General features: G+C 45.9%; 3 protein-coding genes across 10 annotated transcripts in view; all 3 read right to left on the bottom strand.

Moving 5' to 3' along the window:
- Window positions 1–15,827: 15,827 nt before the first annotated feature.
- LOC115552629 (F-actin-monooxygenase mical1) lies at window positions 15,828–40,416 on the bottom strand. 3 transcript variants are annotated; one of them, XM_030368892.1, is made up of 25 exons: window positions 40,272–40,416; window positions 39,682–39,762; window positions 36,605–36,914; window positions 36,065–36,272; window positions 35,286–35,393; window positions 32,333–32,428; window positions 32,006–32,161; window positions 30,357–30,457; window positions 29,295–29,552; window positions 28,088–28,203; window positions 27,080–27,206; window positions 26,642–26,717; window positions 26,378–26,525; window positions 25,992–26,182; window positions 24,586–24,692; window positions 24,307–24,360; window positions 23,557–23,797; window positions 23,034–23,104; window positions 21,404–22,241; window positions 20,396–20,520; window positions 19,958–20,059; window positions 19,262–19,355; window positions 18,411–18,504; window positions 17,479–17,552; window positions 15,828–17,033 (listed from the first exon to the last, which is right to left on the bottom strand). In XM_030368892.1, the coding sequence occupies exons 3-25, from the start codon at window positions 36,860–36,862 to the stop codon at window positions 16,834–16,836; spliced, it is 3,843 nt and encodes a 1,280-aa protein (XP_030224752.1). In that variant the 5' UTR covers window positions 36,863–36,914; window positions 39,682–39,762; window positions 40,272–40,416; the 3' UTR covers window positions 15,828–16,833. The 3 variants fall into 3 exon arrangements, with proteins under 3 accessions (XP_030224752.1, XP_030224762.1, XP_030224770.1); XM_030368902.1 differs by lacking the exon at window positions 39,682–39,762 and having other exon boundaries at window positions 40,272–40,393; XM_030368910.1 differs by lacking the exons at window positions 39,682–39,762; window positions 40,272–40,416 and adding an exon at window positions 39,063–39,248.
- Window positions 40,417–40,673: 257 nt separating this feature from the next.
- Window positions 40,674–67,829, bottom strand: src (v-src avian sarcoma (Schmidt-Ruppin A-2) viral oncogene homolog). 5 transcript variants are annotated; one of them, XM_030368948.1, is made up of 14 exons: window positions 67,511–67,829; window positions 53,065–53,335; window positions 52,539–52,638; window positions 51,318–51,335; window positions 50,089–50,187; window positions 49,762–49,788; window positions 49,300–49,403; window positions 48,011–48,160; window positions 47,338–47,493; window positions 45,979–46,158; window positions 45,415–45,491; window positions 44,929–45,082; window positions 44,350–44,481; window positions 40,674–43,603 (listed from the first exon to the last, which is right to left on the bottom strand). In XM_030368948.1, the coding sequence occupies exons 2-14, from the start codon at window positions 53,324–53,326 to the stop codon at window positions 43,395–43,397; spliced, it is 1,668 nt and encodes a 555-aa protein (XP_030224808.1). In that variant the 5' UTR covers window positions 53,327–53,335; window positions 67,511–67,829; the 3' UTR covers window positions 40,674–43,394. The 5 variants fall into 5 exon arrangements, with proteins under 5 accessions (XP_030224808.1, XP_030224818.1, XP_030224837.1 ...); XM_030368958.1 differs by lacking the exon at window positions 67,511–67,829 and adding an exon at window positions 56,835–56,951; XM_030368977.1 differs by lacking the exon at window positions 49,762–49,788 and having other exon boundaries at window positions 67,511–67,827.
- A 2,622-nt stretch (window positions 67,830–70,451) lies between these two features.
- Window positions 70,452–71,690, bottom strand: part of kcng1 (potassium voltage-gated channel, subfamily G, member 1) — a 10,773-nt gene continuing 9,534 nt past the window's right edge. For both annotated transcript variants that reach the window (XM_030367597.1, XM_030367605.1), the window contains exon 3: window positions 70,452–71,282. In XM_030367597.1, the coding sequence (XP_030223457.1) occupies window positions 70,509–71,282 (774 nt within the window). In that variant the 3' untranslated portion in view covers window positions 70,452–70,508. The remainder of the gene's footprint in view (window positions 71,283–71,690) is intronic.

Genomic DNA, 71,690 nt, shown 5'->3' with positions numbered 1-71,690 from the left:
TTGGCTACACACTTTCTATGGACCTTGATATCATAGCTGGCTTCCATGTACTAATAAAAATTCAGTATCAGCCTTTCAGCTGTTTCAGTGTTTCCCACAGACCAAGGACCAATGTGTGATGCGGGGGTGGGGGGGATTGGGGCGGGCGGGCGGCGCGGCACGGCGACGCGGTTTAGTTTTTACCAGAACTTTTGATTCTGTGACATTCAAGGATTGAATTGCAACAGACAACTAAAGCTGGAGGTTTTTATTTCAAGTACAAATTATCTCAAGACCTACCTGAACCAATATAAAATAAATAGTAACAATATACTGCTAGGTACAACAAGGCAACTAACTAAAATGATGAATGCAATGCACATATTGTCAGGGAGGGCAGCCGACTGAGGTCTAAGGACTTGGTAGGCTCCTAGGATGTCCAGTTCCTGGAACCTCCCTTTCAGTTCTGTCTCCAGGCCAGTAATGTAGGGTTGGATGACCTACAATGAACAGATCAGCACATTTTCTCTACCAGGAACAGAAGGATCGAAATGACTTTCCCTACTCTTATTTTTTTAAAGTTAAAATCTACACTAATCTGTTTCCACCTCACCTGTTGTTTCACCAACATTTTGTCTGCTGTCCTCCTGGCCTATATTAATCAGTATCTCTCCTGAACAGCCCGGCCCCTGAGAAGCACTGGGTTGTTCAGCACTGTTTGATGCCTAGGAACATTCGAAATAAATGTATTATATATTTAATAAACATTTACTAGCCACAGCCATTTGACTGTTCAACTTGATTTCAGACTAAGCTAACTACCTTGGAGCGTCTTAGAGTACCATATTAAGCGCTATATAAATTTCATTTATTATTATTACTATTATTACCTCCTCAAGCTGCTCCGCGTCGTCTGGACGAGGTCTTTTTTGGTGCAGAAAAAACTTTTCAATACTCATCTGGATTAAAGCAACAAACATTCAGAGTCAGAATAAAATAATATTAAGAATAGAATAGAATAGAATGTAATAGAATAGAATAGAATGTAATGCAAATGTTTTCTATTCTTTTTGATATGGGCACCGTATAGGCCTATCTAAACTATAACCGTATTTCATCTTAAAGGCCCACTATGCAACTTTTTTAGCCAAAATTACATTAATTATTACATTATTATTCTGATGGTTCTGCAACCATTTCTGGGTCGTTTGGTGGGTGTGTCATTGCCCCATGTCACCTCTCCAAGGAAAAAGCGCATATGCAACTTGCTCTGTTCGGACCGACACAATCCGGATGTGACGCAGCGGAAGTATCCAATCGTGCCTCGAAAATGTAGTCAGATTGTAGTTTCGAAAATGCTTTACGGCACAGACACACACCCAAACATGATACCGGCAAGATATAAACAGCCAGTTGCGAGGCAATTGTTGCATTCATCATGGATCAATCGATTGATAAGGGACCCAAGAGGCAACTGTCGGTGGAACAAAAGAAGAATGGACCAGAAAAGAGATCAGACACGAGTGAAAGGGGAACAATGCAACTTTTTTGGCTTGATTTACTTTAATATAACAGGCTAAGAGTCATTGCGATGGTTCTATTATACATTTTTGTTCGATTGTTCGTTGTTTCGACTCCCCCTTGCGCATCTTGGCGGAGAAAAGGAATATGTTTCTGCCGGCGACCCGCCGCCCACTCTCGCGGGAGTCTCGGGTCTCGCAAAGTAACGAATTGCTTTACGGCACAGACCAAACACGGAACCAGCTCGATATGAACACAAGTAACTAATGCCGCTTTTCCACTGCATGGTACCAGCTCGACACGACTCGACTCGACTCGACTCAGCTCACATTTTTTGCGTTTCCACCGCGAAAACATGGTATCTGGTAAAGTGGCTGCTTTTTCTAGTACCGCCTCGCTCTAGGTTCCAAGCGAGCTGAGCCGATGCTAAAAGGTGACGTCGGCAGACGGCCGGCCACTGATTGGCCAGAGAGTGTGACGAAGTCACGAGAGCGACATGGCAACCATGCTGGTAACAGCCATTAGCAGCGCCACAGCCAACATATTCCACTTCTTCAACTTCTTCAACATGCCAGCTAATAATACGAACACGAATACCATCGCATCGATGTCCTCCATTGTTGTTATGTGGGTTCTGTCCATGTGTGGGTTGCGTAGGTGTTGTTTGCGTCGCGTACAAAAATACATCACGGCCCTTTCGCGCAGCCGACCCCGCCCACGTCCAGGATGTACTATTTGCGGTGGAAAAGGACCCGTGCTGCTACCGTGTCGAGTCGTGTCGAGTCGTGTCGTGTCGAGTCGTATCGAGTCGAGCTACATGTGCGGTGGAAAAGCGGCATAAGGGATTGTTACATTCATCATAGATCAGCCGTCTAAAAAGAGACAGAGAAACCCAATGTCGGAGGAACAGAAGAAGAGAAAAGGGAGACTGACCGACAGAGAGGCCAGACACGAGTAAACGTTGGGCAAGCTTTTCAGGAATAGCGTGAACTGAAAGAAAAAGAAGACTGCAAATCAGACGCCGACTTGGCCGTGTTGCTTTTGAAATTGAAAGTACCCTTGGGTGAACTTTGTCTTCGTGGTATTCTTGATGTTGATAGTCTCTGTACAAATGTGTTTGCTCAACCATTTTGTTGTGAGCCCTGTATGTTTCTAGCTTGCTTGGTTGCAACCATATAAACACCTTTGTTTCCATGGGTGTTTTGCTGTTCGTCTGTCTCGTCCCCCAGACACAGACTGAATCCCCGAATCCAGGTTCTTGTTTATTTAGATTATTATGAGATTATTATCTAGGGTATAAATTCTATTTAGATTATTATTAGATTATTATCTAGGGTATAAATTCTCCCCGTCAACTATAAAAAAGGATGGATCTATGTTTATTGCAATACAAATACACCATTTTAAAAATGTATAACCTTGCCTACACTTTATGAACATCTACTTCGGACATGGCTCCACGCATTCGCCGGCTTCTTTGAAAACAAATGCACATGGCTCGCGTAGAAGTGCATGGGGAAGGGTCGTCAACGAGTTGTTACGACAGTGTTGTAAAATATCTACTACGAAGCTGTAGGGGGCGCTGTGTAGAGAAATGTGCGTGCCAAAACCAAGAAAACAGCGAAGAAATGCCCGAAGTTGCATAGCGGGCCTTTAATCGCAGTGTTTGCTGCGTTACCAACGACGTTGTCTATGATGATGGGTGCGGGATGTTCAATATCAATAACGTTGAGTTCATAAAGCTAATATTACCTTTTCTGAGTTAACAAAAAATTTGGGCAGGTGTGTTAGACCACAGTATATCATACTAACCTTTGGTAAACTGCAAATGTCGCAGACCGTCTGCTCCGTGCCAAATATATCTTTCCATTGACCTCAAGCATTGCGCGTGGACAGGAGGAGAGGGCGAATCAGCTGTCAGTGAGTGTGCATCTAACTCCACGTTTACATGCAGACACATCTGATCCGCATAGATGTGGAAGAACAGCTCAATCGGAATAGAAAAGTATCATATATATATGCCTCAATCGATTCGGAATAGAATTCTATGCGGAATAGAAGAGGTGGTGTAGTCCGCTATAAACACTTATTCTGATTAGTTTGGGGTTTAACTTAGAGCAGCTGCAGTAGTTCGCAATTGGTCCACTCCGTCTGTACTTTAATGCACACCGAACTTTACCGCTGTCAAGGAAATTGGATTTATTGCCTGATTCACGTCTTTGTTATTATCACTCCGTAGTAGTTACAGTAGTCCGGTAACTTATCAACCCCAGCGTGTCCGGTTGCTAAGCGACGGGTGACATCGGTGGGTTCATGTGTTAGCGTATCGTCGCTCTCGCTCCATGTGTGTGGGTGTGTGTGTACGAGAATGACAGGGAGAACGAGTGCTATGCGGAGATGAATGGACGGAACGATTTTTAGATTTCCAAATCACGTTATAAAAAAATAAATAATAATAATAATATTAATTAATAAAAAAAGAAAAAAAAAAGACAGAATCAATTCGTGGAGCTCGATGTTGATTCTGTGGCGCCGCGCCACACAATGGTCTATGTATGGGAAACACAGTTTATTGTTCTAGCCTTACTCTAACGGTTAGAGCAAGACACCGACACTGAGCAAAGGTTAGAGCCTAACCTTTGCTCAGTGTCGGTGTTGAGGTGGGGCATTTTTGGGCCATGCCCCCCCATATCTAAATATTATCACATAGCCTACATAGATATCTATATCATATAATATATATTATAACGGCCAAAAGCTGTGTGAGCCGATATTATGAATCTCAAACGACCGCGTTGGGTTCTCCGACGTTCCTGGTTCTTCAACGTCCTCATCAATGTGAAGTAGACTGAACCGCGACAAGGAGGAGAAAGGGATCGTTGCCGGGCAGCGCTTAGGCACCTGCGCCTCCGGCGGTGGTCCCTCGGCGGGTCTCAAGCGGGAGACATTCGCCGCCAACAATCCCTTTCTCCTCCATGTCGTGGTTCATGTTCTTGAGGGAGTCAAAGCCAAAGTTCCTTCCCCCCAATTCATTCTCAACCTTGGCTGAGATAACCCCCAATACGAGTCTCGTTGTAGAAATACCAGAGACGAGAGTCCGACGTGTTATGCGCCATAACACCAAAAGCAGAACGGTTATCCAAATAACAAGGAAGTGTACAACACTTGCGTTACAGTCCTGGAGCTCTATATCTAAATAATATCATATAATACATAAAAATCTATATCATTTAATACATATTATCACGGCCAAAAGCTGTGTGCGCCTCCAGACGATATTATGAATCACAAACGACTTTGTCGGGTTCTGCGACGTCTCTGGTTCTTCCACTTTCACATCAACCTGAAGTCGACTGAACCGGGCGCTGCCTGCTGCCGGCTGCCCACTGCCGGGCGATGGTGCCTCGCGGCAACCGGCGGCATGTCGCAGTTCATTTACTTCAGCGTGTCAAAGCCAAAGTTCCTTTCCCCCAATTCCTTCTCAACCATGGCTCAGATAACCCCCACAACAGTCTCGTTGTGGAAATACAAGACACGTCAAAGGACCGACAAGAAACACTTGCGTTACAGTGTGTGTATTCACACACACACACACACACACACACACATGTGGCGCTCGCACGGTCGAGTCTCATTGGCGGGCCAACGTCTCTGGGCGGGCAAGGCAGAGTAAGGGGAGGAGCTGAGATTCTTGGTGACGTCATAAATACAGACATTCCAAATCAGCGCACTTGAGCCTCCGTTTTTTCAAAGGCGAGCAGAACAGCTAGTGCTCGTTTTACACCAAACGCAAGTTTTAGCCATTGGGGGACAATAGGCAGGCTAGGGGAACTCATATTTATGTTAGAAAACCTCATAAAGTGAGATTTTCATGTCATGGGACCTTTAAATGTGTAAACTGTAACTTAAATGTAATCAAATATATTGATGGGGAAATCGCATAATTTTGGTTGTGCATGCATAGCAGGTTAGGCTTTGTCAATGCTCATTGGTTGCTGAGTAAACTTTCTTAGCCTTGTGACGCAAATGCACAAGCAAAAAATCCAGCTCCCTGGTTTAATGCAGAAACGCGCACCCTTAAGCGAAGCTGCAGAATCCTTGAACGCAAATGGCGCTCGACTAAACTTGAGGTCTTTCATCTTGCAACAGTCTGCTCACCTATAAGGGTGCGCTGACTACTGCCAGGAATGCCTACTTTTCCAGTATCATCAACTTGAATAGAAACAATCCCAAGTTTCTTTTTTTACACGGTGAAGAGTCTGACTCAGAAACAGACTCAGACCGTAGGCTCCTCCATCGTGGCAGGTGAATTAATGGATTTCTTTCAGAATAAGATTCAATCGATTAGAGAGGAAATTGATGCTTGCCGTGCAACTTGTCCTACACATCCTGCGGGGCAGGATGGGGTCCTGCCCAGTAGGATGGGGAACTCTGATGCAACTCTCCTGGAGTTCAAGGCAATTCCGCTGGTTGAACTTGAAAGGGTGATAAAGGCATCGAAACCAACAACTTGTATGTTGGATCCACTCCCTTCCAAGGTTTTCAAGGAACTTTCCCCACGGTGGGGCCTGCAATCCTTTTGCTTATGAATCTCTGGCTTTCCACAGGAATTGTTCCCTCCAATTTCAAGGCTGCGGTGATATAACCGCTACTCAAAAGGAACTATCGGCCTATATCGAATCTGCCCTTCCTGTCCAAGGTACAGGAAGCAAATCATGGTTTGGCAACCTAACCGTTAAGCTAAAAAGCAAACTGGCCGGCATGCACAAAACAGCAATGAAAATCGTAGGGAGGAAAGAATATGAGCCTTTACAGTGCATCTATGAGCAGGCAGTTAGAAAAAAAGTAAAGAAAATAATTTCCAACTCCCAACTACACTCTTCCCTGAATATGAAACCCTGCCATCAGGGAGAAGACTCTGTGTGCCGCTATGCAAATCTAACCGCTCTAAATTATCATTTGTCCCTTAAGCTGACGAACAATGTGCAATTGAATAATGTGCAATAATAGGTTAGCACATAGCACTTTGGCACATTGCACTTTAGAACTAAGCAATATAGCCCATAGCACACTGTCCATACGTTCTAGTGCAATAACACTTGCACTTTATCATCACACTGTAGATTTCTATGTTATAAAGCAAGGGGCAATATAAGTCTATCAAGCTCCATGTTCTCGATCATAAAATGTTGATTTGTGTTTGTGTCTGAGGTCTGTGGTTGTGTTTTATTGTTCTGTTGTACTCTGTGTATGTTAAGAAAGCAATGATGCACTTTGCCCAAGACAAATTTCCCCAAGGGGACAATAAAGTTTAACCTTGACCTTAAAATCGTCGATTATCTGACGAGGAACAATCTCTTTGAACCTTTCCAGTCAGATCTCAGTAATTTCCACTCAACTGAAACTGCTGTGACAAGAGTTGTAAAGACATCCTTCTTGCTTTGAATACAAATACAAGCTCAATGCTTGTGTTGCTGAACTGTAAAACAATAGCGTAGCTCCAGACGCCACGGCGGTGTATTCTGAGTACTGCGTTCGACACGATCGACCACAGAACTCTTCTTCACCGTCTTGAGCACTATGTTGGTTTCCGGGGTAAAGCTCTTGGTGCGATAAAGTGCAATACAGTATACATCCCCACAATGTACTTTTCCGTTCTAATTCACTATTCTGTCTGTTCTAGCATGTTGCGGTGACTGGACTGGATGCCTGGACTCTCCTCATGGTTAACCGGCCAGCATCACATCACCAATTTAATATGATGTGCATGTTTTTACCTGTATGTCAATTATGGCTGACCATCCCTGGAAGAAGGGGTCCCCTACTATGCGTTTCTTATCAAGATTTCTTCCTTGCTAATTTCAAGGGAGTTTTTTCTTGCCCTCTGGGGGCCTGGGTAAAGGGGGTGTCATAAATATTTGGCCTGTTAAAGGCCCACTATGCAACTTCGGGCATTTCTTCGCTGTTTCCTTGGTTTTGGCATGCACATTTCTCTACACAGCGCCCCCTACAGCTTCGTAGTAGATATTTTACAACACTGTCGTAACAACTCGTTGACGACCCTTCCCCATGCACTTCTACGCGAGCCATGTGCATTTGTTTTCAAAGAAGCCGGCGAATGCGTGGAGCCATGTCCGAAGTAGATGCTCATAAAGTGTAGGCAAGGTTATACATTTTTAAAATGGTGTATTTGTATTGCAATAAACATAAATCCATCCTTTTTTATAGTTGACGGGGAAAATTTATATCCTAGATTATAATTTTTTTATCTTAGGTTGAACAGAACAATCAGTGTAAGAGTGTTGGCCAACATAATAATCTAAATAAACAAGAACCTGGATTCGGGGATTCAATCTGTGTCTGGGGGACGAGACAGACGAACAGCAAAACACCCATGGAAACAAAGGTGTTTATATGATTGCAACCAAGCAAGCTAGAAACATACAGGGCTCACAACAAAACGGTCGAGAAAACAATTTTTACAGGGCTCACAACAAAATGGTTGAGCAAACACATTTGTACAGAGACTATCAACATCAAGAATACCACAAAGACAAAGTTCACCCAAGGGTACTTTCAATTTGAAAAGCAACACGGCCAAGTCGGCGTCTGATTTGCAGTCTTCTTTTTCTTTCAGTTCACGCTATTCCTGAAACGCTTGCCCAATGTTTACTTGTGTCTGGCCTCTCTGTCGGTCAGTCTCCCTTTTCTCTTCTTCTGTTCCTCCGACATTGAGTTTCTCTGTCTCTTTTTAGTCGGCTGATCTATGATGAATGTAACCATCCCTTAGTTACTTGTGTTTATATCGAGCCGGTTCCGTGTTTGGGGTTCTGTGCCGTAAAGCAATTCGTTACTTCGCGAAACCCGAGACTCCTGCGAGAGTGGGCGGCGGGTCGCCGGCAGAAACATATTCCTTTTCTCCGCCAAGATGCGCAAGGGGGAGTCGAAACAACGAACAATCGAACAAAAATGTATAATAGAACCATCGCAATGACTCTTAGCCTGTTATATTAAGGTAAATCAAGCCAAAAAAGTTGCATAGTTCCCCTTTCACTCGTGTCTGATCTCTTTTCTGGTCCATTCTTCTTTTGTTCCACCGACAGTTGCCTCTTGGGTCCCTTATCAGTCGATTTATCCATGATGAATGCAACAATTGCCTCGCAACTGGCTGTTTATATCTAGCCGGTGCCATGTTTGGGTGTGTGTCTGTGCCGTAAAGCATTTTCGAAACTACAATCTGACTACATTCTCGAGGCGCGATTGGATACTTCCGCTGCGTCACATCCGGATTGTGTCGGTCCGAACAGAGCAAGTTGCATATGCGCTTTTTCCTTGGAGAGGTGACATGGGGCAATGACACACCCACCAAACGACCCAGAAATGGTTGCAGAACCATCAGAATAACTCTCAACCAGCATAATTAATGTAATTTTGGCTAAAAAAGTTGCATAGTGGGCCTTTAAGCCCTGCGAGACTGTAATGGTGATTAAGGGCTATACAAATACAATTTAATTTAATTCAATCGAATGGAAGGACACAGTATATAGTCGTTTGAGCAGCAGAACCCGTCGCCTGCAACTCTTCTGACGGAAAGCTGTTTGATCATTTCACTTCTTGAAGCCAGCCCTGGCTTTCTGTATATGGCCTTGTGTCATTTCTGCCTGGTGCGTGGCTTCTCCAATAGGCTACTTGCTGCCCGAATGCTGTGTCAGCGTACCTGTTCTGGGGTCTCATTTATAACCGTTGCGTACGCACAAAACGGGGCTGAAAGTTGCGTACGTGACTTTTCACGCCAAGGTTGTGATCTATAAAAAACCAACTTGACGGGAAAATGTGCGCAGCCCTAAGCAAACTCTGACCCATGCGTACGCATGGTTTGGATGAAAAGGAGAATTGGCGACACAGACGGTGTGGTGGTGAACTGAAGTCAGACCGAAGAATTGCAGAGTGAGAAGAACGATTATGTTTTATCATCGCCCTTCATAAATTTAATTTCAACCCGTATCATGCGTTAAATCCTAATCAGAATAATTTAAATCCACTGCGTTATTTCTCAGTTATAACTCCAGAAATATCTCCTTAGAATAGAAATAAAAAGAAATTCTCTATATTTAATCCCGTCACTCCATACTGTCCACTGACGGCGCGACTGCATGGAATAGAGCATCTGTCCAACATGTGTCAATAACATAATAATTGTATGTGACACTGTAAACACCTGTAATCCTTAGCCCAAGTGAAGGAGTTCAAGTACCTCGGGGTCTCGTCTTGTTCGCGAGTGAGGGTATGGAGCGTGAGATTGGCCGGAGAATCGGAGCAGCCGGGGCGGTATTGCGTTCGCTTTACCGCACCGTTGTAACGAAAAGAGAGCTGAGCCGCAAGGCAAAGCTCTCGATCTACCGGTCGATCTTCGTTCCTATCCTCACCTAGGGTCATGAGGGCTGGGTGATGACCGAAAGGACGAGATCGCGGGTACAAGCGGCCGAGATGAGTTCTCTCAGAAGGGTGGCTGGCGTCTCCCCTAGGGATAGGGTGAGAAGATCAGCCATCCGTGAGGAACTCGGATTAGAGCCGCAGCTCCTTTACTTAGAAAGGAGTCAGCTGAGGTGGTTCGGGCATCTGGTAAGGATGCCCACTGGGGGCCTTCCTTGGGAGGTGTTTCAGGCACGTCCAGTGGGGAGGAGACCTCGGGGAAGACCCAGGACTAGGTCGAGAGATTATATCTCAACACTGGCCTGGGAACGCCTCGGGATCCTCCCGTCAGAGCTGGCCAATGTGGCCCGGGAAGGGGAAGTCTGGGGCCCCCTGCTTGAGCTGCCCCCCCCGCGACCCGACCCCGGATAAGCGGACGAAAATGAGATGAGATGAGACTGTAAACACATAATCAAATGTCAATTAAATCCCAAGTGTGAAAAACCAAGCCACACTACTCATCACAATCGTTGTCCGTTACTCTTGATGCTTTTCATGACAAATCAGCCATTAAAAAGGGGTTATGTTCAAGAACATTTTACGTGGGTGATTACAAACTGATTATCCAAGGAGTTCTCGTCAGTCTTATTACCGTAACCCTATAAATACAGAGGTGAGCGCCGTGGTAATGCTGCACCATATGGCACTTCTGGCGGACCATGCAAATGGCAGGATTCGGAGAGGGTATTTAGGGACCATAACGATTTATTGGTAGGCGACATAAAAATATGTAACTCTATGTCAGACCACTTCTTTTTTTAATTCTGGGACAGTGCGCTCCGTGCTACTGACAGAGTTCACTGCTGCAGCAACATGTTGCCACTCACTCTGCTTTTTGTTGTTGGCGATCCCAATCCCGTGACCGCCGAACAAAACTACCTTTCGGGCCTCCATCTCACCCACAAGTGTCTCCACTTCAACCTCCGTGAAATTTCGCTTTTCTGATTTTCTCAGTAGGCCTACTTCTGCCATTGTTTCCAACAAGACATAATACCGGCATCTGAGTCTGTTTTATATGCAGATCGCATTCATGAGGTCATTTGCATTGACCATTTATGGTTAAAAAGGGGCGTGTAGAGGGCGGAACGTGAAGCTGATACAGCTGCGCACAATTGTAGTCAGTATGTGATTTATAAAGCAAAGATTGCGTACAGGTGTGCGTACGCAGTCTTTTATAAATCCGAATATTTTTTGGCGCACGCAAAACTTGGCTTCTTGGCGTACGCACATTTTTAGTAACGATCCCACGCACAGTTTTATAAATGAGACCCCTGTTACTTATGGCGCATTTCTACCGGAGGGTGCGGGTCGGTTCGGTGCGGCTTGGTGGAGTAGTGAAGGTGCGGTTCGGCGCGGCTCATCTACGGCTCGCGTTTCAACCACCGACAGTTCCCTCATGGTAGTGGGGGGGTTTAATCCGGATGGCGATTGCCCCGGCAGCTACGTTAGCATCGTGACCTCATAGCAGCCTGACAGCTGCCTACTAATAAATCTAAGGAAAAAGAAGAATGGGCACAATGAAAAAAGAGCAACAATGTAGGACGTCTAAGAGGGACGGCAAACTTTTTCGCAACATTTTGTTCAATAAACGAAGCTTTCGCCGTTGTCCAGAAATACCTTGACGATAATCTGTTATTATCCCCCTGTCGCACGGAAGTGCGATTCTGTCGACCAATCAACGGACGGCGTGTGTAGCTCGAACTTTGGCTCAGTCCGGGTCACGCCCACTTTTGGGGTTGGAAACGCTATCTGTACTGCACCTTTGCGAACTGAACCGAACCGCTGCACCCTCCGGTGGAAACACGCCATTATGTTGTAATTAATAATATAATAATTAGTAATTAGCCTGATAATAATAAAGAAAAGTGTGTTTCATTTTGATAGCATTTCTGCTGTGTTTGACTATGAGGTCAACACTGCATTAAAATATTTCTCAAACGGCAGTCCCCCCCCTTTGGTGACCAATGTCCCTTCAGTAGATCTGCTCTGGCACCAACTCTGACTGTGCAGTCTTTGTCTGCGAACACCACATAAATCTGACCCAAACGTTCACAAAACTTTTGACGATATATTTCTGGCGCACGTTCATGCTTTTAGCACTGCTTTTTTCACGCACGAAGAAGAACGACTCTCGGGCACACCAAGTGCTGCGTAAGCTTGGGCCGCACGGCCTCTCAGAACGCACTGGAGCGCGGCTCAACAGGCCAATCATGCAGATCGGCAACTCAAACGACAAACCAATGGGAGGCCGTTATTGAGGATGTTCGGGTTCTGCAGGCAGAACATCCTTCTCAACTAGCGCGTCTCGAATAACTGTTTGCATTACGTCTTTATTTCTCTTTGCAGAGCTAGACAATGACACTGCATAATGTCCCGCAAGTAACACAAGCTGTTCCTTGGTAAATGCCTCAAAAGCATCCACTGTGGGAGTGGCCACAAAATTATCAATCTCAGCCATGGCCATGGCAGATTGTTGCGCATCGATCAGCTGTTCCTAAAATAAAAACGGGAACACAATATAATAACACAATATATTGAACCTACCTAGGCTCAATGTATCAATAGTTGTTTTTGTTTTATCAAGTGGTATATTGAACCTACCCCCCACGGTTCAATACATAGATAGATATTTTTTTTCAAGCAATAGGCTATATTTAACCTACCGGCGATGGGTTCAATATATCAAAAGGCTATTCAGATTTTAATTCAGTATTTCAAGCGATATAATGAACCCTCCCCCGGCTCAATATATCGATCGAATGTATTTTCATTGATTTTTGGTCAATATTGTAACGTTCACCCCACGGTGGTGCAGCGTTACATAAACAGGCGATGTATAGCTTGCAATCCTGCTCTTTATTTAGCAAATCCAACGTTTATCTCCGATCACTGTTGGCCGTGACCACGCCGTACATTTAGCCGTAACAGAGTTTTAACTCTAACAAATCGTTGCTTCTGGACCCTCCCTCACGTTGTCCCCCCCCCCTTTCTCGCGAGACCTTCCCCCATTAACCTCTACTAATAACATTAGTGCATACCCCAACACATGAGAACATTTGCATAACTGCATAACGCATAATAACAGAACCACATTAACCCAGCTCATTACAATATTTTAAACTATTAATTGCATCGTGTTTCATTATAATTAGAGATATCAGCAAAGTGTTACATGTAGTAGGCCTAAGTAGCAGCCTACCTTTTAGGTCTACATGTAGCCTACTGCAGCATTCAGAATAAGAAAATGTATTTTCATTGATTTGTGGTGAATTCTTTCCTGAACCAATTCCATAAGGTCTGCGCCAGTCTCGGGTGTTTAATTTGTAGACGGTCCCTAAGACAGATAGCAGCCGGAATTTAGATTTAAGTGCTGTTCTCGCACAGATATCGATGGCAACAGCTAATGTTCCTGTGATTTTTTGGTCGATACGGTCTCAACATACTACGCCCGTAATGTAGTGAAATTGTGCTGATGAATCCAATTGCGGGTTAACTCAAAGCCGAGTATCCGGCGAATAACCTGCTGCTAACTTTTACCCACTACAAAACAAGATAAATGTTAGTTTATATTTCACCATCAGCTATATGGTTTTGAAAACACACTAGTGATCTTACCCTGCTTTTCACAAAACAACAATGAGATGCGCATCTTGCAGGTAGGCAAATGTGAAAGGTCACGTTGATAGCATATGACTTCACCAACCGGCAGCGCAGGTAGACAAGGCTACCAACTTGACTTCTATATTATTACTTTTAGACATTTTTTATTCTCGAATAATTTATCCTTTTAAATGTTCGTGTGTAACTTTACGAAGCATTGATAATTTAAATTGGCACTCAAAAGGGCACTTTGGACATTCAGAGGCAAAGTGGCAGGTGCTCAGAGAAACCCCTGACTGCAGCTCGCAGATCGAGGAGGGGCTTAAATTTTCCTTAAATGTGGGCTGGCTTAAACGTTTAAGCCAGCCCACATTTAAGGAAAATTCCGCGCAGTATCATGGACTCAGACGGAAATACGTTCTCCCGCTTTCTGCAGAAAGCGGGAGAACGTATTTCCGTCTGAGTCCATGATACTGCGCGCTTTTCTTCCTAGAGGTAAGTTGCCGCTCTCTGTTCGTGTACATTATGAACTAATGTATGGATAGACCAACAAGTTGATCATTAAAATATTCATGGAAGTAACATGCATAAGCCCCATGTCTATATCTTGAGGTCGTTTGAAAAATAGCATTTAGGCAGTGTTTTTCAGCAATTTATAACGCCATGCCCTCGTGCATGGCGTCCACATATGAGGACAATTAAATAAACTCCAATATTTTGCTTATCATGGTAATATTCTCCAAACCACATTGGTAAGATATGTTTCGTGAAACATTGAAACCTGATTTAAATGTTGCTTTTCCCCTCCAGATTTGCCTGCACACTGCATCACGACATTGCACCACATAACACACACATTACAAAACCAACAGTTCTTTTAAGAACTCCTCTTGTCTGTCTGTCTGTGTCTGACTGACTGACTGATGGTCTGTCTGTCGATTTGACTGACTGACTGTCTGTCTGTCTGACGGACCGTCCGTGTCCTTATTATCTTTGGAAATTGACAGAACTGGAAACCGGGAACAGGGTTGCTTGCTATGGGCCAGAAAAATACCTTGATACTTGCCTTTGTTAAACATTTATGGAAGCTTTTTTTTTCTTCTTCTTTACAGATCAAACATTTTTTGCCTGGGGTGAAAATAAAAATCAATGATGCAAAGTCTTCTGTCTTTGGTTTATTTGACTTAGCTAATAAAATTGAGTGTACGAAATAATATGTGTCTATACTCTTATGGAAATGCTATGATATATATATATATATATATATATATATATATATATATATATATATATATATATATATATATATATACACATATACACATAATTGTTTTCATGGTAAACAGTCTATCAAATGCATGAACCTTTTTCCATATTACCGGTAAGTCATTGTGCTGTGCTGTATTGACGTTTGAGAATGTGCTGCCGGGTCTCGGCCACCAGATGGCGCCCGCGAGGGTGAAACCATGGGTTAAACGTTTAGACCAGCCCACATTTAGGGAAAATTTAAGCTCCTCCTCGATCTGCGGGCTGCAGTCAGGGGCACTTGGGTGCTCAGGGACCCATATGCCGCTTTTCCACCGCACATGTAGCTCGACTCGACACGACACGACTCGACACGACTCGACACGGTAGCAGCGCGGGTCCTTTTCCACCGCAAATAGTACCTCCGGGACGTGGGCGGGGTCGGCTGCGCGAAAGGGCCGTGACGTATTTTTGTACGCGACGCAAACAACACCTACGTAACCCACACATGGACAGAACCCACATAACAACAATGGAGAACATCGATGCGATGGTATTCGTGTTCGCATTATTAGCTGGCATGTTGAAGAAGTGGAATATGTTGGCTGCGGCGCTGCTATGGCTGTTACCAGCATGGTTGCCATGTCGCTCTCGTGACTTCGTCACACTCTCTGGCCAATCAGTGGCCGGCCGTCTGCCGACGTCACCTTTTAGCATCGGCTCAGCCGCTTGGAACCTAGAGCGAGGCGGTACTAGAAAAAGCAGCCACTTCAGGTACCAGATACCATGTTTTCGCGGTGGAAACGCAAAAAAGGCGAGCTGAGTCGAGTCGAGTCGAGTCGTGTCGAGCTGGTACCATGCAGTGGAAAAGCGGCATTAGTCAAAACATATCAAAGGACAGCTCTCGAGTGACAGTTAGTTAGCTTGCATAAACACTGCAATAAAACAACCAGATCCCAAAGGCCGTAAATAGATGATGCAGCTCAAAAAAAAAGAAAATCTAAACACCACAAAGTGCATGATCTTTATTTTTATATATTTGTGAAGTGATCTTCGACAGAATGAATATTTAAGGCTTTTCAAGAACATGACATGGTCTTTCTCCTTAGCTTGAAAATGTTTTTTTTGCACCAGAAACAACAAGGTTCTGGTCTGCAAATGAAGCCTCATAGTCAATGGCTGAAATAAAATGGCATCCCTTTCTCCTGTGTAAACCTCTGTTTCCTAGGGTTAGCTCAGCCTTAAGAGCCGCCTAACAGTTAAAGGCCATCAGTGAAAGAAACCTAAGACTAGATCAGGAGAACTGAAGCCCTGAAAGCAGCTAGAAACATGCATCTGAAAAAGCAAAGAAAGTGGAACCGCTACATCAATGACGATGAAGTTATAAAAAAGTATCTGTGAATTAAACGCTTTGTCACATCATCTGTTATATATATTTAGAACATAATATATATATTTAAGACCAGGTCACCGCTAGAAGGACTTCTATGTAGTATAGAAAAAGAACAATAGTAGTTTTTGTGTTTAACACGCCCCAGCGTTTAGAAGCACTGATTCTCGCAGTAATACATCAGATGCGATTATTTTTCATCGCATTCTTATCCAAAACCACACAGGCTCTGACACTTCCAACATGAGGATCTCTATGGCATTCACTTTATATACAAATATCCTGGCATCTTTTCATTTCCTTATTTATTTCAGTCCTACAGAACGTTGATGCTTCTCAAAGGGCCAAATCCCTGGGGATCTGGGTGTGCACACGCCACAACCTGGTTTGGGGGGGGGGGGGGGGGGGGGAATCTCTCCATCCACTCTCTCCCCTCCCCCCCTGTGAGGACCATCTTTGGCATCTTTTTTTTGTAGAAGCTTGTCATCATGTCACTGGCAAGAGGACCCCTCCCTTTCCCAAATATGTGTGTGTGTGTGTGTATGTGTATGTGTATGTGTATGTGTGTGTGTGTGTGTGTGTGTGTGTGTCCCTCTCTCTATTTTGGTGCTTCCCCCCCAGCCCCTTTACTCCCAGTGCACCTGAGCCCCCGCCTTGGAGTGTCTCTTGGCCTCCCTGAGGGTGAAGGCTTCCTGCTCCTCGCTCATCTCCTTCAGACGCTTCTCGTCCAGGAAGGCCACCAGGGAGTCCCTCATGTCCACCACCTCCATCCTCTGCTGCAGGATGCGCTCCTCCTCCGCCTGCTGCTCCGCCGTCTTCTCAGAGTCTGAGACGCGCGCGCCATGCGCACCGCACACACAGGCAGACACAAGAAGACCAATGCACACGCACAATCACACACGCACAATCACACACGCATACAAGCACATGCACACACACACACAATTAAGACAGGAAGATTACAGTTATTATCAAGGTTTTTTGTTGTACCATTACATTGCATTAGAACATATTATGTTCTGATTCAAAAATAACGTTAACATTGCAGGCACAAGTGGTCTGAATCACGTGTTATTTTGTAAACATTAGCAATCACAATAAATCCGACCAGTCTTATAAAGATTTTATCTATATTGCATTTGTTTCATATGTCAGATCCAAACAAGGGCATAAAGGCCTGTATCCCAGCCTGCTCACAGCCGAAGCCCATAAACAATATACATATGAAAGACCTGTTTAGAATCAATCTACCCCGATTAAGCATGACATACCGCTCAGTTCCATGTACTTCCTGAGCTCCAGTTCCAGTATGCCCTGTTGGTCTTCAAGCTCCAGCTGTCGAGACCTGCAAGAAAGCACCACAACAGAAGGGCTTATTTACAGCTAAAGGGTTAGGTGCTAGGGTTAGCCTAGCTCTTATCCTATTCAACCATCAGCCTTCATATTCACACAAGAGAAACTCCTGGCTGGAGGACTATATTAGGAACCATAAGCTTTTTATATTTATATTATCTCCTTCAATGTGGTAAGAAGTTTGATCACGGTTGTGATTTTCCAGCCCTACGGAAAAAAATCTGTATTTTCAGGATACAAATGAGGCAGTGTTTACTGAAGGTGTCTCAAAGTGATGGGAAGGAGGTCTAACTTTGATTGTGGGCGGTGACCTTTAAATGGTGGCTCAATACTTGACTACCTTTGAAACATTTGTGCAGCAATCAACATTGACTCACAGGGTGCAATGTGTGTTTGTGCGTGTGTGCGTGTTATTCATTCCCTCCAAGAGGAAACACTGACCATGCTGTTGCCTATTTTCACCCTCAACACAGACAGTGTTGTGCTCACAGGGTGACTGCACAGTCACACACTGTTGACTTGCTGCATGTGTGTCCAGAGGGGGAACAGTTATTCATCTGGATTTATGTTTTTCATACTTCTTAATAGTATCTTTCTTCACATGCCTGGATTTAACGTTTTCACTTTATTATTATTCGTTCTTTTTACACCTCTTTTTTATTTTGTGTTTTACCTTTTAAATGTTTACAAACTAGTTTGTCCTTGACTATTTTATATATTTCCATGTCATTTTTTTATTTTATGTGCCCTGTTTATTAGCCTTTTCATAACATCTGCTTCAAATGATTATCATCGCCATCATTAACCTCATTATTATTATTATTATTCTTATCATTGATATTCTACTTACGCCACCATGAGGTCGGACTCCTCAGAAACCACTGCGTTTTTCTCGTGGACCAGCTGTATCCACTGCTCGATCATCTCAGGAGAACCTCCACTTCCTGTGGAGAGGTTCAGAGGATGGTGTTAGCCGTTAGCATATAGAGCCACGTGTGTGTAAGGGCATTAGTTTGGTAGAGTACAGTATAAGATCAGGGTGAGCGTGGTTTAGATTGAGAAGATAAAAAGACACACTTTTGATACATTGACTGTTACACACCAACATTTATGTTGTTATGGGCATACAAAAAAAAATAGCCAAAAGGGTGGCTCACGTTCGGATCTCAGAAACGGAAAAAGGTAACGCAGCTACATTTAAAAAAAGTGATGCATTTGATATGAATCTCCATGAAATGTCCGGAGGCAAAGTTTATCTAATATGAAGAAATGTGTAAGTGGATGAAAAAATGTCACAGGTACAAGGCCGGTCACCATTATTTTTTGGGGACCAAATTAAATAACACTTGATGTGGAAAATGGAGCACAAACCTTCCTCCACGATAATTTCATGGTGATTCAGATCGAAACCTTTTTAATTTCTCCCCCGTTTACTTCCCAAATCTTTTTTAGTTTTTTTCCAGATGGGAGGTGGGTGTGACTTAGCCAGTCTATACATGAATTTACAGAAACCCTAAACCTCACAGGGACAATGTATTCCTGTCAGGGTTTGGGACAAAGTCAGAGGTTGTTGTGTGACTAACAGCTGCCTCACAACAAGCAGGATGTCAATGGTCCTCGTTCCCTGATCATGACTCCACACGCAGGACAACTCTATGAGTTTGGTTGAGATGAGTAAGACTTGTGTGGCTGCTCTCTCACCTGGCTCCCCTCTCAGAGCTCTTTCCAGCACCACGCCTTTTTCCTCCAGCTCTTTGAAGGTCACCTCGATCTCCTCCAGCCTCCTCTGGATGGACTGCCCGGGGTCAAAAGTCAAACCGTTAAGGCAAGGCAAGGCAACTCTATTTATGAAGCACTTTTCATACACACGGCAGACTCAAGTAATTCACATAGAAAAATGGTCACACAATAAAAGAAAAGAAAAGATAAGTAAAAGAAAACAAAGGCAAGGTAAAAAATGCATTGTAGAGTAATAAAATAAAACTAGATACGCAACAGAAAATAAAGGCAAAGTTAAAAAAACTCTTTTTAATCTTAAGTAACCATAGGAACGGGACTTTATTGGGGGATCGAGTCAGAGGGTAGTGTTATTGGGTTAGGGAAAGGGATATTGGATAAACTGTTGCAGAGCAAAACATTTTCTGGGGTAGAGTATTCATACATATTAAGAGTCGATTGGAATATGGTTGTTTAAATTCTTGCAATGTTTAACTGTAACAATGAATTATGTTATTGTATTATTCAATTACGTTATTAACCCCATAAGCTATAGTACGAGCCTGCTAAGGTAAAGCCCATTATAGGAATGATATTCACGTATAGGTATTATTTGCAATAGTAGTAATTACAAAAGCAATAGTACTGAATGCCCCTTATGAGCATTTAATAATTGCTGACCTGGGCATTTCGGAAGCGCTGTAGTTCAGTCATCTTGGCTCTTCGCTCCAGGGTCCTCATCTTCCTCAGTTCCAACTTCTCTGCTTCGACGGGGTCAGAGGGCTGGGCCGGCAAATGGAAAGCCAGTGTATTAGTGTTTGTCTTTGTGCCAGTTTGAAATGGCAGTTGAAGTAGCAACTGTTACTGTTTTTAAGCTTAAGTAACCATAGGAACCAGACTTTATTGGGGGATATATTTAGCGGGTAGTGTTATTGAGGTAGGGTAATTGATATTGGACAAACTTTGGCAGAGAAAAACATTTTCTGCGGCATAGTATTTAATATATTAAGAGACAATTGTAATATGGTTGTTTAAATTCTTGCAATGTTTAACTGCAACTGTTGCTACTTCAACTTCAACCGCGCCAAATTGAACACATTTGCTGCGGTCCTAGCCTACCTTCTCGTCAGGGAATTCGATGTCGTCTCTCCCAAACATCATATCTTCGTCATCGTCATCATCATCGTCCTCCTCTTCATCAGCCCCATCTTCTGAAGTGCTGTGGCCATGTCTGAAAGTTGTCTCTGTGGACAAGAACAGGAAAAGATGAGAAAACGATGACCTGATGTGTGTGTATAGTCCATTATTTTTGCTCCATACTGTAAATTCAAATCGCTTGAATACTGTAGTCCGAAATGACATGTCACTCATATTCTACGAGCTCGCTTGGTTTGAGCCAATCAGAAAGGCCCTAGTATAGTACACAGCTACTGACCTACAAGACGACTAGTACACAATGTAAAGCGACTGACCTATCAGGCGACTGAAACACCACGCAAAGCTAACCTATCAGGTGACTAGGACACAATGTAAATCTACTGACCTATCAGGCGACTAGGACACAATGTAAATCTACTGACCTATCAGGCGACTAGGACACAATGTAAATCTACTGACCTATCAGGCGACTAGGACACAATGTAAATCTACTGACCTATCAGGCGACTATTTTCCAACGTAAAGCTACCGACCTATCAGGCGAGTAGTACACAACATATCATATATTATATGTATCAATTCTCATATCATTATCTCATCAGTTTACCCTGTTGTGATAAACCTTAGATTGGGTTAGTCTAGTAATACATGACAATCACCATTCCATTCTAAAGCACAACTATTTCAATTACATAATAGTGTTTTTGATCCATTGACGAATGTTTTGGTGTGACTTTGGCGCCAATCTTTTGTGAAGGGTTTGTCAGCATCTCCTCCCAGTTTCCTCATCCATACCCGTTCTTATAAGTGTGTGAATGTAAGCGCGAGGCAAGAGAGGCTTTGGCCGACTGACAGTTAGCTCTTGTTAACCGCTTATGCTAAGCCCCAAAAAACGTTGCCTACTTTAGCAGATAAAGGAGCTGGTTTAGAAGGGGGTTGGGGAGGGGGGGATGGGCTGGAGTTACTCACCCACTCTGCCCGGGTGGGGGGTGAGGACGCTCAGCCGGGGGTCTCTGCTGAGCCGGGGCGACGAGAGGTTCCAGGGGGAGAACTTGGAGCGGACCCTGGTCTTGGCCTGGCCGCCCGGCTCCTCTTTCCTGCGGAAGCAGCGGCGGTTCCTCTTCTCGCGCTGCACCGTGCTGCCGCTCCAGTAGCCCTCCTCCTCCTGCCCCGGGTCCTGGCCCTGGCCCTGCCCTGCCGGCTTGGGGGGGCTCGGCCCCCCTGCCGTGGCCGCGGACGAAGAGGAGCAGCTGGAAGACCCCCCGGGGGTCTCAGAGTCCGAGTCGGCGCTGAAGCTCTGGAGGTTCACCAGTTGGCACTTCTCCTCCTCCGACAGCTGCAGCTTCCGCAGAGACTGCTTGGGCCGGGAGTCCTTCTGGCAGGGGGACCGCCGGTCCTGGTGCTCAGGGGACCCTCCGGGGTCTTCGTCGTCGGCTAGGTGGTCGACCAGGTGGAGGGTTCGCGGCTTGGGGACCGGAGGCGAGGGCTGCGGGCTGGGATGGTTCTGCTTGGAGACGCGGGGCTTTGGGGTAGGAGGGGACGCGTTGGGCATGGTGGTCTTCTCCTTCTCCTCCTCTTCCTCTTCAATGGGCGCCACCATCCCGGTAGCATGAGGGGGCTTTGCAGGGGACTGGGGGTTCCCTATAGGTCCAGGGATGGTCTGGTGTTGATCTCCCTGGACTGGATGTGGCCGTGTGGGTCCAGAGTCTAGCGTGTGTTCTAGATCCTCGTCTGAGGGGGAGGGAACGTCTTCATCACTAGAAGTGCTGTTCTCTTCATCCGTTGGACCGTCTCCTCCTGCACACACCTGGACCAATCCAAAACGACAAAGAAAAAACAACAACAGAGGGTAATGAGGAAAATACTAGAGCTGTCAGTTAAACGCGTTATTAACGGCGTTAACGCAAACCAATTTTAACGGCGTTAAAATTTTTATCGCGCGATCAACGCAATTATTTTATTAAAAAAAAAAAAAAAAAAAAATTATTTTTTTTCTTTGGCTCAAAACAAAGAAGCAGTAGCCTGACTGCTATGTTCAAATGACATTTGTTCAAAGCAGTCATTTAATTGCACTATAGGCTCTTTTTTTGTATAGTTTTTTGTACAAGGCAAGCCGATGCACTTCACCATGTTGATAAGAGAATTAAAATGAGAAGAATTATGGGACAAAAAAATCAAGGGATATTTAGCATAGAAAATGAATTTGCGATTAATAGCGATTAATCGCGAGTTAACTATGACATTAATGCGATTAATCACGATTAAATATTTTAATCGCTTGACAGCTCTAGAAAATACAATAACTGTGCTGCGTTCGTTTCTCTTCCATGCGCCGTTAGGAAGGCATTTGAGCCCACAAGTCCCACACCGGTCCAAAATTGCTCTCTGTGAATTAATTGACTCCGCTCACTCGCTTTCCTCATATTTCTTTTAGCTTTCCAGCGCCGACTCCACAGAGCTGCAGCAGCTGATGAGCATCATCATATCCCGCGGCAGGGCGCGCTCGTACTTATCGGCGCGTTTAATTCCGACTGTCGGCCGACGTTAAGTCACGTTAGTCTGGAGAGGCGGCGGTAATTCTTTCCCCGGGGGGACCCACCTCATCAGAGGAGTCCTCGGAACCGTTCTCGGGGCCCAGGTGTTCGGAGTGCAGCTCGCAGTAGAAGAACCCTGTGTGAACCAGACGGGAGAGGAGTGGAGAGAGGTGACACGAGGAACGCAGCCCTTTTCAACGGATATTACTCCATTATTCATCCAAACGATGAAACCATTCTTCATGTCCCAAATAATTCATGCGGATACATAAATGACACGGTGGTGTGTAATTATACCAGGAATAGACTTCCACTGAGCACTTTAATACCACAGGTGCTGCAGCTGTTAATGTTCCTCTTTTTTGGGCTTATGCATGAGGAACAATTATGTGTTATCTTACGTAAACGTAAAACTATTGAAAGACGAACATGACCAACGAATCCCAGACAATTCTTTTCAACACACACAATGAAATGCTTGAAATCATCACAACACACCGTCCCAATCTGTGCGTGTCGAGCGTAAACCCACAAATACAAACACCCTGAAGCCTGCGATGTGTGTGGGATCAATGGTGGCCCACCCACCTGTGGTCTGGTGGAAGGTGTAGCCGCCCAGCCTCAGCGGGTGTCCACACTTGTGGCAGGTGAAGCAGTCGCGGTGGAAGAACTTCCCCATGGCGTTGACGCGGGCCAGGAGGTACAGCCGCTGGCCACAGCTGTAGCAGTCCTCGCTGCTGCTGCCCAGCGCCGGGGCTGCGTCCGTCTCGATGTCCCCCTTCACACCGGAGCCCTGGTTCCCCTCCGGGGCAACAGGGGGGGCTGCAGGCTGAGGGAAGCAAAGGAAGTTGGAAGCCAGAGAAGAAAGGTCAATTTTATTTTGTTTAAGTCGTCAACAAAATAAAACGTAAAAGATAATTCTGTCGATACTGATGGACGACGGTGACGTCTGAATCTGAGCATAATTATCTTTGTTGAATTGTTGAGCTGTTCGAGAGTTTGGCAAGATCCAAATCTGAATACAATTTGGTGGTGACGCACAGCTAATATTATAATGACTTAAAATGTTTCAGCTAGGGTTAGGGTGTTCATATGATTGAGCTCATATTCTGGGTTCATATGATTCAGCAAAAATAATGTTGTGCTCTAATATTTCAGCTTATATTATTAACGGTTCTTATCTTTCCGCCTCCTCTCTTACAAAGCCTGTGAGCAATCGGCGAGTACGTTGAGTCACTTTGTCCCACCGTACAATCATACCCTGAATACGATTCCTGCTACTTTATGTCACACTGAAAGTAAGATGATGGTAATTTGAGATCTTTAAGATAGACTTACGCAGGTCTCATCGCCCATGTTGGTCTTCTCCTGTCTCTGTGAGGCCAGCTTCTCCTGTTGAAACAACCAGAACTAAAACTCTGATGGCAGATATAACAGTGTGACCATGGCTAGATCAACCTTCTACATTAAGAGGATAAGCCATCCCCACCACATACGAGGGTCTTGATACAAACACCAGGAGCGACGGCGAGACCTTAATCCTACCTCTGTTTGGCATATTGACAAGAACCCTTGATAGAGGGGTGATACCGTGGGCTGTGTAAACAGTGGGCTCACCTTGCGTCTCTGCAGAGAGTTGTGCTTCAGCTTGCTCAGGAAGTAGACGGCAGACTGCGCCCGCGACAGAGTCAGGGGCTTGGGCAGGTCCAGGACGTCTGCAGGCTCTGGTGGTCCACAAAAGGAGAGGGATTCACACACACAAACACACACACACACACACACACACACACACACACACACACACACACACACACACACACACACACACACACACACACACACACACACACACACACACACACACACACACACACACACAGACATGAGCCCTACTCACACATCGCACGCTGCTACGTCAGTCTCCCTGCGGTGCTGCACACAAAATCAATCCGTCTACTATCGGCAAAATAAACCTCCATTTGCATCTCTCCATCAAGCAAGAATTAGGAATCGTTGACACCACAGTCGCTGCCGATCTCGACCCATACTTACCTTTACTGTTATTACGGCAGCCTCATTCAGATGGACCACTCAGGACCAATATAGAGCCCAGCACACACACACACACACACACCCCCCAACCTCCCTCACACAGAGCTGCTCCCCAGCCCTCTCCCCTCAGCTCAGGTTGCAGGAGACAGCTCCCTGCTGCACATCTGTGAGCGTGTGCGACTGCACAGCATCACTGACGAGAGCCGACATGTCCCACCCACTATAGCTTACACAGTGGGCTCGCAATGCTGGCCCCCCCACTATCGCTAGGACCCCTACACACCTTACTACACCAAGACATGTACACACACCCAAAGGGACTCATCAAAATACCTCCTGAATAAATCAACGCAGCGCCGGCAATAAGATGCTCCTTCAAAGGCAGGAATACTATTAGCTCCCGTTGAGAGAGGCGGTAGTCCCTCCCTGATCCCAGAGAAGCCGTGTCCTCGCCGCTGCAGTTTGTTGGTGCACGGGAGCAGTGCAACCCTTTAGAAGCTGGCTCTGAGCCAGAGACGGAGCCACTCAAAAACCCCAGTGGATTATGGGTAAATGCTCTTAAAGAGGCGGTGCGAATTGAAATACTTCTCATCACCAAACGTGCTGAGTCGCAGGAGAACGGGGCCTGACCCTTTAAGAAATGTTTGCTAATGTTGTGCACTTGAGATTAATTACTAATGCAAGATTTAATAGGGTTTCATAAAGCACCCATCTATAAAGACAAACGAACAATTATATAGAATTTAGACAGCAATAGGGCAGTTTAACCTGAAAAGACCAGTACAAAATGTTGAAAATCATGACCAATGGTATGGGATATGCAAATTATCATTAAAAAAATATTGATATAAAACATTTTCTTAAAAAATGCAAAAGAAAATGCACAGATAAAAGAAGATCATTTTTTTAATTGTTATCGCGGCTGAGATCCTGTTTGGAGGGCAACAACAGCTCCATTTCTGAAGGCATACCTTTTTTGTTCTTGGTGAAGCCGTCGTGGACCTGGGTGAGGTACAGCACCATGGACAGCTTGTCTATCAGGCCACTGCTGGCCATGGCGCTGGCGGCCATCACCGGGGAGATGCTCAGCTCCCGCTCCAGAAGATCCATGGCCAGTTGGTGGTTGTGAACCGCATTGGACTCATTCAGAGACGACATGTCACTGAGACCAGACGAGGATCACAACGGAACAACCAAATGACAATTATTAAATTTCCAATTCTTTATCCCCCCATTTACATCCAGGGTTCCAGCTGTGTGTTGTATCAGATAAACAGATGAATGCACAGGGTCTCATCCCTTTACAACAGTCCATCTAAAGGTTTTATCCTAAGAGCCAGGCGCTAACTGGACTCACATGAGCTGGGGTCTGAAGTGGTGGATCAGGGCGCACAGAGCTAGGCCCGAGGTCCACGACAGGGTGAAGTCCTTCACTTCTACTCCGGCGTAGCCCGCCGTGTTCTTCTGACACCACCTCAACAGATCCTCCACACCACCCGCCGAATCTGGGACCAGGACAGGGAAGACATTTACATGAGGTAGACGAATCTTAAGAACAGCATGGTGAAAGCGGTGCATTAAAACAACGAGGGAAACACATTAAAACAAACCGGGAGCGGACCTTGTCGTAAGTGAGCGGCTTTGTTCTTCTTGCTCGTAGGAAGGGACTTGTCGTTGACGTCGTACAGCTGCTGTACCTAAAAAAGAACAGTCAGCGTCGAAACGCCAGGTGGGTGAACCTCCTCATGGATAAAAACGGTGCTTCGATCCATGCATTGTGACAAACATTTGTCAACAACTCAATTGGTAGTGGAAGTGTAGCCACTCAGCAATTGCGTCACTTCAATAAACACAATTCTGGCCCTTGGGACGTTTGCAATAATAATAATTATAATAATAGTAATAATAATAATAATGTCCAGACACCCGAAGTGCTTTCCAGCAGTCAAAGCACTTCACATGATATTACTTTCTCTAATATGCATTTTCAGTGAAAGACATTGATGGAATGTTAACTCCTGTCTGTTGGACTCTGTTCAGGAGGGGGGGGCAGTCTGACCTGGTGCACCTGTATGGCGGACAGGTTGACGTGCCGGTACCGCGTGGTGGGGTCGATGCTGTAGGACGTATAGTTCTTGTTGGTGTTCTCCGGGGTGGTCTGGGACAGGAGCTGGTAGACACTCTCTCTGTGTGGGTCATTGTGTGTGTGTGTGTGTGTGTGTGTGTGTGTGTGTGTGTGTGTGTGTGTGTGTGTGTGTGTGTGTGTGTGTGTGTGTGTGTGTGTGTGTGTGTGTGTGTGTGTGTGTGTAAATCATGAAAGGGGGAAGAGGTTTGATAAGAAAGAGCTGGATAATCAAATGAAATTGAACAGAAACAGGAAAGCTTTAGCGCACTAAGCACTATTTAAGTGGGAGAGGCTTAACAGCTGTTTACTTTGAAGTCTAACAGAAACATCAGTTCAACATCAAACTTAATTTCTTATTTTCTCCTTTTCCAAGAGATGACTCCAGTGGTGGAAAGCAAGGGCGATGTTACCTCTCCTTTTACCTCTATTTCTATAATTTATCGTTATTTTCAATGATTGACAAGAGGCCAGAATAGGCCCTTGGGCAGCACCAATCTCCTCCTCTCATGTTGGACTGAGGGCAGGCTGGACGCTTCATTGGAAGGGCCCTCTTGAGGTACAAAGTAGAAGGACAAGAATGTAATGCTAACTTCAGTAAATACCTCTGCAATACAATACGTAGACGTCTTTCAAATAACGTCTTAAGTGTCATATCTACACATTCTGAACATGCTTGATAAAGAAGTTACTTTTTTTATATTGTAAAACGACCTTTCATCGTTTAAGAAATGTTTGGGATCCGAAATTGTTTACTTTTGGATTCCAGACTCAAATGGATTGAATTGCTGAATGTGCTCAAGACCAATTACTTTATGAATTATTATTCCCAGAGAGAAGAGAGAAAGAGAGAAAGAGAGAAAGAGAGAAAGAGAGAGACGTCACATTATGAATAAGCATGTGTTAATGTTGTCTGTAGTTGATGACTCGAGTATTGTCTCCTACCGCTCAGCCAGCACTTTGAGGTAGGGGATTCCCAGGCCCCAGCTTCTCACCATCCACGCAGTGTCAAAGGCAGCAAAGAAACCCCGGGCAATACCCGTTCCCAGGGGCCAGAAGGGCTGCACAACCAAAACACAAAGAGACCATTAGAATGTATGCCAAACCTTCTGGCTATAGTTCCCTCCACCATCAACAATAACCATTACAGTAAAGGTTAATGTTGAGGACAAGACCTGCAAATACCATTATAGTACTGGCTTATGATCTCAGGAGAAAACAACTGCAGAACATGTTATCAACAAGTCTTCCTAGATAATCAGACTCTAGATAATCCAAATAATAGACTATAATATGTACTATATTATTTCACATTTAATTTATTCATACAGCTTTATACAGCTATTATTGAAGCAGTTCTTTTGCATGTACAATATCAATAGAGGATGAAGTCAAATCCAGTAAATGTTATCTGTTTCGCCCTTAATCACAGTCACAGACTTTATAGGCCACTATCCCTAGGGTAAGGGACAACTCCCCTTATCATCAGGGGGAAACATTGAGAAGGATGGTACATGAAGGGCTCCGTCCTTCCACCAACGGTTAGCGGAGCAATAGGCGCCATTATGGGCTAACAGAAGGGTACCAAATGCTACCAAAAGGTGAACAATATGCAGGATTTTCTATCTTAGGCTAGCTCCAGGATGAAGTTGGATAACAATTCCACCCTATAAAAGTGTGGCACGCTGAAATAACCTAACCTAAGATCTCTCTACACTGCTACGCAGGTATAGGTCCCTGTTGTGCAGGAGGGCTCGCTACGGCAAAAGCCTGGTGCCTGCAGCCATAACAGCACTCAATAAAAGGCCAAGATAAATCACCCCCAGTCCTACTCTGTGTAGATGTTTATGTAGATCTGTGTAGATGTTTATGTAGATCTGTGTAGATGTTTATTTGTTTCTGTCTATTGTCTGTCGGCGTGCGGCCCATATATGTGATGTATTGTGACGTGAAGAAAAATTTCCCCTTGGGGACAATAAAGTCTAAAGTCTAAAGTCTAAAGTCTACATTGCAATTAACCAGCACCCCTGTAGCCTTAACGACCACATGAGCGGATGTGCTTTAGAACACATGTCTGGCAGAAGCAGCTGCACGCTGTACATTGAACCGGGGTGAGGCGTGTGTGATGTGGCAGGTGAACGGACGGACCCACCTCCACCAGGCTGTCCCCGACCAGGCCCATGAGCAGCTTCTTGCCGCGGCGCTCCCGCACCAGCGAGGCGTGCTCGGCGCGGTGCATGCAGGTGAAGTCGAACATGGCCACGTCGGGCCGCCCCGCGGGGTTGGTGGCGAACTCCAGGTCGGGCAGCTGGCGGTTGGTGGAGAAGTTGGCGGCCTCGTAGGCGTAGCGCCACAGGGCGTCATGGTCCACGTTCTCCCGGGCCAGCAGCTGCTCAGCGTCGCTGTAGTCCTGGGAGGAGGGCGATACGATACGATACGATATGATATTTAGTGTCAGAGCAAGTCTGAAATGTGTGTTGCGTCCCAGCAGCTCAATTTACAAACATCACAGACAAGACAAGGCAATCAGGACAGGACATCAAGACAGGACGCAAAACTAAATAAAAAAATACATCATCACACATTCATCATACCATTACAACACCAGACGACAACATCTAAGGCCCATCAGCGTACATCTGATCTGGGATTATGTGCCTTGTTCAGGTCGAGGATTGACTGGTGAACAAAAGAGTGCGGGGATAGGGGGACGAGGGATGATGACTTGGTTGACTAGAACCTGTAAAACCCTTCTTTGGCTAGGGAAGAAGCCCACTGAGAGGGCCCGAAAGAGTCAACTTGGGGCCCCTGGCAGGATAGCGTTTAGAAAACTAGGGGCGAATAAAGTTTGCGTGTTTTACAACCATAAGTTACTTTGTTCACTGCCTGTGGTCTGCAGCATACGTGTAGGATGACCCCCCAATACTCATTGTAACATGCATGCACACACACACACACACACACACACATATATATATATATATATATATATATATGTGTGTGTGTCTGTGTGTATGTATATATAATGATATATATCATTAAGAGCATCAGTTAATCAGCTCCAAGCTGGAGGCTAGAGAGTAAGAGAGAGTTGGTATAGGAGCCCAGAGTTAGTAGTAATGGCTTGGATCCCTCATCAATCAGGTTAATTTTAGTTTGTTCATTGTGTTTGTTTTATTGGCCTGGTGCGTGTGTGTATTTGTGTGTGTGTTACCTGCTTAATGACACCCTTCTTCAACAGACTCTTCTTCTTGGCAGTCATCACAAAATAGTGGGTGTCGTCCTTATAGTAAACAATGTTTTCTAAATCAATACCTTTGGAGAGAGGCAGGGGGAGAGGAGACGGAGGAGAGACAATAAGACTCTCGCAGGCAAAGGAAAAAACAGTTTCCTCTGGATTAGCTTTAACATAAATTAAATGTACACAGAAACAGGCAAAAATACATTAAGAGGAAGCAAGAATCTGATTATAGGACAAGAACAGATTCACAAAGCCAGCAAAAAATCCAAACAAATATTCTGGTAAAGTTTTAATAGGCTTTATTGGGTTTTAACTGCTTTATTAGGTTTTACAGGGAAACTCTGGAAGCTATTGCACTTCTAGAGATTCCGTAGTGTTATTGTTTTTCGTTGGTGACGCCTGCAGATCTGCTCCCGAATTCTCAGGAGTTTTCAAATTTGTCGACAATGTATATATTCCCGGTAAGCAGGTCTCGTACCTACTACCACTTCGGCCATGAAGTGAGAAGTTAACTGTGCCTCTCCGCCTGATGGCAAACAGTCCTGAAACTGGTATAGATGACTTATTTGACATGCAGAACTGTTTGCCTCTTTGAGAAAACATCCAACATTGTCTTGAAAACCAACGGTCCAAATGACACCAAATTTGGTAAACATGCTTTAAGGATGTGTCTGATTAGGACTTATTCATGGATACAAACAAATTATAATTGACTAAACTATGCAATATTCAATCAGTCAAAAATCCAATTGAGAATGACCCAGGGCCTTGAAACGATGTAGGCACATCCACCCCGCTTAAGAAGTCGGCCAAATGCCACAGTGAATACATTTTAAGCTCCAGGGGGTTTAGGATTAAGGCTCCAGGATCTTGAAACTTTACACAGCTGACATCCTCCTTGAGAAGTTTGCCAAGTTTGGCGTAGATAGCTCAACAAATTACATCACAGGGTCTATTTCTTCATTAGTCTGGCTATTGCCAGACCAAGCTCAATTGTAGATTGCATGTTGGTTTCGGGAAGCTGCTGTCATTTTCTTCATCACAAGAGGCGTGATCAACGGGCCAAGTTCAACTGACTCTGTATGTACACGATTGGCTGCTTGCCTTCGCTTCCCTGTCGTCATTGTGTTAAACCAGCCAATAGCGCGACAAGGGGAAAAGCCAGCTCGATGATTGGCTCCCGCAAAAACGTATCGGAAGCAGAAAGAAATGTATTGCTCTTCTCCAGACCCTTGTGCAGGGTGACCTCAAATCGCCGGCAGAATTCGCAAGGCTAGCCAGTCTATTTCATTATGTGATCAGCCAAGCGCTAGGAACCACTTTGCCCACAGGGGGGCGCAAATAACCCATATCCTTCATGAAGTCAAACCATGGTGGGTGGTCACTTAAAAACGCCAGGGGACACTTACCTTATCTCACAGCACACACTGGGGCATATAGGTATTCACAGTGTATCTGTGGAAAGCTATTGTTATTTGAATTTGTATTTTTTACATCTATGTAGAGATTCTTTATTTATTTTTTTACTGGTTGATGGTGGATATTGTGTCAGTTCTGCTCAGATATTGTTGATATACCATAGAATACTGGAATACACGCATACACACACTAAGGTCAGTCACCTGTTTGAGTGAGCAGATCATGGAAGAACTTCTGGTTGTAGATGCGGGCCACTCCGCTGATCTCTGCCACCTGGGCCTCGGCCGCAGTGTGTCTGTTGGTGAAGTTGGCCGTGATGCCGATCGCTAGCTTCCCCCTGAGCTCCTTGTGCTTGAAGCCTGCGCAGAGACCGTTATGGAAGAGATTTAACGTATGACCCACACAGCTCTGAAAAGGAACCATTGTATTTTATGGGGAATAGGTGTGTCCTTACTGTGTGTGTGTGTGTGTGTGTGTGTGTGTGTGTGTGTGTGTGTGTGTGTGTGTGTGTGTGTGTGTGTCTCACACACCATCAGGGAGAAAGCTCCCCCCTCCAGCAGAAATAAAGACATCAAATTCAAAGACCAGCGTAGGATGGGGATTAGGATGCAGTTTGGCCGTCCAACCTGACATGACAAAGCACCATTTAAATAGAAGAAAAAACACAGTTAAAACACAGTTGGTATCATAGGTTCTACAAAACAAACACTTTGTGCATCTAGGGTTTAAATGTAGCAGTCATTCATGTTTCTGAAACTTTTTTCAGGTAAAATCCTGAATTTGTCTAGCAACAAGCCAACGATGACTCTACGAGGTATGAGGGTCACTTGCTAGTTTCGAAGAGAGGAAGTATCATGAGCATCATAAGCATATGTCATAAATACTTAGCCTGTTAAGCCCTTTGAGGCTGTAGTGGTGATTAAAGATCCCAGGGCATGAGAATTTCACTTTCTGAGTTTTCTAACATTAATATGAGTTCCCCTAGCCTACCTATGCTCCCCCAGTAGCTAGAGATTGTGTTGGGTGTAAAACGAGCACTAGGCATTCTGCTCCACCATTGAAAAAACTAAGCTCAGACGCACCGTTTTGGAATTGTCCTCGTATGTCGTCCTAAGGGGAGATGCCACCCTCCCCTTTCTCTGCCTTGCCAGCCAAGAGAATTTGGTCCGCCAATGAGACAATGAGCTACGACCGTGCGAGCACCACACGTGTGTGTGTGTGTGTGTGTGTGTGTGTGTGTGTGTGTGTGTGTGTGTGTGTGTGTGTGTGTGTGTGTGTGTGTGTGTGTGTGTATGTGTGTGTGTGTGTGTGTGTGTGTAATTACACACACTGTAACGCAAGTGTTGTACACTTCTTTGTTATTTGGATAACCGTTCTTCTGTTGGTGTTATGGGGCATAACACGTTGGTTCTTTGACGTCTCTGGTATTTCCAAAACGAGACTGTAGTAATCTCAGCCATGGTTGAAAAGGAATTGGGGGAAAGGAACTTTGGCTTTGACTCCCTGAAGTACATGAACTGCGACATGGAGGGGAAAAGGATTGTTGCCCGCGATTGTCTCCTGCCGCCCGCTGCCGCGAGGCACCACCACCGCCCCGGGCAGCGCGCGGTTCAGTCTACTTCAGATTGATGTGAAAGTGGAAGAACCAGAGACGTCAGAGAACCCGACGCAGTCGTTTGAACTTCATCATATCGTCTGGAGGCGCACAGAGCTTTTGGCCGTGATAATATCTATTATATGATATAGATATCTATGTATGATGTGATATTATTTAGATATAGAGCTCCAGGCCTCCCGCCGGAGCACCCGGAGGGCCCTATCTTGCATCCGGCGCAAGTGACTTAGTCCCTGGCGCATGTGTCGTTGCTAGTTTACAACTGGCGCAGAGCGTTCTTTTCCCACCACCGCCACTCGCCGGTAAATTAGGGATTGATCATGCGCCCCAAGGGGCGGTTCGGCGGAAGGAGGAGGCGTGTTCTGGCGCAAACGGTATTTTGCCGTTTCTGAATACCATTGCGCTACTGACCAGGAAATACCTGGTTTAAAGTCAGTGGCACGTTGTTCAGATGCTATTTTAAGGGCGCATGCATACATGCGCATGCGATGCATACGGATTGCTTGTGCACCTCGCGCATACACTTTGCTTCTCCCATCTACCTAGCCGCACATTCTTGGTAAATTATTTGGGAAAGAACAGCTGATGCAGCGGTAATAAGTTGTACTTTTAAATCAATGCATCTGCAAACATCGTACAGCAAACACATATTTTCTTGACACAGACATCGTGATTGTTTAGGCCTACATGCCCATAACTTTTAGGATTGATGAGTATTTGATCGTGAAAAACATTGTTTTACCGCGAGTGAGTGTTAAAAAGAATGAATGAATGCGGGCGCGCGTGTGTGCTCTGTTTAAACACACGCAAACTAAACACGTAACGCATAATACAATCAATGGCAATGTCTATTACCGCGGGGACGCATGCATATTAGGATAGCATACAATACTGATAAGAAACATTGTTTATTATAATGTATTGCGTATATCATTAAATAGAACCACAGTTACCGCATATCATATGTTATATCATATACGTTTTCTTTGCCGAAATTTATCTGAAGTTGTGGAAGAAAACCCCTTATTCCATGTGTGAATTAGGACATATTATTTGGCAATAAACTGAGCCATTTGCAGTTTGAAATTCATGTGCATCTGTCTCATCGGAGACTGCAGACGCGCTGTCAAAATATCAAATCGTCCGATTCAAATGCGCTCATGGCTCTTAAAGGGGATGGGAGCTGGCACTCTCATTGGTTTGTTGGACGTTACGCCCAAACCACACCTACGGGTAACTAGGCTGCTTCAGACCAACCCTTTTGACTCTTGCGCCGCGACGCAAGTGTCATTTATCCGCCTGTAAAATAGCGATAGCGCCGTAGAACCGCCCACAAAGCTACTTGCGCTTTGCGCTTCCCACTTGCGTTTCAGACCGTTAAAATAGGGCCCGGAGTGTTAAAGAATATTTACAGAACACGGCTAAAGGCTGTGTGCGCCTCGCCATTGCGATACATCCACTGTAAACAGAGTGCATGGTACCGTGGCCGCAAGCTGGTCAGGACCACACCCCCACCCTCCTCCTTGACCCGCCTCGCTCCTCCTCATTTGCATTAAAGCTACAGACACCGAAACAGCGCGTTTGGGGAAAGCTCAATGTGTGACTGGCTCGTAGTGGCTAATTCTGCACCACGGCTGAATTTCAGGAACTTCTTAAAATACTGTGTTAGGAAGCCACTAATATCTATATTAAAGCATCCATTAAGTAGCATGCCATGGGACCTTTAAGGGCTATACAAATACAATTTAATTGAATTGAATATTCTACATGGCGGCAGGATGACGTTACTGATATACACTTCAAAGTTTTCTCGATAGCAACAATAAGCCAGTCTCGTGTAAGGAGGCTAACAGGTCACATTGTGGCACCTTTGTTCCCGGAGGGCTCCTCCAAACCCTGGAACTCCACCGCAGTCAACACCTCCACCCCCAGGACCAAAGCCACCTTCAGCAGGATGAGCTGCAGCTGGCGAATACCTGCACAGAGACACGGGATGTTACAGCTCGTTATAAACAAATGATCATATACATTATTATGATAAACATTCTAATTATTATTATAACTATAATAATATATGATAGTTAACAATTATTCTGAATAATTGTTTAAGTATATACTACAGGTGAACACTCTAAAAATATATTTTTGGAGTGTTTTTGCTGGGACTAATGTGTTTTTATTATAGGTTTTATTTGTTTTTATTAGCGTGACGAGACGGCCGTCACGCTTGAGTTTGAGATCTCAATCATGGGATATTTCCCAATATAACGAGATAACGAAAAAAAAACCTGGCTCATGGCTACAGTTTCAAAAGCCTCAGTAACTAAATATTTGACAACAGGTCTATGCACACAAGTGACTGCCAGCTCACAGTGTCACGTATGCATTTGCGTTTTTGTGGTAGACCGAATTTGAGTCGTCATCTACCGAATCATTGACGTTCCCCTGGTAACGTGTCATGGTCACATGGTCCGCCATGTCACCACACCATGTGACACACACACACACACACACACACACACACACACACACACACACACACACACACACACACACACACACACACACACACACACACACACACACACACACACACACACACACACACACACACACACGCTCCCAGTTATTCCCAGTGTTTCCTCACTGATGTGGTCCAGGGTCCCGGTGCAGAATCGACCGTAGAGCTTCTTGGCTCCGAGCCCTCGGAGGTCGTAGATGGTGTAGGGCCACAGGTGCAGCACGTTGTTCCTGGAGAAGGACGCCCTCTTCTCCACCACCAGCACCTGGGCCCCTAGCAGGGCCAGCTCCACGGCGGCCCTCAGCCCACATGGTCCGGCCCCCAGCACCAGACACTGAGCAAGAAGAACGAGAACATAACTCCTAGCGGTAGAACTCGTACTACTACTACTTGAGTTCATAGTCAAAGTGTGGTAATTTTTTTCTAGTGCGTTGACAATTCATAGAGTGTCAACACAACAAGAGTGAGCGCTTTAGCCTTTTAGAGTCAATGCCTCAAAATTTCCCACACACTCGCACGCACTTTCAGATCAAAATCAATATAAAATAGAGTGAAAGTGTCCATCGCTGCTCTAAAGTCAAATGAAGTAAAGTAATCGAGCCATGTGTCTCTATGTAGAGCAATGAAATCCGAAGTGGTTGCTTAAGTCATAGGGGAACCCGTTACCTTGTTTTTGGCACAGGCCTTCCTCTGCTGGTAGTCCTTGTGTGACGCCCTCTTATCTATCTTCACCCACAGGGCTTTGGCCTTCCAGTAGTTCAGCCTTTCCTTCAGCTTGGAGTAAAAGACCCTGTAGTCCTTGGGATCCACTTGGAGCTGCACGCACAGTGCCGAAAAGTGTTGCTGCACATCCCTGCAGGTTTTGGCTCCAACAAAGAGGTCGAACAGAGCATGCGAGGGGTCGGTGGGCTCCTGGTTCGCCATAGAGACCCCAAGGCGTCTTCCCTTGGTTTACTTTAGTCGCTTTGGTGGTCAGCTGTAGAAATGGAAAGAGAAAATCATAAAGGTTGGAATGATATCGGGCAGGAAGAGGGAGGAGGAAGCCTGGTGAGTAAGGATGAGATAGTGAAAGAGACAGAGACAGAGAGAGAGTCAGAGTCACAGACTAGAAGAAGTCTGCTCATTTGAAGAGGACTACCCCCCTCCCCACTGTGGTTCCTCTGCAACTTTATGAGTTGCTCAACGGTGCACACACTCACAAACACACACACAATGACGTCTCATTCTCACACCAGGACTCAGCAGTCAGCAAGTCATTAGTTTGGCCAGGCGATAAACCTGGTCTGGGATCTGTTACAACATCAAAGATACACATGAAAACTAAACCCTTGTAAAAACACTCTCTGTTCCCCTGTCTCTGCATAGAATGGTAGCTTGCATTGTGTGCATTATTTTTTTATCTTATGGCAAAAATATAAATAAATTCTAACGAAACGAAATAGGAGTATGTTTGTGATATGTGCTAAATTGTAAAAAAAAAAAAAAAAGAAACGAAACGAAAGTGTGGTTAGGTATCAAAACACTCCCAGAGGCCGTGCTCGGCGACACAACTAAATGCTAGAACAAAAGATAACAAACCAGGTGGGGCCATCAACACAGTGTACCCCCCCCCCGTCTGCTCCTGCAGTGTACCGCTAGAGCACCACTCTAGCCACTCAACTCGTGCAGCCTTAATCCCATTCTCCCAGCCAAGCTCTTTGCAATCACGCAAACTCTGATCTCCCTGGAACTGTTGGTAGCAGATTAAGATCAGTTTGGGAGACTTTTCCCCTGACACCATCCAAGTGTCCCCAGCCAGAAAAGGTTTGTTTCTCCTGGATACAAGCTGCCAAGAATCAATCATCCAAGCAACTCACTTTCGAACATTTTGACATAGACGAGTTAGAGATAATCATCTAATGAGGCCTCCGAACCAACGATCCCAGCTGTCATGTGGCTGGACTGGTCAAAGATTAAATCATTTCAAATTGGAGGCGAGTCAAAGAACACACCTTTAGCCTTCCAATATAATATAATGTAATATATAATACAATAATAATATTAAAATTATCCCATGTAATGATCAAGTATTGTCTACTTGTACCCACCTGGTAACAGATGCATACTATTTAGTTAGTACCCCCGTAATGCCCTTATTTTCAAAAGTACATTCTGTGTGACAGAAATATGCTGCGTCTTTTGAGAAGTGGGCGTGGCGATTTGAAAATAATCAAGATTGCTTTAACAATGGCCCTACAGGGTACATACTCAGCTAGTCTAAAGAGATGCAGCTTCATGAAGAAAATAAAAACAGATAACCATCAGGCTGCACGAGAACCAAGTATTTCAAGGATGCAGAGCATGTTCCAGAGCAATACATCATTATGACACATTCTAAAAGAAGACGACAAAATGAAACTACAAAAGGCGACACACTGCCCAAGGCGTATGCAGCTTCTCTGTGGTTTCCACAGCGTTTCCTTCAGCTCAACACTCGGTTAGCTCAATCTCCTCTTCCTGGTGTCACCCTTTCTACAGCCCACCAACTGCCACTGGTTCAACATCCTCAGCCCTAAACACCACACACACACACACACACACACACACACACACACACACACACACACACACACACACACACACACACACACACACACACACACACACACACACACACACACACACACACACACACAACCTTGTAATTAGCACCGCCGCAAAGCAAACAGGAGATTAGTGGTGTGTGTGTGTGTGTGTGTGTGTGTGTGTGTGTGTGTGTGTGTGTGTGTGTGTGTGTGTGTGTGTGTGTGTGTGTGTGTGTGTGTGTGTGTGTGTGTTAGCCTAGGGGGTCGGTACTGTCTGTGCTGTTCAGACAGGGTTGAAGAAGAAGAACAGGTAACGAAGTCAAACACTAGAGGTGGTGTACAGCCAATAGCAGACAAAGAATGCCTAGCATAATTGCAAAGTTGCAAAATACTGACTTTGAACACGCTTTACATACAGTAAGCATTTCACATATACATTGAGTATTGCTATGCATAGCTTTCTAAAAGATTCACACAGCAGTGGCATAGCCAGGGGGGACAGCCCCCTTGAAATACAGAAATACAATATTTTCAAATATTATAAACGTCAAATGTTATACCTTTAGGTCAAATTAGGCCATGAGAACTGACGTGACAGACCTTAATATAGGAAACAGGAACAACAGGACTTTTTAGACGTACTTATACTAAATAAATACTTCCCCTTCACGTATTTTTCTAAAAATAAAATATTGACAGATGTGGTTATCCCTTTCCGTAGATTTTGGGGTGGTTTGCTTTGCTGTACTCAGAACTTCACTCACAGTGCAGACACGGAAAGAGGAGGAGATGAGGAGAGGAGAGTAAAGGAGGAGTAGAGAGAAGACATGCAAATAAGAGGAGGGGAGTAGAGAGGACAGGAGTGAGGGAGAACAGACCAGCACAAGATCGATATGCCATGTCTAAGTTGCGTCATTAATAAGATCAATCGGAAATAAAATCAATAATTTATAGATATAAGTTGGTTACAATTTATGTTTCTGAAACGATATCATCTCCCACTGTAATTAATTCCTTGTTAAGCCACTGGCAGACACAAACCATTAATACACAGAAACACAACAAGTGTGAACAAGACTCACATTTCAGAATAGCACGGCCATGTTGAGACGGCTATACACAGGCAGCATTAATGTAATCTGATACAGAAACGAGTGTCAAATGAAGTGAATACTTTACCTTATACTAGCACATCGTTCATGGTATTTTGGTCTTGCAAGTCTCTCTGCCAAGTCTTGGCTCCTCATAACAAAATCCACGCTGCACGTCAGAATATAAAGCATGGGGCGTGTTCAGATCAGAAATTGCGGACAAAGAAACGACGTGGTTTAATGGAAGAGACTTCATATCGTATTTGTTTTTGCCGTACGATATTGAGCATGCTACTGTACGTTAATTAATGTAGCCAAATACCAACGATATGACATAGGCAATAGCATTTAACAAACGTTAAATGAGAATACCCCGGTAGGCTAAACCATGAACTTCATTATTTACACTGTACCTCTTCACAGATGTTCTCGTGTTGAGGAAATGCCTTATAGATAAAGACATATATGATAAAAAATATAATAAACATGATTTAAGCGATAAAGTAGCTAAATGAAAAGTTGTTAAATGCGAAGACTATTTTCATTCGGTTTCCTTCTGGTTTCCGATAGGCTATTACATTACCAGCTTGAGTCAGGCTTATAATTAGCACAAGAATAAGATCAAACCGTTTAAACATTTAACTTATTTTTATATCTATAGGAACGCTATTGGCTCACCTGTTAGTGACCGGTGGGTTCACTGAAACACACACTCTTCCCGGACCTTCTGGTAACGCTAACACAAACACTGGACATGTGACTCGCAGGTAAACCACCAGTGCAGGGAAGGGATGGGGGAAGTCCTGTTTAATTTAAATACGTAAGAACGTGTCGTGACTCTTACAATATAACATTTCTTCAATTTCTGATCCTATCTGACTTAACATTTGGTATCATTAGCCAGAATGGCATCGCGCAAAAAGCGCAACGTCTGAAATAAATAGGATACTCTTTCGCAGACTTTTTGAAAGTTGCCAACTTGCATAACTTCTAACTTGGTTTGAAATGATAAGCTTATGTCCTGCAAATAAAACAATGAGTGATGGATTAATGCTTACAATGAATAACCTCACCAACACATTTGTCATTAAACCAATTTATTCCAACATTGTAACTGTAAGATTTAAACAAAACGTATTTTACAGAGAAAATCTTTAAATTCCCATTGAATGCAGTAGAAAAGGGGATGTATAATATATTACAGATTGTAAAAATAACTGCATAGATAATAATATTTCAGGAACTGTTTCCATTGAACACATAATTAGAAAATATAGATATTTTTTTCTCTTCCTTCAGACTGGGACGTGCTCATTGATAAGGCCCAGGAAATAATAAATAGATAAGAGAATGGTCGATTGTCTGGGGACAACAGACAAGCCAATGAATGAATGATGGCCTGATCTACGTTCTTCCAGCACTGCCTCTTACCTACACGGGTCGTCATTCCTACAGGAAGAATACAAGCCTGGATCCCAGTGGTGACATTTTTTGCACCATATGATAAAATACATGCGCCCCATGCTAGTACAATAGTGTTATTTTGTTTGTTTCCTGAACTCAAAGAAACCGATGATGGGATGCCTTGTAAGTAGGATTAGACAAGCTGGTAATAAGTTTATAAATATCTGGGAAAAAAACCACAACGATGTAATACATGTTTTGAAAGAATGTAAATTAACGGGATGAATGGTACAGAAAATGGGGCCAAATGCATTAAGCACATCTTTTCACCGGCTAAACATGAATGCCTGAATACGTCTGAAAACAATACTGTTCAGAGAAAGTGTTGCTAATATGTTTCTTTTTTTCGATCAGGTACCCTGAGATGATATCCAGGGCTACAATATAATACCAAGAAAGAAAAACACGAATGAAGGTATTTCTGAAGGAATAAATAAAGATAAAGGTGATATTTACAATGTATCAGCAATACATTTACAATGCCTTTTTTTCTGAAAGGCCAATCATCTCCTATGCAAGTTGGAAAATGATTTCTGGCTTACCCCCCCAGAATAAATAAGAGCATTGCAATGATACATGAACATCCGCACCACAAGAAGAACCAAGAAGGGTCTGCCCCTACTTTATGCGGGTAACAAATCAATTTGATTAGGGATTTAAAATATACTTCTCATTCTGAATTGAAAGAGTATCCAAATACTAAGCTCAGACTGAAGGGCACTAACTGAAGGTTAGGGAAGACAGTCAGGGTTAGGATGGAGCACTAATTCAGGGTGAGGAAAGAGGAATAGCATTAGGAATGGGCGATACCTAGAGGGTTAGGGTGAGGAAAGAGCCCCAACTACAGCGTTAGGGAAGGAAAATGGGTAAGGTTTAGGGCAGAGCACTAACTATAGGGTTAGGGAATAGCATGTACCAACTTGTTTAAGTATGAAATCCCCTGGCTCAATTTGATGAGATAGATGTATGTTTGAGTAAATTTTATCTTTAAAGGAATACCACATCCAAAATGCTTATTGGTTAAATGCTTTGTTATTATTTGATCATTTGGAGTCATTGAATTTAGCAGAAGTGGTTTATTAAACAATGTTTCCACAATAGACAATTTGGAAGCTCTTGTCAAAAGATCCTTGTATTATGAAGTGAGCTCATATCCGTTTGGTATAAACTCTCCGCAACAAGCCATGAGAGAACATGGTGGAATAAGATTGGATAAGAATCCCCCACCTCCCCTTGTCGTGCCAGAGTCAGACCCCACGGTTAGTAAAGCTCAAAGTCATAAAAATACACCTTTAACTTTTAACAGTGTACAAAAGAGCAGCAATGTTCTGGTCCTCTCCCCTGTGCTGAGAAGAGCACCGGTGATCAGTAGTCAGTTCCTTGTGTTAGAGACAGGAGTAGAAGAGGATGGGCTTAACTTCTCCCTGTTGGATGTTACACTGGTCCAAGTCCTGGAGATCCATCCAGGGTGACTGCATGTTCAGTTGAATAAGTTGTACACAGGCCCATGTCCGCCTCATTCCAAACCTCACAGCAGGTACGACTTACCAAATTACTATCCTCAGTGGTGCACAGTCATGGATGCTTCTAGAAACAAATATTAAACCAACCTTTACCTCAAAGAACACTCCAGTTGATCCAGGTATAAACCCCACCTACACTGATTAAATCAAAATGTGAAAAGTCTATACAGTTTTCACACATAAACCAAAAAAATGGTTTAGTTAAGTTTCATGAAAATTGGATGCTGCTTTAGTTTTATGATCCTAATTGGAAGACAAAGTTAATATACAACTGTTTGGAGTTTCAAACATGATCCTGAAATGAAACTTTCAGCAGGACATTGATAGTTCCTCATCTCTTAAGCAACCCCCCGTCGTCGTCTTTTAATGCACACGTCTGGAAATCTTCCCACGTGTGTCAAAATCAGGCGCAGGGTTTTAACCCGTCTACCAGGTAGAAATCCCCAGGTCTGAAGTACCATGAAGGCGCCTTAAAAAATCTATAATAAAGGATTCTTGGCTCCATTGTCGAAACCTCCTTAATAAAGCTTGACGCGCAAGCAAACACAGTGTAATGTACGATGGGCCTCCAAATGATAATACGATAGTGAGGGGAACGCCACACAACTCATTTGGAAGTCAGAGGTGAACCTAACAATGGTATCCCTAGAGAGAGAGAGGCAGATTGTGAAAATGGATGACGCATGGTCTCTCTCTCCCTCTCTCTCCCTGCCTCTCTCAGTTTATACATGTGTGCATGCACATATCCTTACGCCTCTCTCTCTCCCTCTTTCTTTGCCCCATACACACACACACAGACACACAACCAGGGTCCTCAGAGGTTCTCCCCGGGCTGGTACTGGGGCTCGGTGGAGGTGAAGTAGTCCTCCAAGAAGCCCTGCAGGTACTCGAAGGTGGGCCTCTCCTCGGGCTCCTTGCGCCAGCAGGTTCCCATCAGCTCGTGCATGGACTCAGGGCACTCGGCTGGGCACGGCATCCTGTAGCCGCGCTCCACCTGGTCCAGGACCTCGCGGTTCACCATGCCTGGGGGAGGGAGGGAGGGAGGGAGGGAGGGAGGGAGGGAGGGAGGGGGCGTGAGGTCACCGTGACCCACAACAACATGGCAGTGGGGACAGTGGACCGCTGCTCATCAAATCAGCCCGTCGGCTGATGGGGGCCCAGCGAGGGCTCTGGACTCTGTAATCCCTATTCAAATTCAGATTCAACTTCAAAGCAATTAAGGTGCAGTTTGAATATTAATTGCACTATATGATAATTTCTATTCACCTGCACTTTAATTACTCTTTGCACTTCTATTTAGATGTCCGACTACATGTCATTGTCACTGTAATCTGCACAATGACAATAAAGTTGAATCTGAATCTGAATCCGACTAGGGATTACAGAGAGCAGAGGCCTCGGCGGGTCCCTGTACAGTCTAGAACCGGTTATTGTTAGTGCGTATGTCAAACATAATGCTTGACAAAGAATACACTTTGTTATTTCAAAAAGGAAATCTACTCGCTCTTATGTGTGTGTGTAAAAAGAAAAAAGAAAAGGCACAGCTTTCATACTTGGGTGTTGGTCCCATTTCTTTCTATTCAGTAATGTCATCTTTAAAATACTCACTACTACAACAAGTACAATATATGTTCTAGTTGGATCCTTCTTAAGCCAATATCGGTGCAAAACAATCAGCAAAGTTGTTGCTTGAGCCCTGGTTTAAAGAAGAATGAAAACTAATTAAATGTGCGTTCCCACGGTGTCATTTTGCGGACAGGCCCTCCTACCTGGATAGGGAACCCTGCCCTTGGTGGCCAGCTCAGTGAGCAGCACCCCGAACGACCAGACGTCCGACTTGATGGTGAAGCGGCCGTACAGCGCCGCCTCTGGGGCGGTCCACTTGATGGGGAACTTGGCTCCTGCCAGGTAGGAGGCGGAGACACCACGGAGACAATGAAACAACTCATGAGCGAGCTGCGATACGGAGAGATATTATACCGAAGAGAGGCGGATTTGCGCGATTGAATGAAGCGTTCAGAAGGCTACACGCCGTTGTTTTGAAAACATTACAGCCTCTTTTCCTAAGAATGGCAGAATAGGATGTTTTAGCTTGTCTTCCCGCCGGGAAAAGTGTACAGATGCTGGCTGTGTTTTTGTTGCTTTCAGCCAATAACGTGCATACAGATCCACACCTCCAGCAACATGATTGGTGGAGGTTATTGGTTGCTTTGTGTAATAAATACAAAGCAAAATAGCGTGAAGTGCCCAAGATTTGAACTGGTCTGCCATCAGATTCTAGTGTCAGACTTGTGGGAGTAGGGTTCATCTGCACTGTGGAACCGGAGGTCCAGCAGTCGGGGTCTCACCCTGGCGGGCCGTGTACTCGTTGTCCTCTATGAGCCGCGCCAGGCCGAAGTCGGCCACCTTGCACACCAGGTTGTCCCCCACCAGGATGTTGGCCGCCCGCAGGTCTCTGTGCACGTAGTTCATCCGCTCCACGTACGCCATCCCAGACGCAATCTAAACACAGTCCAAAAAACGCTTTTTAAATACATTACGGATTTCTTATTATTTTAATCCAACACACAAGGCTGTGAAGGGCCAGAATTTTTTTTATGTTTTTGCATTTTGGCATCCAAAAGAGACTTGGGTTGTAAACTTACAATACAGCCCTGCTACATAAAACAACGTGATTTGCTTTGATTTTTTTTTCTATGAATCAAAACAAACATTCTGTGTGCTTAGGGCTTGACACACCTCTATAATAATACCAGATTGAAACCTTGTGTGACTCAGTCAAATGTTAGTGATGTAAGCAAAACCTTTCTGGTTCTGTTTTGTTTAGTGCCTACCTGTGACGCCATGTCGACGAGTTGAGGCAGACGAAGCATTTTACCCATGTCACCCTTCAGGAAGTCCAGTAAACTACCTGTTAATAACATACCACTGTGTTATTGATAGTCATTGTTACTTACTGCAAGATATACAGTTACACCACGTTCACAACGGAGAAATAATAATATATAACAACCGACTCAGAAGTGTATGTAACATGCAGTGAGACTTAACAATTATCTTAGGAACAAACTGTAAGCTTCAATAACCTATTCATTAAGACAAAACAATTATTTGAAGACTTTTTGACTTTGCCTTTTTATCTTTTACATATCTATTTTCTTTTATTACTTGATTGTATGGTATGACTATGTGAAGCACAATGTGAGTCTGCCTTGTGTATGAAAATTGCTCGTGTATGATAAGTGCATAGAAATCGGCTGTGCGTTTTTCTCATACATTCAGTAACACTTAAAAAAAAACCTTCATAGCAACATCCAGTAGGTGTTCATCCACATCCACATGGCAGTGATTATTCCACGGTAATGAACAGCGCGTTGCTGAACACGGGGACCTCTGACCTTGGCCCATGTACTCGGTGACGATGTAGATGGGCTCCTCCGACACCACGGCGTACAGCTGCACCAGCTTCTCGTGCCGCAGCTTCTTCATGACCTGCGCCTCCATCAGGAAGGCCTCGGGGGACATGGTGCCCGGCTTCAGGGTCTTGATGGCCACGCGCGTCGTGCCGTTCCACGTTCCTACGCCACCATAGGGGCGTCCGTCGCGTTAGTCAACCTCATATCCAATATCTCTTTCGCTTAGAACAAATACTTTCAGAAGTTTGTATCATAGCTTGATACATCAAATTATACATTTAAAGGTGTAGTCTGAAGAATTGGTCATCAAGTGGAACAGACTTGGCAGAAATTGTATATACAATTTCAAATTATTAAATAATAATCATTTTATATATATATATATTTATTTATTTTTTTTAATAGAGAAAAATAAGAATCATGTCTTCGTAACCCTAGAATAAGCCCTTTATATCTACATAGAGGGCAGGTCCTCTTCCACGGAGACCGTCATGTTGCACTGCCATTTTTTTCTACAGAAGCCCAGAACGCACAACATTCCCCAATTTTGTGAGCTGTGATCTATATTTGTACAGGCTGAATAACTAACTATAAAGTATAAATCTATCAAGGAACCTAATCTCTTGAAACTTTGCTACTCAATGCTGTGGTAGACGATGATTTGATAATTTTGGGAGGTACCTATTGGCAACTTACAGGCCAGTACAGGCCACTGCAGCTTCTCTTACGTTGTCGGAAAAGGAGAGGTGTTTGGGGGGAGGGGGGTATCGGTAACTTCATCACTAGATGCCAATATACCTTACAAACTTATCCTTTAAGTGTTGATGACACAAATAAAAACTCACTTTAATTACTTTGAATAAAAGCCTCTGCTAAATGAATGAATGGTAAATCAAGTAAATAAACCGTCAACTGTATGGACACAATTGCAAAAATCCACCAAGGAATAGGAATCACCATCAAGTACCATTGCGTGTTTATTCCCTTTCTTTTAATTAATATTATAGCATTTTGCCTCAAGTAATTTAGTTGGTTGGTTGGGTTGATGGCACTAAACATGTAGAATAATGAGATGACATTATATGTCATATGAGCCACCAATAGAAGGTGTCATTATATGTCATATGAGCCACCAATAGAAGGTGCCATTTCTGTCCCCAGACACCCCTACACATTCTCACACAGGGAACCAATACTGCCATTTTAACCAGCTCTGAGGGAAATGAAACGACTAAGCATTTCCAAATGCGGTCATGACGTCATATATAAACCCCAAGCAGTTTCTGCGAGTCACCTTTGACACGGATATCGGTGTCGTGTTGCCCTCCTGCCTTTACTCACCCATCCAGACCTCTCCAAAGCAGCCCTGGCCCAGTTTGAGGTCCAGCCGCAGCGAGTCCCGAGGGATCTCCCAGGCGTCCTTGGCCAGCCCTTGGGTCTGGGGCTTCAGGATGGGGCACACGTCCGACAGAGAGTGGCACAGGCCGTCTGCGTGCTCTGGGCGAGGGGGAAGAGAGACATGGTTAGGGCAGTGATCAAGTTTATTTTTTTCATCCATTGGCTCGTTCATTCTGCCTTTGAAATGTCAACATATTTAGATATGGAATTAATAATTTACCAGCGCAGCGAAGGGATTTCTTAGATTAGCTTGCGTTGTCTGATGAACAGCCAAAAGCACCCTTCAATAGTAATAGTATAATCTGACACAGAGCACCACAACTAATATTAGCATTTCAAAGGCTAATGTTGAATATTTCTTAGTTGATGAATGGATAAAAAGAAGAATCAATAAGTGGTTTAAGGCAAACAAACAAATGACTTTCTCAGTACTAGAGTTCAGCCTTGAGACACCCGTTCTGAACGTAACAAAATACCTTCACAATCATTTTATATTCTCATACATTTTTTGTTCGTTCTTATTCTTTCAAAATGTTCGCCTCCTCAATTATTTGTATATGTGCTGTGATCCCCGGGACTGAATGAGGAACAGTATTTTCCTATCTGGTCAACTCACTGCGGTAGTGGTTGACCAGCAGCTGCAGGTTGGTGAACTGCGTGCGTGATGTGATGTAGAAGCCGCCGCTGTCCAGCTTCCTGATCTTGTAGTGTTTCACGTTCAACCCTTTGGTGTTGTCGTAGTCGAGGACAGACAGACAGTAGGCACCTGGCAACAGAAAAAGGCGTGGTCAAATGAATTGGTATTTTAAACGGATTGTATCAACTAAATCCTTTATTTATTTTGTTTAAAAATAAATAAAAAGTAATGACGATGAAATAAAAATGTTGATCATTACAATTAAAGTAATAATGACTGTTATCATTACAATAAAAGTAATAATGACTGTAATAATACTTTTATGCTTTTCAAATGTTTAACTTTTTATATATATATTCTTTTGTCCTTTATGCTTGTCTTTTATGTCTTCAAGTCTCTACAAAAAGTGCTGTATGGTAAAATGCATTATTATTAAAAAAGCTAACTACAATACAGTCATTCCGCCATCAGAGGGCCATCTCAGCCTGACAATCTACAGCAGGTTAATGAATTCCTCTGTTCTCGGTCACAAGGAGGTCTGATATGGCCTACGGATGAGCCGCACGCTCAGTCCTGGCTTCCCGTTGACCTACTTCTACCGCCCGCCCCCCTCCCCCCCCGCCCCCCCACAACCGCCCCCTCAGGGACGCAGTACCGTTCAGCTCCCATACAACACAGAGCATGTGCATAGAGCTCTGCCAGTTAAGCTAACATGCAAATTATTTAACACAAACTCGTCGGCCTCTTATGCTCCTATGATCGTGTGAGCTCTACGTGTGTGTGTTTGTGTGTTTGTGTGTGTGCACGTGACACACGAGCATAAGATGTAAACACGGCAGACAGCTGGGGGATATCCAGAACGATTGTGGGGGTGCTTCAGTGGCAGCGGGGAAGATTCATGTTTGAGTCACAGTGTAACCCTTGGGGCTCCACTGCATGTCCCAAGTTCCTCAAAACATAGAATGAGCGGACTATAGAAGTCGTGTCGTACCGTAGGGACGCCATACGAACCAACTAACTCAAATGAGGAAGAATCAAATCAGATGATCATAAATAAGAATAGGTTTAAAGCAACGGCAAGATAACTCTAAGATATCTCTAAAGACGACAGGATACCATCTCGAGCATCAACAGCGCGTCTCTACTCAAGATAATGCATCATCAACGTAATAGTTGATTGTTTTGCCTGATTATATTTTGTTTGATGACGTGAAACAGACTTGTGTTGTGTTGAACGCTGAGGTTTTCTTACACTGCAGAACACTCACCTTTGGTCGTCTCACTCTCTCGCACCAGGAACGTTCCTCTCCTGTTCTCCAAACTCAGCAGAAGCCTCTCCGACTCCCGACGCGTGATCTTACCAAAGTACCACCTGAGAGAGAGAGGGGTAGAGTGGGAGATAGAGAGATTTAGGGATGTGGAAGACAGATGTAGAGAGAGAGATGTGGAGAGAGAGACAGAGGTAGAGATGGAGACAGAGGTAGAGATGGAGACAGAGACAGAGACAGAGACAGAGACAGAGAGAGAGAGACAGACAGGTAGAGAGAGTGAAAGAACACAAGTTGGCAAATGGGTCCAGGGGGGGTAAAATGAACAATGTAGGTTTGAAAGGAAAGAAGAAAGAAAGAAAGGAGGCAAACAAGTGAGTCATGGAGTCACTGGGGAACTATCTGTCCACGCTGCACTGGAGCAGTACAGTGTGTACAGATGAGGAGAGGAAAGATGCTTACCTGGACTCCATGGTCAGTCTGATATGACTGGTGGAGCAGAAGAAGAAATAAAAGGAAGGAGAAACGAAGATGTTAGAAAAAGGTTAGAAAACCATGAAATGGAAGTTCACAGGCTGCATTACTCTTAAGGAGTGGAGCTCATTAAAAGGAGCCATGGGTACACAGTACAAAGAGGCAAAAATACATTTGCGCTGAATTTAAACAGAAATTGGCAACGTAAAAAGAATGCATTAGTGCACCACTTGCGTGACGAAAGGGATAGATAAGAGAGACAGAGAGAGAGAGAAAGGGGGCGAGATGCATGTTTGAAAAAGGATGGGGATTTACTCTTCTGCCTGGATGGAGTCTGAAGGAGCCACATAGTTGCTGGGGATGTATCCGCTCTCTCCGGTGTTGAGCGAGCGAGCGAGCCACCAGTCCCCTTCTCTGGTGGGTAAAGGAGAGAACACACACTTATACAAATCGGACACACCGGAAAGGACCCTTGGTGATGATGGTAGGGAGGGCTATACATTAAAACCACGTGCTACATGTGTCATAAAAACTGCTTCAACAGAACAGCACCAAAAACAACACCGTTTTAGTTTTTTTCTCTCTGACTTCTGAACCATGGTCATAAAGTGATCCAATGCACACACTTTTGAACACTAGCGCACGTGAGTATCTTAAGGGGGATTATCCAAGCATCGCCCACACCACCGACCCCGCCTACTGATGGCGTCCAGAGGTCAACCTCAGGGTAGGCTTTGGCGAGTTCCGTGCTAGAGTGCCGGACTTAGTAGCTACGGTGTCCACAGGGACCCATGTTAAAACACGCTACCACGTGACGTCATGCATCTCCGGGGGGGGACGGGGAAAGGGACGCGTGGTGATACATGATGTGGAGTAGATCCAGTGTATTGAAGTGCATGCTATCATATTGTGACGAACGGACAGTAGGACAAAAGCTCTGCCGTCAGAGTTTGGGTGAAACTCTTTTTTTTGTTTAAGTGACAAAACACGTTTAATTAGTTGTGTGTTTGTATGAAAGGCTGTGGCAACATGGTATGGTTTATTGACAGCCCTGTATTGTCCAAGGCTTTATGTGAAGGACAGCAGCAACATGGTCTGATTCAGTGGTTGAAATTATGGATCTGGTAGCATCATGGCAATAGCGTGTAATGCTTGAAGCCTTATAGATAGCCTTATTACATTATGCATATATTTTTTTATATTAGATGAAGAGGTGAATAACATGACATTATATTCAGATCATACAGTGAGCATTTAGCAAGGCAGCATCTTAAGTACTAAAGATACCTTTGGGGCTTGAAAACACTGGATCCACGCCTCACTGACTACAAAGGGAGTGTGGGAATGGGAATGAAACGGTGTGTGTGTCGATCTAACCAAAGATATGTTAGGGTGAGCAAGCGTGGGGGTCCCCAGGGGGATGTTTTGGGGGACGGGTGATGAAAACACACATGGATAAAACAAATATGAAATGAAGTGGGCCAACACGTGCATTCACATAAAAAATACAAACCAAAACGAATCAAAAAGGATGTTTCACAAACCTGCTGTTTACCTTCCTCCTATTAAAACACAGAGCAGCGTTGAGCGGCGGAGGAGGAAAATAAGAGAGGAGAAGAGAGTGAAGGAGAGAGGAGGGTCAGAGATAAGAGGCGACAGCGTGTCCACACAGCAGCAGGTACAGTACGCTTGTACAGGACACGGGAAACAATAACAGAGGTTAAACACAACACGTCCACCGCTGAAGAAAGCATCCTCACCGGGCTCGAAGCCGCTCAGCACTTACACAGGTCTTCAATTCCTTGGATTGTTTCTGAATCAAAGTCTTTCCTTGTTAACACCCGAATCCAATGCATCAAAATCACCACTAAGGGTTTAATTAATACATTAAGAGGAGGGGGACAGAGAGAGAGAAAATGAAGAACGAAAGTGGGACAAGGGTAAGGAAAAAGGCAATGTGTGCTTATCGTACAATAGGGTGCATCAATCAGAAACCTAACCGAAGGCAGGGAGGCGGGGGGGGGGGGGCACTCTTGAACGTAACCCCTTACAGACCATTAGCATGTGCTGAGTAATGTCAACAGAGTCAGTAGTAGTAGTAGTAGTGTGGTGGTAGAGACCGTGTGCTTGACCCAGTAATGGACCGCCCCTCCCTCCGAGGTCGGGGTCTCTCACTCGGAGCGGGGGGGGGGGGGGGGCGGGGGGCAGGGGAGACGCACGGCTAATCCAGCCATTGTCCTCGGCCCAGACCTTCTAGGTCACCCCGCTATTAACTGCATCGGCTTGGCCCCCCCCTGGATCACTGTAGCGAGCACCCCCCGGCCCCCCCCTGCCCCCTCAGCGATCCCATTGGTTGGTATGCAGCCAATCATAAAGGGGTTTGTACAGTGTGTATAGTTCACCCATATTTTAGCCGTGGCAGTGCAGGAGCTGATTTGGGGGGGGGGGGGGTAGGAAAGGAGAAGGCTTACAGGGGGATACGTGTCAGTTAGCACAAATAAAAGGTATTGTTGGGTTGTGGGGGGGTCAGGAAGAGGGCTTGTGACTTGTACGTTGACAACACTATTGGCTACAGTGTTGATGCATCCGGCCTGCCTGTGTTAGTGATTCTATATAAACAGTCACCCTGTTGATGCGTGTGTGCATGAAAGGGGAAAGGGGGGGGTGGCAGGGGGCTGTTTGCATTAGCTCCAGTCGGTGTACACGAAGCAGTACTTTCCCTTGGCAGGTTTGATCACATCCATCGTTTGGTGTCGTTTTCTTACATGTTGTTGACAATCTGCAGGCGTTCGCCCTTCCTGAAGGACAGATCGGAGGCCGTCCGGGATTCGTAGTCGTATAACGCCACAAAGGTCGTCACGCCCCCTGTTGGCAGAGATAGATCATCGTAACGTGGTGGAAAAAACTAAATGTCTTTTGGCGGGGAGCCTAAACTTCTACGTGCCCCCGGAAGACCGGCGGCGGGACTCTAGAGACACGACGTGGATCAGAGTGAAGAGTGTGAAGGGGTAGTCTGCTCCATTTAAAATATGTACATCCGGCAATACATCTTTCTGTTAAAGATGATGCACATTCATTCAAACACACTGCTGACCAGCGGTGGGTGTAACGCAAACAACTGATAAAACAGTGTTTTCTTATCGCCATTCATTTTATTCTTGTGTTTGGCTGCCCCGGAAACCAAACAAACATCTTCATGTAGGCCAAGGTCAAGGACCCATTAAAGTAGTGTGAGGCGGGCGTAAGAGGTCAACGCTAGGTCAACTGACCGCCAGGTCATCGGGATCCTACCTGATAGCGTGCATCTGTTGTTCGGGGAGGCGGCGTTGCTGGTGTCCACGCCCCCAAACAGCGCCATCTCCGCCTTATTGGCCGACGGCTGACTGCCACGCATGGAGGTTCCATCCCCCGCCCCCGAGATCCGATTGGGCGTCACGGACTGCTGGTTGGGGTTGAGGTGGTGGCCTCCGACTCCGCCCCCCGCGGTGAGGTTGTCGTCGATGCTCCGCGTGCGCTGGCCCGCGTCCTTCGCCTTGCTCTTGGACCCCCCCATGGCCTAGGCCTGCCAGACACAACACACATGGAGATAGTGAGCCAGCAGACCCGACGACAACAGACAGCTCAGACGTTCCTCCTCGGGAGCATCACTACCCCCGTGATGACCCGTACCTCCTGCCATTCCTTCTTGCTCACGGGCACTGCAGCTTGCTCTACAGCCCCTTCACCGTGTGTAACAATCAAACACGCGAGCCAAACACAAACATCCACGACAAAACGGGATGCGATTTCCGTTGATTAGCATCTTCAATGTGAAGGTTTATCCTCCGGATGGTCCCTTTAGCAAAGTGTATATATATATATATATATATATATATATATATATATATATATATATATACAGATAATTCAAAAAATTTGGGCTGAGGTTTACTAAGTTAGTAGGTCTACTAAGTGAGCAAACAATAATTGTTATTGTGCAAAATAACTCATATACCTAATACAACAAATGCAATATTGAAATGTCGATTTAGTCATTGAAGTCAAACGAAAAGTCCCGGAAAGTGCCACATGTGCAGTGCGGCGTGCGTCTGGGATGGGCAATGCGGTACGGGCCGGGTGGTGTCATGGAAGCAGAGCACCAGTGCCATCCGGGAGATCAGTCATGCATTCCCAGGACACATTCCCGGGGATGGGCTGATGCCAGATGCAGTAACCAGAGATTCGGTGAAGACCCACAAGGGCCGCCGCAGCGTCATGAAGGCCCACAAAAACCAACTCCCCAGGGATGCCCCCCGGCAGCTGTCAGTCGGCTGCCCTGAACGCCTCCTCCGTCGGAGCCGACGCGAGGCATACATACCGAACACACCCTGCCTGCATGCATTCATATGACTGTAAAACGCACCCTTCAGACACCAAAGAGACAAGGGAGCCTGCATGGGGGTGTGCGTGTGCGTGTGCAACACACACACACACACACACACACACACACACACACACACACACACACACACACACACACACACACACACACACACACACACACACACACACACACACACACACACACACACACACACACACACCAGGGGTAGGGCGTGAGCTCATAGAAGCATCAAAATAAAACATTCAATAACATTTTGACTTTGCACCCCAGTAGGCGATCATATAAGCACTACCACCCTTCCTGATTTGCTAAAAAATTTGTAATTGAATTGAAAAGCTTATGATGGGGGTGTGTGTGTGTGGGGGGGGGGGGACTGCTGGAAAAGTAGGCGTTGAGCGTGGAGGGCCAGTACCTGGCTCTCGCTTCATCCTGGCTAAAACGACGCACTGCATGCAGCCTCTCTTACCACCTCATCCATCTCCCGCTCTCATTTCGCTGTAAATTCTCAAGCCTCGCTGCTTACTCAGGCATGCGTTAAGTATCTCTGGCCTGTGTAATGACAGCTTAGAAGGAGGGAAATCATTACGCTAAGCCAAGGATAATTTAGGGGCTCAAGCCCTCACTATCATGGTCCGGTATAGCCACAAGGGGGCTGGCTACAGAATACAGATTCACACACTGCATTTCTGTTTGTAGCGCGAGAGAAAATGAATAACAAAGCGAAATAGGAATACATACTATTGGAGATCTTTATGAATGAATAATAGAGGAGTGGAGATTGGGTGTTTGTTTAAATGTGTGCGTTCTCCTCGGACACGCATCAAAGTGCACTCACACTCATATGTTGCAATACTGCCAGGCAATCTTTGTAAGGCTAATCCACCAGATAGCTGGATGGTTAATTAGGAAGGGTATTGTTAGATGACGGTTTACATTGTTAGTTAGCTGAAAAAGAATCACTTCATATTCTGAACCAATTAATACTTTTTTTTTCTTTTTTTTGGACAAAAGGAGACATTGTCTGTTGTCACTTTACTCTTCATGCCGATCAGGGGGACAAAAAGAGCTGGTCTGAGCGCAAACAAAAACACGAGGCAGCTATAAGGAGTGATGAAGGCGTTGGGGTCGCTTCCGACTGCTTCCTACTTTAAACAAAGGCCTCCATTGTCGACGGAAAGCACGCGACAAACACAAGACTCAGTGGGAAGAGAAAACGTGGTAGCGTTAGTTAGACACTACGGTCCTCAGAAGGCAGTCCCTACACACAAGCAAGCGCAGAGACGAACCGTCATCCACTCGCACACCAAACTCTGGATGCCCAGTTTAGTGCGCCAGTGTTAATGTGCGCCGGGGTTTCGTTTCCGATTGAGCAACGGGCCGGATGGAGACGGAGGCTGATCTGGGTCCAGTTGAGCCTGCGGCGGAGCACCCCATAGGCCCGCGTTCTCTGTGGGAAGCAGCCCGCAGGAGTACCCCCCCTCTGGCACGAGGCAGGGGGCCGAGAGGGGTAGAGGGGGATGGCAGTGTGTGTGGGGAGGGGAGGGGGGCTGGGGGATGTGTTTAATTATGCACCAGATCTGGCAAGCCATTCCAAATCCCTTCCCAGGTCTCACGGGCCTGGGAAGTCTTTCTTCCCAGATCCTCTGCTGCACGCTTGTGTTATTATGTATATGCTTGTGTTAATACTCGGTAACAGCTCACTGCATGGCTGTTGCTGAGTATTTTGGATGGAATTAATACAATCTAGGCTACAGTAACACAACCGGTATTCTGCTTGTGGCAGCCAAACAGTGAACCCACTGACCCAGAAAACAATCTCCGATGACGTTCTGCCTCGAACAATGCACCCCTCCACTCCCTCCATTTTAATGGCAGCCTTTTTGGAACAAGTTAAATCCATCGGGTTTGATTACGATATCCTCAATACTCTGTACAGTACACTGCAGGGACCAGAGTAGTCCTGAGAAGAAGAGACGGTTAAACTCTCCCAGGAGGAGGAGCGGCAGGTCAGGGCCTGCACGATGGGAAGGATGATAACTACATCGTCTTTATCTGAGAGCTCTGTTGGGACTTGTCCCGGCCGATCTGCCCTGCTCAACGGCCCAACAGCTCTAAGGGCCTCGGGACGGGACGGGACGGGACGGGGGGGAGGAGGGAGAGTGCAACCTCTCGCTAGTGAACCTCTGCAGTGGCTTCCATCTCTGTTTGTTTGTTTTGGTAACGCGTGGCTTTGTTGCTTGTTTGTTATTTTGAATGACACTGGAATCAATGACAGCGAGTTTGTTTCCTTTACTGCATTAGGTTGTTTTTCATAGAATAGAAAGGACAAGCTGGTCGGCGATGGCTTGTTGACTGGCTGACCGGTCGTACTTATTATTATATGCAACAGTACAGTATCAAATCCGACATGCGGTTGAAAGCAAGTGATGGCGTGACTAAGTCAACACACACAGACAGACAAGCACGCACAATCTGGCTGACAGTGACCAGGGAACATCAGGGGCCAGACCTCCACTGTTTTGTTGTTTTTCAACCCATTTACATAAGCACACATAAATTGTGCCGTGTGTGTGCCTCAGAACTCTAGAATATAAATAAACTTTTCACATTATGCATGATCTCGTGCCGGTTTCACAGAGTTTACTGGGAATGTTAAAAAATATAGAATAATAATCACCTATCCAGATGGAGTGAACAACAGGCAGGCACAGACAGACAAACAGGTAATTCCCTGTCATGTGCGCTGCGTTTCCACACCGTTGCGACTTAAGCAGTGCTCTAATCCCCCACAGGTTCAGCGGCGGAGACAGCTGTACGTAAGGTGAGGTAGCCCACGTTTTTTCCATTGCTAAACCTGTTTTGGCGTGGCCAGGTATGCCTCACAGACTGATAGCTGCAGTCTCTGAACCTGAGGAGCGGCCTATAAAACCAGGTGTACGCTAGCTGGACTAGGCTACATTTTACACTGTGTGAGTGACACGGATAGGGGCTGACGTTTAGCTGGGGCTGACGCCTTTTTTGTTCTTATCTGCAAACAATAGCATTTTTTTGGTTAATACCTGAGGACAATGTAAATGCACCAGTGTTATGATCTAGCACTGGGTAGGAGCCGGTATGGCGCAGGGCAAAGTGTGTGCATGTGTGTGTGTTTATAGTGAACACATGAATAAGTACGCCTGCCTGCATGCGAAGCGCCCCCAGCATTTCTGATCGCATGTGAAACGTGCCTACCGCGGCGACAGATACGTTCCTCCATCTTTAATGCTTTCTGTGTAATTACGAGTGCGTGGGTTAGGGGGGGCTTGGCTCCTGCCGCAGCCAATCGCAGCGTAAATCCAGCCCCTGCATGTTCTGCCCAGATTATCAACATCAGTCCCCTAATCTGGTGCACCGGGTACAAGGCTGGCATTCCATGTGGGGAGGCTGTGAGACGACTTGAGTTAGCGGGAACACATCCGCGCTGGATGGACCGGTTGAGCCGCTGCCTACCGTCTGCTCCAGTCGAGTGATTCCCGACGTGCAGCAAGCAGCGGCCCAGCCTCCGAGGCCTGGATCCAGCAGCGGCATCACAGCAATCAGCAATGCGCACATTAGCTCCGCAGCCACTCACATCAGCACCGCACACACACGCAAATCAACAGAGTGCCCCTCGCACAGACCTCAGCACAGCTACTCGAAAGAAATACAAGCATAGGGGAAATGCGTCTGTTGGTCACACACTAAATTTCCCATACAACCCGCCGCCACAAAACCAACCGGGGCTCTACCCGAGCGTGATGTCGCGGTTGGTTTGGAGTGTGGCACAGACAAACGCATGCACGCCTTAAACGCACACGTACACGCAAGACTTTGTTTACGGACAATTTTTTTGTTCTCCTCTTTCTGAAATGGGAAGCAGGACCTGGCTGACGGGATACCGTTCACATGGTTGGCCACTCTGACCAGAGTGGTTTGCGTCAGAGCTTCCACGCTTCCTCTTCCAGTTAACCTGCGTGACAATCATTAACCAAGGACAGAGGGTTCATCTCTTGCGTAGCAGAGGGATATAATACTTGCACTGTGTTTGGGGCTAGATGTGAGGATGAGTAGATCAACTACTCAGGCTGCTCGCAGGGAGACTTGGGGGGGGGGGGGGGGGGGGGGGGGTCACCTGCACCAATGCGTTGTGTATCCAACAGTCAGGAAGATCCTCCATGTTTGGAGGAGGGGAGGTATAAACAAACTCCCTCGGTGGTAGGCCATTGCAAAGTTCAGGAGTGTGTGTGTGTGTGTGTGTGTGTGTGTGTGTGTGTGTGTGTGTGTGTGTGTGTGTGTGTGTGTGTGTGTGTGATTGGGAGGTGCTGAAGTCAATATTTACCACTACATACACACAGGCCCACCGTTACCATGGAGGCGATTCCTAGCATTCCGCGCGCTGTATGCTATCTCTACTCAGACACAAATGCTTGGTTTTCTATCCAACACACTTTGAGTGAATGTTATTTGTGATGAGTAAAATAAGAAGGGTTAAGTCTGTTGGTCATGTTTGGGGAGTCTGTCACTTCTCTAAAACATCAGCCACACACGGAGAGAAAAGGGAGAAAGACAGCGAGAGAGGAAGAGAACAGCAGGCGAGAGAGAAAGTACCTGGGGAAATTCTTTCCATCCAGACAGTTTTTGTGGGTTGTGCCACGTGAGGGTCTAGTACAGGAAAACTGTTTACTGCTTCCCCCAGCCCAGGAGCTCACAGTGTTCTGGTCCTCATAATGGGATCAAAGCTGTGAGCCTTTATCCTGCTTAATGTGGGGTGTGTGCCTTAAAAGCAATCTAGGCAAAAAATTGATTGCTAGAAACCTAGAAACCAATTCTGACGACAAGGACAGCAGCACAGAGTTGGACACATCTCAGAACAACCTGGGATTCAATCATATGATCAAGTGGGACTCAACCTCATGTTCAAATTGGACTCAACCTCATGTTCACATTGGACTCAACCTCATGTTCACATTGGACTCAACCTCATGTTCAAGTGGGACTCAACCTCATGTTCAAGTGGGACTCAACCTCATGTTCACATTGGACTCAACCTCATGTTCACATTGGACTCAACCTCATGTTCACATTGGACTCAACCTCATGTTCACATGGGATTTCTTTCCCCCTTTTTCTCCAATTTACAAAACAAACCCTGGCATCCACCGCGTGTTCCCTCGTCTAAACTCTAATCTAAAATCTTCTAATCTAAAAGTGACACACATCAAATTATTTGAAGCAAGATAATATCTGGGCCATTTCTGAAGAGATGATGCATGCCAGCGTTTCCTTAGCAACAAAGGGGAAGGGGAAAATAACTGTATGCCTGTCTAGTGATTACCGAGCCTGACATCGCCAGACCAATCGCAAATGCTTATTAGTCTGGAACCTCTCAGTTCATTTTTCAATTTCCCAAGGGTGTTATCAACAGCCACAGACCAAAATGCCTCTGGACGTGATTGGATGGGCCGACAACAAATCAAAAAGGTACAAATAAATCAGTGGCAGCAATTGCCGTTGTTTATGAAGATGCCTCAGCGGTACTCTGTACAGTCATGGTCTCAAAACCCGACCCACAGTAAATGAACGGTGGTGATGGCCCCACCCGGACCAGGTCTGCTGGAAATGTGTCTGAGCTGGAGGGCGGCCAGGAGAAGATGTCAGAGCAAATGAAACATGAGCTGGCTGAGACGTCTGGTTCCCAGGCTACCGATTAGGAGGGCCCCATCCATAATCCTCCTCTTTCGGCCCTCATCTTCTCCCCATGATTAAATTAACAACAACAATAAAAGCTTTTATCTTTTCCAGACCTTTTTTTTTATGTTTGTAAAAGTCCCTTGGCGACTACAGAGAAAAATGTGTTGGGCTATGAGCTTAATTTTAACGTCAGGGTTTTCAATGGGTTGGGTCCATTCTAAGGGCCCGGGTCTGGCTGAGGCAGCCTGGTCCGGTGAGGGGGGGGCCTTGACAGTGAGAGTGGTCAGAGCGGCGCTGCAGCGGTGTCTGTGTAGGGTGAGATGATAAGGATGGTGCAGTGGTAGTCACAGCGGTTCTAGATGTGTTCTGACAGAGATTCTTGTGTTCTGAGGCTGCAGGAGATTTGCTGCGAAGGAGCTTGAAGAGTGCACCCTTATAATTGGAAGCGTAAATATAACTATGCAATTTGTTTTTTTTTATGGATTTATAAGCCGTAGGCCTTAGCTATTGACTACAGGGACCCCTGATGTATTTGTACTGATTTAATTCAAAATCTCTATTTGGAAGGGTGCAGCAGAAACTGTTATTTTTCTGTCTTTATGCACTGCAATATACTGCCCTTTAGACAAGAGGGAAGAGAGTCATAGAAGTCTTATTGTTTATTGTTTTTAGCTTTTGTTCAACTTTTAATGTTGAATCGACCTCATTGTCGTCAGTTTCTTCTGCCTCTCCCTCCAGCCCGTCACATGGTCTCAGACGCCAGACACTTTCCGCAGCAGGCGTCAGCGTGATTAACACGATACCCCCAAAAAACTGCATCATTATCAAAAATAGAGCTGAGGAAATTCTATTCACAATTGAAATACAGAATAAGAAGGAGCTTGAGAGAGAGAGAGAGAGAGAGAGAGAGAGAGAGAGAGAGAGAGAGAGAGAGAGAGAGAGAGAGAGAGAGAGAGAGAGAGAGAGAGAGAGAGAGAGAGAGAGAAAGAGAAAGAGAAAGAGAGAGAGAGAGAGAGGTTTAACGTCCCCCCCCCCCCCCCCCGTCCTCCCACACACTTACACTGGCTGCTGATCTCTGATGAGGAGGAGGAGGAGGAGGAGGAAGAGGGGTAATGTTTAACAAAAAAAGGACTTAAATTCTTCCCCTGATGTACGGGGACACGAAAGCCATTAGTGACATGAGGATGGGAAAGAAAGAAAACACCATCCCATTTGATCCGTTTCCCTCAATATGATTAAAGCCGCAGGCGTCCCCGAAGAGATCCAGCCTTACTTACTTACGTACTTATCCTGCCTCATGCGATAGGGGGAATTTGTTTCACAGAGGAGGGGGGGAACTCAATCAAAGAACAACGACAAGAACCGCTAGACATGCTCTGAACGTGTTAGACAAGGGGACAGCGGCTGGGACCAGATCGCTGGCCTATACACGCACCATAACACATGTTATCTTTTGTGTTTTCCTGGTCCGTTTGTCATCTAAAACCTGGACCAAGCCCTAGTAGGCCCAGTATTGACTCACGCACTCCGATTGGAGGGACTCTTCCCGGGTCGTCGGGTCTGATGTCAGAGAGAAAGCCGATAACAGGATGACATACACTCTCCCCGGAGACAGCTGAGGGCCGCGTGCTTCTGTGGTGTCTCGTCTTGGCCATTCGCCTTTATTTATTTTTCCATATTCCATAATCCAGTCTGCCTCTATTAAGAAGCGTCTGAGAGAGCTTTGATGCTCCATTCTGCTGAGCAATGTTCAAAAAAGAGACTAGACTACAACACAGAACTTTGACATGACACATGTATTACACAGCCATGCGTTCCAGGTGGGAATAAAATGGTGATTTTTCAAGTCTACGTTTATGACTAAAATGACATAGTGTGTGTGTGTGTGTGTGTGTGTGTGTATGTGTATGGGTATGTGTATGTGTGTGTGTGTGTGTGTGTGTGTGTGTATGTGTATGTGTATGTGTGTGTGTATGTGTGTGTGTGTGTGTGTCACGGTGTAGGAATGCAAGAGTGGAAGAGAGAGGGCGAGTTCCAACTCCTGTCCCTCTCTCGAGGTATGCAGCACAGGTAGAGACACTCTGTCCTCAATATGGGGATAAACACACGCAAACCCGGAACATTCCATGGTTGTCATGGGCATGGCAACATGTCGAATTGGGGAGGGTTTATAACATATCTCAGAGATTAGTAGGACAACCTGCTCTCGGTTCATTTGAATATAAGTGAGGGAAAACATGCCACATGGCAGTAATAAATACCTTAATGGACATTTGACGGTGCACTTATGCTTGCCTGGACATAAAAAGTAAGTTTCAGTTGGGCTGCTTTATCGTAAAAGTCAAGGCAAATTCTGGAGGCTGTTTATCCCAGTTACAGTCTCCGAGTGGTGCCCAGGCCGACTCTGACAGCAGAGAGCTGGGGCTGCAAAGCAATGAAAAGCCCTGTAATCTACAATACTGCACATGTGAAATACTGTTAAAGTGTCGCGCGTGGAAGAAAGGACAAAACAAAGGCAAACAAGATTTTCAATAGAGCACTGTTTCGGTGCTCCCGTCGCTGTGGTCACCAAGAACACTGCTCACAGTGAACTCCACTCTACAATAGAGTTGAACTTCTCCATCAGTGACAAATAGTGCGGTATGTCCCCAACAACCCCTCATAACGATAAGGGCATAAGCCAGCAGCGAAACGGCACAGTTTCAGCATCAAACATTAAAAACATTTCCCTGTGGCAACAAGGTAACCATAAACAGGTCCCTGCAGTGGTATTTCCATAACTGATTGGAGGTAAAGCATCCCTCCTCCCCATCCCCTCGAACTCACCCCCACCCCCACAACCACCACCTCACCCCCACAACCACCACCTCACCACCACCTCAGGCTCAAACACAAAGGGGAGGATTTGCTCCTCCAGCCCCCCCCCCCGCCCCTTCGAATCAACACACCCCTGATTTCAATATTCAAAACGCAGCCGTCAGGATGCTGACTTTCAGACAACAACAGCAGCGAGGAGACTTCCCTAAGAAACCACAGGGATCTCATCAAAGGAGCTCTCCTAACTCCACCTCACCTTACTTCAGCCCCCCGGCCCCAGCCTTACCATGTCCCACCACCTTCCCCAAAACAGGGGGGAGGTGGGTGGGTAAACAGGAGGTGGCAGACAGGTGGGGAACAGGGAGGTCAGAGCCGGGGAGAAATTGTTGACATGCTGAACCCAGTGGTGCTCGCCAAGTATGTCCCAGACCGTAGGTACGGCGCCAACCAAATTCTCTCTCACACTCACACACACACACACACACACACACACACACACACACACACACACACACACACACACACACACACACACACACACACACACACACACACACACACACACACACGTTGTCCTCTCTATAGCTACATAACTTCCATATCAAAATTCCTCAGCGCCATAAGAATGTTTATCCTACTTGGAAAAAAATGGGTCTCTGCAAAGTTAAAAATAGATTTCGGAAAAGAGGAGCTCACGACACAGAATAACAATGCCTGGGATGTACAATCCGAAAGGCTTTTACACTCAATGTTTTACTACATCACAGTCAAGAGGGCCCGGAGAAAGGATGTGAGACTGCATGGTTCCTCCTGCAGGCACCTTGCTCACCATCAAATCCACATGTAGGAAATGTCCCATAAATATTGTTTCAGTCACATGACCCCCCCGCACGACAAGAGCAGGACAGCCTGCTCTTGTCGTGCGTGTTCTCAGAGAGCCCAGCCTGCTGCTGGGCTCTCTGAGAACACAGGACCCATGCCAGGACACTCTCGTGTTCTCCCCCTTCGCCACGGAGCAGAGCAAAGGAAGGAAGGAAGGACTTGCGATGGAAGGAGTGGGTTTAGATTGAGCAGGAGTCCATGCCAGTCATGTTCTCCTCTTCCCCTCCGCCCAGTCAGCCTCCTCATCATCCTCATCATCAAGATCATCTTCAGCCTCTTCACCATCCTCTTCATCATCATCCCGGGTTCGTGCCGGGCTTCCACAGCTGCGTCCACACACAAAGACACACAAAGACACACAGACACACTGACAGGGCTTCTTTGGCTTTTTCTCTGAAGGCCAAAGAAGAAGCCTTTCCTGTCAACAGCCAATCCCAGCTCCCTTGTCCCTGTGTGTTGTGTAGTGGTTCTGTGTGTGCATCACCCCTTGTGTTGTGTAGTGGATCTGTGTGTGCATCTCCCCTTGTGTCGTGTAGTGGTTCTGTACGTCCATTTCCCCATGTGTTGTGTAGTGGTTTTGTACGTCCATGTCCCCATGTGTTGTGTAGTGGTTCTGTACGTCCATGTCCCCATGTGTTGTGTAGTGGTTTTGTACGTCCATGTCCCCATGTGTTGTGTAGTGGTTCTGTACGTCCATGTCCCCTTGTGTTGTGTAGTGGTTCTGTACGTCCATGTCCCCATGTGTTTTGTAGCAGTTCTGTGCGTGAGGGTGAGGATGGCGGGTGCGGGTAAGGATGGCGGGGGGGGGGGGGGGGGGGGGGGGGGGGGTATCTCTACACAATGCCAACAGTGGAGGGATTCAGGGGCAGATGCAGTCCTCTTGCCCCGTTCCCACAGCGCACTGACAGGAAGTGGACATGGGGGGGATGCAGGGAAGATGACAAGCCCTCCTCTGTTCCTCTTTATCAAAACCACTCAGACGCTCCATTCAAAAGGGCCAAAGCAGCCTCTCTCTCATGGAGAACTGAAAGGGTAGATTGAGGAAAGTCGCAGTTGTCCGGGTTCATTATTATTCAACTGCTAAGCCTTTAATAGGAGAAACAGACAGCTTTGGGGCTTTCTCTGAACGCAATGGCACAATTGCTGATTGATGGGAGAATTGACCAGAGATGTTACAATATGTATTACACCTAAGGCTCAAAACTCAGGGTATCACTTGCCCGCCAAACAGAAATGACAAGAAGAATGTATGACGTCTAAACCATACCACCCCCTGCAGCGATGGAGAGAGAGGGTAAAGGATAGGAAGGAGCGAGTGAGACATGGTGGGGATTGGCCTTTGGGTGGGAAAGAGGGAGAGGGGGGGAAGGGGGGGGTATAACAGGTGGTAGTGGCATTCCATTACTGAAAAGCAAATAGTCTTGTTAAGGAATGGCCACCATTCTGCACCCAAAACTGGGCCAGTGCGACAGAGGTTTGGTGTCTGCCACATGAAATATTCAATGGCTGCATCAGCAGGAGGTCGTAGCAAATCCTATAATCGTATAACCCCCCCCCCCCCCCCCCCCCCCACCCCACCCCACCCCATCCCATCCCAAACCCACCCACAATGCACTCTGATCATAAAATATCTCTCTTGACTCTCTCTCTCTCTCTCTCTGTCTGTCTGAAGTAAATTATACATCTCGCTGCCAAATTGAGGAGTGCCTGATGCCTGGCTTAAAAACAAGTGTTTTGTTTGTTAAGCACTCTGTAGCCATGAGGGAGCATTACGTTGATTCCTCAAAGCGAGTGGACCCGACTCCATTAGTCAGTTCTGGAGATGCTGACGGCTCATTTACAGTACCCCTCCCACCGTACAGCTGGTCTGCGGCCCCTCTAGGAGTTAACCATCTTGGACCCCCGGTCATCAGCTGTGGTATCACTTGCAGTTTCACCTCGCGAGCGTTGGGGAAGAACAAGTTAAACGGGGACACTCTGTGTGCAAATTATATCAGAGACCCGCTCGCTCCTCCTCTCATGGACGGCGTTCACTCCACCATTCATTCTGCTCTGAGCGGGCGAACGAGCGAAGAAAACAAACGGACCTGCACAACAAGACATTAGATAAACTAAAGACTAAAGACTAAATACTATGAGGATAGTATCTCTCGGACGCCTGATAATAAATAGCCTGGTCTGAATGCGAGCCCTGAATGGGCCCCTTCTCTCTCCGGTTGAAAGCACAAAGACCATGTTGAAAAAGGAAACAAACTTGCCTTTAAAAACAAAAAGAGGGCCGGATAGGCGACGGGCCCCAGGAAACAAGCGGCTCATTGACGCCAAGAGCCCACGTATCACCCTGAGAGACAGTCAGACAGGCAGTCAGACAGACAGACCTCGCAGGCAGGCAGGCAGAACCCTCCAGCGTAAGTGAGAACAAAAGCGCTCCCGTCCATTGGGCCATGTTGCCAATCAACAGGAATGTCAGCACGGACCCCAGGAGCCACTTCCAGGGCCCCCCTGCACCACCCTGCACCAGCCACGGCAAGCCCCCCCCCCCCCCCCCCCCCCCCCCCCCCCCCCCCCCCCCCCCCCCACACACTAGTCCATGAAGCCTGACGTCTGGACATTAGACAGCATCACAATGGAACCACCTAGTACCACTTTGACACAACACGTTCTCCCTGGCTGATGGCTCTCCGGTGGAGACTACAGCTGGTGAGCCATTGGGGCACACTCTCCAGTTAAACCCGTCATGACATGTCTACTGTATAGTTGACAGGGTGGGACACGGTCTGACGCCAAACATTGGCCGTCTTTGTTAAGAATAATCTAAGAATAGGGGTGCTTTGAACAGGAGGATAATTCTTGTTAACATTTTTTAGATCAAAGTCATGCCTGACCTGGACTGCTTACAACTGGCACATACTTGCTTGGCCCAATATGGACATTTATTTTAGCAAATAAAATACAGTTGTACTCCACTAGTGCCAAACATCATAATTCTCCCAGGAGCATGACCAAAACACAAAACAAGGCCATACTATCAGCTGTAGAGGATTATTTACACACTGGAATGCTGCAGTGATTCGAAATCGCATTAAGGAATTTATGAAAGGACATTTAGAAACAACTTCAAATATATTCTTATTTGACATTTCTGAGCTTGAACGGCTTCAACAGATTGAGTGTGTGCTTGTTCTTGTGCGCGCGCGCGCGCGTGTGTGCGTGTGTGTGTGTGTGTGTGTGTGTGTGTGTGTGTGTGTGTGTGTGTGTGTGTGTGTGTGTGTGTGTGTGTGTGTGTGTGTGTGTGTGTGTTTGGTATTCACCGAACTTTTCGACAACAGGGAAGTTACAAGAAGTAAGATACAATCGACAATCGAAAATGATTTCAAGTCTATCTATGCTGTAAGACGTCATTGTCTGTTACTTCGCGGTTAGGACACATTTTGCTTGGTAGTCAAGTTGGAGACTTCAGTGGGAAACTAATCCTGTGCATATGACACAGCCCATGTTTTGGGGAAAGGCAGGGCATTTTCCATAAGACAAGCTCAATGGTCATAAAATACGCCTGCATGACTACAGGTGTAGACATTGTCCAATGTCCGACGAGAGAATTAGAGGCTACAAAACCAGATCGCTTAAAACATGCAGAGAGTTGACACAAGTATCGCGCAGGCCTATACGTTATCTGTTCCCAGACAGCAGCGTCTCGGCAATTCAGAGCGGAGCTTGCCCCAAACACGAACATGGTGCGCAGCCAAAATCGAGTGCTGTTATGATGGGGGGAAAAAAGCTTCGCTACAATACAACTATACACCCTTAAGTTAAATTATGTGGTGTACCAACACTATTCAAATAATTATTCTGAAATACATATAGTGCATTCTAATTAGCCTCGAGCTCCTGAACATATAGAATATCAGAATTTAAAAGGTGTTCCTAAGAAAATAACTCACTTACCGAAGGTTATCGGGAGACGCTACGGAATTGTTTTTCCAATGGCCAGCCGCCGGAAGATTGACGTCAAACCATGAGCGGTTTGACGCGGTTTGCTCTCCAACTGTTCGAGGAGAGCAAAATCAAAACGTTGCTTTCAGACTGCGAATGATTGTCGATGCTTACACAGCAGCAGCGAGTCGATGCCAGAGCGGTGGTGGTGGCGAGATATCCCATTCAGGGCTAGGGGCGGGCTAGTGAGGTGAGGGATCCCGTTCAGGGCTAGGGGCGGGCTAGTGAGGTGAGGGATCCCATTCAGGGCTAGGGGAGGGCTAGTGAGGTGAGGGATCCCGTTCAGGGCTAGGGGCGGGCTAGTGAGGTGAGGGATCCCATTCAGGGCTAGGGGCGGGCTAGTGATGCGAGAGATCCCACCCAGGACTAGGGGCTGGCTGGTGAGGAGAGAGATCCCATTCAGGGCTCGGGGCGGGCTAGTGAGGTGAGGGATCCCATTCAGGGCTAGGAGCGGGCTAGTGAGGTGAGGGATCCCATCCAGGTCTATAGGGACTGGCAGTGGCTGGTGAGGAGAGAAATCCCATTCAAGACTTGGGCTAGGCTAGTGAGGTGAAGGATCACATTCAGGACTGGGGTCGGGCTATTGAGGCAAAGTGTCCCATTCAAGGCTATAGGGTCTGGCTGGTGAGGCGAGGGATCCCATTCTGAACTAGGGGCTTCTTGACGTCATGACGGTGAAGGCTGTCAATGCGCAACAGCTGTAAGAACTGCCCCAAACACTGATCTCAAGTGTTTAAACACAACGTTAGGCTACTTCATAACTGGTCAAAAATCTCTCCGATAACGACAATATATACTCTTGCTTTCATTCAAACAGACCGGTAGGCATACAAAAGTTGGTCCAATTGCGAACAGGGAAACATCCAGGATCCAAACACTGGTGGTGAATAAAGTGGGTGGGGGCACGGGATGAGGAAGCGGGAGGGCTACTGTTCTCTGATAGGTTGACATTTATTTGCCCCAGATTTATCTATAAAGCGTCCAATACTCTGGGAACAATTGGCAGACTCCATGTCAATTTAATATGAAATTAATTTGCAATTGCTGAATACATGTCCAATTATTAGAAATGAATTAGAACCTACTTGACCATACTTAAATGCTAATCCTACAATTGTAGAAAAGTATATGCATAAAGAAAATATTTGATAATTAAACACTTGACACCTATAACGTCACATTTGACTGAATGATTCACTTGGGCTACTAGTTTAATATATTAGAATATATTTTTAATTATCCAGGATAAATGTAACATGTTTTTTGTTATTATGCTTTTTCATTTGGGTCTCAATGGCAATTCTCTTTTATTGAACACATTGCTGCCCTCTATTGGTTGGTAAGAAAATCAAGCAAACGCTTTCGTACGGGCCTTGTAAGATAAATCACAGGACAAAAGGAATGTTTAAAAAAACGGAAATATATTTAAATTGCAAACCCAGGAGTGTTGTACAAGGTAGGAAAACACAGACAGCCAAACTTTCAAAACGTTAATACGGATAGTGTATTGTACCAAAATCCAGTCTTATTTCAGGTTGGAAGAGAAGTTTTATCTTTAAAAGACAGAAAATACCAACAGTTCGAGAAAAAAAAGTACTTTAATATAAACATCATACTCAACGGTCATGTTAATTCAAAATGGTAAAGGAAACATCAACTAAAACACTTTGTTGTTAGTTATGAGCTGGACTATGCTTATAATCAGTTTTAATTACATATATTTATTTAAGACCACATATATTATGTGTGTTATTCTTAGAGATGAATACACAAATAATGACTATACAAAGGAGTGTTATAATATTGCAACATATATCCAACTTAAAATATGCATTAGTGAACTTAGTGAACACACAAAATGACAAAACAAGAGTTGAAAGGTTTCAGCAGTGAAGAGCTCGGCAACTCACTCCTGTCATTATCATCACACACACCCTATCTGCCTGACCCCAAGTGCTGTGTGGCTCCAATCAATGGAAAGTATTTTGTATGGTCTGCCCTTAAGATGCTTTCTGTTGTCTATAACCCCCCCCCTCCCTTCCCCTCTAGCCCACAATCATCGCTACCCTTTGTTCATTGGTTCATTGATCCGTCTTCCCAACCGCCAGCCCACTCTCCTACTCTCTTCCCCTATTTTCTCCTCCGTCTCTTTGCTCCTTAAAACCAAATTGAGCTAGCATGTTTGCGCCGGGCTAGGAACACAGCAGAGTACAATACAACACAGGCACTGCGATGTGGGGGCTTGGGTTTGTTCAATGACGCGGGTCGCGGTGCGATGAGACGCAATCATTGATGAGGTATTTTTCTGAATGCAGCCAGCAATACATCTGATGGGTAAGGGGGGGTTGGACTAGTTTGAGCACACACACTGCGGCAATAGGAGCCCAATGCAGTAGTTTGCTCACAGCCTCAGTCCCTCTCCTCACTCCCCCTGCCCCCCTCAGAGACTTCAGTCCCCCTGCCCCCCTCAGATACCTCAGTCCCTCTCCTCAGTCCCCCGGCCCCCCTCAGAGACCTCAGTCCCTCTCCTCAGTCCCCCGGCCCCCCTCAGAGACCTCAGTCCCTCTCCTCAGTCCCCCTGCCCCCCTCAGAGACCTCAGTCCCCCGGCCCCCCTCAGAGACCTCAGTCCCTCTCCTCAGTCCCCCTGCCCCCCTCAGAGACCTCAGTCCCCCTGCCCCCCTCAGAGACCTCAGTCCCTCTCCTCCCTGCCCCCCTCAGAGACCTCAGTCCCTCTCCTCAGTCCCCCTGCCCCCCTCAGAGACCTCAGTCCCTCTCCTCAGTCCCCCTGCCCCCCTCAGAGACCTCAGTCCCTCTCCTCAGTCCCCCTGCCCCCCTCAGAGACCTCAGTCCCTCTCCTCAGTCCCCCTGCCCCCCTCAGAGACCTCAGTCCCTCTCCTCAGTCCCCCTGCCCCTCTCAGAGACCTCAGTCCCTCTCCTCCCTGCCCCCCCTCAGAGCCTGCCCGGGCGCTCGGCGGTGCCCCCGGGGAAGAGGCTGTCCAGGGACAGGTCGCTGCTGCCCATGCCGGCCATGCGGCTCCGCAGCAGGAAGTGCGTCCGGCGCTGCAGCAGCCGCTGCTGCTCCTGCTTCAGCTCCACGTAGGAGCGGGAGAAGGTGTGGAAGATGGAGGTGACGGGGAAGGCCATGAGCAGGATGCCGCTCAGGATGCTGCTCAGCGCCACCACCTGGCCGGGGATGGAGCGCGGCACCATGTCGCCGTAGCCCACCGTGGTCATGGTGATGACGGCCCACCAGTAGGTGGCCGGGATGCTGCTGAACTCCCGCGCCGAGGCCATCTCGTTCTCGATCAGGTAGAGCAGCGGGGAGAAGAGGGCGATGGCCACGCACAGGAAGAGCAGCAGCAGGCCGAACTCGCGCGTGCAGCGCCGCGCCGTGAGCCCCAGCGTCTGCAGGCCCAGGGAGTGGCGGGCCAGGCGCATGACGTACAGGATGCGGAGGGCCCGCAGCACGCGCAGAACCAGGCCCACCTTGTCCAGGTAGCTGCTGCCCGAGCCGGGCCGCTTCTCCAAGGTGGAGGTGCTGTCCACCACCAGGGTGATGTAGTAGGGCAGGATGGCCATCACGTCGATGAGGTTCAGCGGCCGCCGCAGGAAGGCCAGCTTGCTCCGGTCCTGGATGAAGCGCAGGGTGAACTCCAGGGAGAACCACGCCACGCACACCGTCTCCACGATGAAGATGTTGTAGCACATCTGGGAACACGTTCCCTACGGAGGGAGGAAGAATACAAACGGGGGAGATTTAAAAGGCATCGCTGATGCTATGTGCGGAACATTTACTGTAGCCACCAGAGGGCGCCATTGCAATATAAATAGCAACAAATGGAGGAGAAAACCATATCACACAACCACCAAATAGAAAATACCCTGATAATTAAGACACACACACACACACACACACACACACGCACACGCACACGCACACGCACACGCACACACACACACACACACACACACACACACACACACACACACAGGCGCTAAACCATGGGAGATGCTACAATCACCTGAGTAGCAATGTTAATTAAAGTGTCATCTTCTTTTCATGAGACTCAGTCAGGCGTTGTGTGAGAATGAATACACAGTGAGATCTCCTCACACAACCTAATAGCCCAT

Source organism: Gadus morhua, chromosome 1, assembly GCF_902167405.1.
Source record: "Gadus morhua chromosome 1, gadMor3.0, whole genome shotgun sequence".
In the NCBI taxonomy this organism is placed as follows: domain Eukaryota; kingdom Metazoa; phylum Chordata; class Actinopteri; order Gadiformes; family Gadidae; genus Gadus; species Gadus morhua.
Note: the sequence above shows the minus strand (reverse complement) of the source record. Positions and strands in the feature narration are given on the sequence as shown.

Excerpts from the sequence above, each read along its gene's own strand:
- LOC115552629 (XM_030368892.1), bottom strand. The coding sequence starts at position 36,862 with ATGGCGAACCAGGAGCCCACCGACCCCTCGCATGCTCTGTTCGACCTC. Across the intron at positions 35,394-36,064 it reads CGGGACCCTGGACCACATCA|GTATTCGCCAGCTGCAGCTC; the intron begins GTGAGGAAACAC and ends GTCTCTGTGCAG. Across the intron at positions 20,060-20,395 it reads TCGAATTCCCTGACGAGAAG|CCCTCTGACCCCGTCGAAGC; the intron begins GTAGGCTAGGAC and ends TTGCCGGCCCAG.
- src (XM_030368948.1), bottom strand. The coding sequence starts at position 53,326 with ATGGGGGGGTCCAAGAGCAAGGCGAAGGACGCGGGCCAGCGCACGCGG. Across the intron at positions 49,789-50,088 it reads GACTCCATCCAGGCAGAAGA|TCATATCAGACTGACCATGG; the intron begins GTAAATCCCCAT and ends CTGCTCCACCAG. Across the intron at positions 47,494-48,010 it reads GCTGGTCAACCACTACCGCA|AGCACGCAGACGGCCTGTGC; the intron begins GTGAGTTGACCA and ends CCCCTCGCCCAG.